The 62,221-nt window shown below is 37.2% G+C and overlaps 1 protein-coding gene and 1 long non-coding RNA gene across 2 annotated transcripts; both read left to right on the top strand.

Moving 5' to 3' along the window:
• Positions 1 to 16,471: 16,471 nt before the first annotated feature.
• On the top strand, positions 16,472 to 22,172 carry LOC109115513 (uncharacterized). Its single transcript, XR_016077234.1, has 3 exons — positions 16,472 to 16,933; positions 18,592 to 21,849; positions 22,002 to 22,172. It is a non-coding gene; the product is annotated as an uncharacterized LOC109115513 (long non-coding RNA).
• A 23,152-nt stretch (positions 22,173 to 45,324) lies between these two features.
• LOC104608755 (bifunctional UDP-glucose 4-epimerase and UDP-xylose 4-epimerase 1-like) lies at positions 45,325 to 50,036 on the top strand. Its single transcript, XM_088889572.1, has 9 exons — positions 45,325 to 45,798; positions 45,926 to 45,975; positions 46,083 to 46,218; positions 48,204 to 48,305; positions 48,475 to 48,702; positions 48,810 to 48,891; positions 49,111 to 49,193; positions 49,285 to 49,376; positions 49,701 to 50,036. The coding sequence occupies exons 1-9, from the start codon at positions 45,601 to 45,603 to the stop codon at positions 49,783 to 49,785; spliced, it is 1,056 nt and encodes a 351-aa protein (XP_088745698.1). The 5' UTR covers positions 45,325 to 45,600; the 3' UTR covers positions 49,786 to 50,036.
• The last annotated feature ends 12,185 nt before the right edge of the window (positions 50,037 to 62,221 follow it).

Below are 62,221 nucleotides of genomic sequence, written 5' to 3'. Positions count from 1 at the left end.
GAGGCCAAGTTAGACTAATTTTTCATCAATCTGGCCACCGGTGTCGAAGTTTGTATGACTTGGATTAGTAACCCAAGCTCAAAGAAAGAAAGTCTCACTTGGCCCCTACACCTTAGGATTTAGGGCTCAGAACCTTTCTCGGTTTTGGAAACCAAGAAAAGTTACTTAACCTAAATGTGACCAAATTAGAAAAAAAAAGTCACCTTGGCCAGTATGCATCATATGGATTCTTAACCCAAATGAGTAGAGAGAAATTGTCACTTGTCCTCTAGATCTTGGGTTTAGGGTTGAGAACTTTTCTTGGTTTCTAAAAACCAAGAAAATTTACCGAACCCATATGAGACCAAGTTAGACTAATTTTTCTTCATTCTGGCCACCGGTGTCGAAGTTTAAATGACTTGGATTAGTAACCAAAGGACAAAGAAATAAATTCTCACTTGGCCCCTACACCTTAGGATTTAGGGCTTAGAACCTTTCTCGGTTTTTGAAAACCAAGAAAAGTTACTTAACCAAAATGTGGCCAAATTAGAAAAAAAAATGTCACTTGTCCCCTAGATCTTGGGTTTAGGGCTGAGAACCTTTCTCAGTTTCTAAAAACCAAAAAAAATTTACAGAGCTGATATGAGGCCAAGTTAGACTATTTTTTTATCAATCTGGCCACCGGTGTCAAAGTTTAAATAACTTGGATTAGTAACCAAAGCATAAGGAAAGAAAATCTCACTTAGCCCTACACCTTAGGATTTAGGGCTCATAACTTTTCTCAGTTTTCAAAAACCAAGAAAAGTTACTGAACTCAAATGTGGCCAAATTAGAAAAAAAAAATGTCACCTTAGCCATTAGTGTCAGTATGCATCATATAGATTATTAAACCAAATGAGTAGAGAGAAATTGTGACTTGTCCCCTAGATCTTACGATTAGGGCTGAGAACATTTCTCGGTTTTAGAAAACCAAGAAAATCTACGAAACCTATATGAGGCCAAATTAGACTAATTTTTTATTAACCTATCCATCGGTGTCCAAGTTTACTTCCCCCGGGTTTGTGATCCATGATCTTATGTGGACAATTGTTAGTATATAATTTTAGTATAGTTAGTAGGTTTCCTATAGCCTATTTGTGTTTATGTTTTCTATGTATTTATTATTTACTTAATTCCATGCCCATTGCCACATATGTAGGAAAATCTTAACATGGACAATAGGAAGCTTTTATTCATCTTTTGCCACACTGGTGGTGAGTTGAAGATAGGAAAAAATAATACAATACAATATGTGGGTGGTGTGGGCGATTGATTTACTATTGATGATACATTGACACATGAAAGTTTCGTTAGTGAGATTTGCTCAAGGTTGGAAATAAATGAAGTTCAAGTGTCAATGAAGTATACAATACAAATGGACCCCCACACTGTTGCTTCCTTTACGTGGACCAACCGAGTTAAGGAATTTAATGATGTTTAATGAAGGTTCTACCCATGTTTATGTATGATTCAATTATCTAATGCAAGTTCTTGAAAAAATCAAAATATAAGGCTTTTCATGAAAGTTCTTGAAATTGACATATTATAGTTCGGTTGTACAACTGCAATGAAGTGCCTAACTCCTCTAATTACATCTTCATCCACTGTAGTTTTTGTCATCAGCTTTGGGAAATGGCTTGGTCTCTTTTTTTGGTAATTGTTTTGTGTGCTTGCTTCAATCCTTCAGCTTCTGCAATGGTGGACTCTCAAGGGTTTTAATGTTCGGGGCAAGGTGCTTCGGAGGATTTTTCCTGTTACTATCCTATGGGCTCTTGGGAAGTGAAGGAACAGCCAGATTTTTGTCTATATGTATAATAATGTATATTCAGTCTTAAACAAAGTTATAGGATGTCTGTGTTAATGGTCAATTGTACAAAGGGCTTTTAATGGTGTCCAACTTTTATTTTTTTGTAAGTTGGACCATTTCTTAGCTGACTTGTAGATCTTTTTGTATATTCCAGATGTACATTCTCTCATTGTACAAGGGCTGAGGCATTTTGTTATCTTTATTTTGCAATACAATACCTTAAAAAAAAGATTAGCTCATTTTAAGTGGATGAAGTATTCCTCATTATAGGTGTTATTGACTTTGCTGAAAATATGTTGAGCTTTCTAATAGCTTTCAGTTGTGCAGTAATCTTGCTTCTTAAGAGGTTGAGGTTTTTATTCAAGTTACTTTTCTTGAAAATGTGAAGAGAGCAGTGGTCACTCGGCCCCTGCATACTAGGACATCCATCACCGGATAAGTTGGGGATATGCTTAGTTGGGGCATGTAAGACCTTGTCAACTTTTCTTTATTATAAAAAACTAGGTAAATTAGTCAACTAAAGAATGGGGGAAGCCTCAACTGTCAAACTTGATCCCTTGGGGATCCTTCTTGATCCTTTACAAATTCATTGTGTTTCTCCTTGGTTTGGCAGTTGATCAAGCATGACTGAGGCATTTTCTCTTCATGGGGGGAGCTTGCAATTTTCTTCTCTGATGAAGAAATGCAAAAAAATTGTGCTGATCTTCACCTAGCCCTTGTGGGAAAATGTTCATATGGAAGGCCATTGATTTGGGAGATTTTTTTTAACCCCAAACTTTAGCGCACGTCTTGTTTGTCTAGGCATTTTCTTAACCCCAAACTCTTGCTTCAAATAGAACATACCCTCTTTTCTCTCATCACAACCTAAGTTGGCGAGTGAATCAACCACTATATTTCCTTATTTCAGAATATTGAATGACCCTGATTTCAAAATCTTCAGTGGCCTTAGTAATTTGATCAACAATGCCTAGCACCTGCCATGGACATGAACAGTTTTTGTTTAGAATATCTATAGCAAACTTTGAATCACTTTCAATCCAAAGGGATCTCAGGTTGAGATCCTTGGCATATAAGACAACTTGTAGAAGGGATATCAGCTCAGCCTTCATATTTGAACAAAAGCCAAAGTAGCGGGCAATATCAAAAAGAAAGGTTCCCTCATGATTTCTATAAATACCACCCCCAACACTCTCCCTGGAGTTACCCCTAGAGGTCCTGTGAACATTGAATTTAACAGTGCCCAACTGCCCATTGTCAAAGGAACCCACTTATTCCATATGAAGCTTAATCTCCTTGGATTCAGCTATTTCAAATGGTCATTGGATATTGAGAAGGGTACTCTCCAATCATTCTGTCTGGATTACTTTTCCCAAGCTTTCACCGATGGTACATTGAAATCATCTTTTGGGTGTTATTTATAATGGTAGGAGAAGAATGGGACTCTATCTATATTGCAAACTGGGATTGCTCCATAGCAGAATGGAAACATGAGTAGGTTCAACTCAATGGACATAGAACCACATAATTTCAGCTGAAACACTATTACAGAAGCTTACAATATGTATTGGTCAAGTCACCATGTTTCTCTATGGGTTCTTAATTGCCAGGTCTCTGCTACATGTTACGTATCCAACAAAATTGGTCATTCATTCGTGTTGGTGATCATATAAACGTAACAACCAATACAATCTTGTAATTTGTTATAAATACATATTAATTTCAAATTTGTTAGATTCTTTTGCTTGTACACTATATGTTCACTTCACAAATGCCATTTTGGGAGCTATTCCTTCATCAGAAATCCCAAGCTATTTGGAAGCTTTGTACTCATTGTTTCACGAAGAGCTGAGGGATTGCTTGATCCAAGAGCAGTCTTGAAGTGCTCATCTATAATGTGCATTGAGTTGAGCATCTCAACATCTATTGATTCGTCTTTCTAATCAAGGGCATCCATCTTTTCTCTGATGCACTTAAGAGCAACTTCAGTACACAAAGCTGCAAGGTCAGCACTAACATATCTGCATGTATCCTTGGCAATCCTTTCCAAATCAACCTGCACAGAGGAATCATAACAATAACTAAATATAACTGCTGACAGACATATCAAAAAAATTCCTTTTGGTAGCCATACAAAAAAAATTCCAGAATTGGTTTGAAAAGTTGTGTGTCTCAGAGGAAGTTCCACTAATTCTTGTATTTGAACCATCTGCTTTCTGACTCCACTAACTTCATCATAACATAATTCATCTAACTCATCTTCATCCTCCCTTACTAACTCCCCGTCACAAAAGATGTCAGTGTCTGGAGTAACCACACAATACTCTGCTGGGTCTGTCTCAATAACCTTAAATCCAATACTCCTCATTCCACCTCTAACAAGGAATGAGCTACAAATGCAACCGCTCAAATCAGATCTGGTAATATGCGAAGGGTTAATGATAGAAAAAATGAATTTGAACATCAAGAATACCTGCCTTATATGGGTGCATCAGTGAGGCCACCCTATGTATTTTATTTTAGATCACATCATGTATGTGTATGTCTATATATGTGATGTAGGCTTCCATCTCAAAACAAGGAACCAAGGACACCTTCATTTTCTGTAACTTTATTGAAAAACTGGTGCCATTAAGAGCTTCATTTATAGAGAAAATAAAGCAAGAGCTGAGGATATTTTGGGGAGTTGAGTGGAGCCTTTGTTCTGATACAAAATAAAGTGAGGACCCTCTGTGCCCCTATGCAACTGTATCACTGTAAGAGGCTCTTTCTTCTCTGCTTTTTCCCCACTCTCTTTTTTTGGGAGGGGGAGGGGACCTCGTGTTACATATACAGAAAAAAGATACAGTGAGTAAACAGGGAGACAAAGAATCCAAGTTGGAGGTTGACTCTAGAACCTTGGTTTCCGTTTTCTCAAGCAAGCAATCTGTCTTTAAACCACACACCCATCAGAAAAAAGAAAAAAAAAAGAAAATTGTAAAGAAAGAAAGAGAAAAGAAAAATTACAACACCAATTCCCAAATTCGACCAACATATGAAACTATTTGACTAATCCTAGCTCTGCCCACATGATAATAATCTCATAACCATCTGTTTAATTACTCTGCTAAGTACTAACTGATCAAGTTCAATATATTTGCTATTCACTTGCAAAAAAAAAAAATAAATAAATAAAGAGATACATGATATGGTGTCACTTGGGGTGGTATTTTGGCCCACTTTTAACTGTCCAAGTCCAGTAGGGCTCAGCTAGGAAAAGTGCTACCCCACGCCACCCATCAGGGCATTAGTTACATTCAGTTAATCCTAAATATAAAACCTGGCTCTAAGTGGTGTTTGCCTACCCTGACCCAGAAAATGTTGGGCTGAAATTGGGCCAGGCCTACATACAACATAAGAAATCAGCCACAAACCAAACCCAACTTAAAACAGGACTGCCATGACTCATGCTAATCCGGTTCAGGTGTAAAGCGTTATCTACATATCCAAGGACATAATGACCTCATTCATGCAAATGGTGTTTTCAGCTTATACAAGGACAAGATTTTAGATTAGTGAACTTAGGACTCTCCCAGACCCATATATTGTTTGAGTTAATATTATTTTAATATTTTTCATCTTGATAATGTTTCTATACTATAAGAAAAAGAATCCAGAAAGAATTTTGGTTTTTGATTTTTCAGTACTTAAGAACATTTCAGAGTAGAAAGAGGAAAAACACATTGTTCTTTCCTATACATGAACCTTAAGGTTCTCTCTCTTTGGTATGTCAAACTCCACAACTCCCTACTGGTAACAGTTCATAAGTTTCGATGCACTGAACTAAGTGCAAAAATGATTGCACTTCATCTTTAACAAATTATCATGCTTTTAATAATGAAATTAAGTGGTTCCTTGGGCTGTGCCTGAAAAATATAGCATTTATAAATAACATGTCCATGCCACTAAGGCTGGACAATGAACAAACATTTTGACTAGAAACTTTCATGTCATATTAAAAAAAATTGTAAATTTAGAAATTCATTTTCTGTTATCGAAATTGGCTTTTCATAGCTCATAAACTCGAAATATCAAACAAGAAAAAAAAAACACAACAAATGGGATATCAGTAGTTGCCTAGAGATGATGTAGAATTTATTTAAGGCCAAAAAGCTGAAGTTTAATAATGACAATGTTCTAAAAGAGTTCTGTCCAATTGAGCCATATGCCTCATTGCACCTTGGTGAAAACTTTGCTACCATCTAAATGCCCAACAAGGATAACAATGGTAAAGCATCCTCACCCGAATATCAACATGAGAAATGTAAATACATGGGAGTTACCATCCTGTCCATTTCAAAAAGAGCTTCTAACCCAAATCTGGCCTGTCCTAGGAAAATCTAGTTGGGGTAAACATGTTTGCAGGTGGTTTATTTATTTATTAACTGTACAAAAGGGAACTTATTTATTTATTACCTGACCTACTATACGAATGAGAAGGCCACCATATCGACATTCAGAGCAGCTAATCAATCTCAGAACTTAAAATTTCACCAGCCATCTTCCACAGCAAAATGCTTATATCACTCTGTTAAAGAAAAGTTAATGGGATTTTGACAAGGATTAGTAGTAATTATCTTTAAAGAAAATAATAATTGCATATTTAAATACTAAGCAGCTGCATAAATACCAAGCTGAAGTCCCAGTTGCATCCTCAACACAAGCAATCCATATATTTCATTACAAATACCCCACAATGGGTGCTACAAATAAACAAGTCAAATTTAGTCGCGTGAGTTCTCAATTCAATGTTATCATTGTAGATAAAATATAAAATCTAATTCATCGAAAAAAAAAATGATACCCATTGTCTTCCTGAGATGGGGCATCTGTTCATGCATCAAAATCCCATGTATTAGGCCATCCCACACCAATGGCTCCATACTATGGTAGTTCCCTTCGAGAATATTTTGCTAAAGTGTAACATTAAATATAAATTATATTCAGAATTGATTGAATAAAAAATACCCATACAAGTTTGATGCTATGCAATACCTGTGCATATGTTGGTATATACAAGAATGGGCATGAGGCACCATCGTCTTACTCCTTGCATTCTCGGTCAATTAAAAGGAAACCATAAGCATTAATTATCTAAAAAAACAAATAAACCAACTCTTAATGGGCTAATCCTCAACTATCAAATTATAATATCAAAAGATTAGCATATCAATAATTTAGCTTACATCATCATAAACCAACCCGCCGCTTAACAAAGTATATAGATGCATAGCAGTCAAATAATGATTCTCGTTCATCCACACCACGTTACTACAAAATTAATAAATTAGAGCTAGCAACTATCTAACTAACTAGGACTATGTACTTTGAAATTATTGTTGGTAAGCAGGTTAGCAAACCTTCCAATTGAAATTAAGTAAACTCTTCAGTCTCATCAGGAACTGCGGCACTTCCTACCTCAATTGGTGTATTTCGCTCTCCACCTATGTTTAAGGTGGACTCGTAAGGAGACAATAAAACTTGAGATTTCTTTCTAGTTCTCTTCTCTGCCTTTGCCCTTGTAGGCCCATCACAAGTATTATGCTTTGAAGAAGAAGCAATTTGATGATGCAATATTTCAACCTCCTTTGTCAAACTTGAGTTCTCTACCTCAAGCTCGACAAGTCTTACCCACATGGATCTACAAGCAGGATTCCTACACTTCTCATCGCTTTGATCAGCCAACAAGTCCCGCTCCTCATCAGTAATTCTTCTTGGTTTTCCAAGATCAAAAAAGGTTTTGAGCCTTCAATCCTAAGATGAGGGGCCAAGTGAGAGTTTCTTTGTTTGTACTTTGGTTACTAATCTAAGTCATTTAAATTTCGACACCGATGGCTAGATTGGTGAAAAATTAGTCTAACTTGGCCTCGGATGGATTCCGTAAATTTTCTTGGTTTTTAGAAACCGAGAGAAGTTCTCAACCCTAATACGAGTCATGTAAACTTTGACACCAATGGTCAGGTTGATGAAATATTAGTCTTACTTGCCCCCATATAGGTTCCGTAAACTTTCTTGATTTTCAGTAACCGACAAAAGGTTCTCAGCCCTAAACCCAAATGGTGATCTCTATTATTGTGGAAATTTATTTTCTTTTTATATTTTTATTTTCTATTTTGATACATTTTTATATTTTTTGAAATTTTTAATAAATGTTTTAAATATTGATTCGCAACCGGAATCGCTTTGGCCACTGGTTTTTGGGTCAGTGGTTTGACTGTTTGATTCAAATGGATGGCCCATTTCATTTTAAAAAGTAAAAAATAATTAAAATAAAAAATAACAAAAAATGGTCTAACTAGTTGATGGTTCAACCACCCAGGTCAATAGGTCATTGACCAAATCAACACTTTTTGGCCAAGATACGGGTTAATGGTGAAATGGAACCAGTTGCCTTGATGGTTTTCAAGATGAATGGTCTAATTGTCCGGGTCAATATGATGGTTCGAAAACCATGTTTTTAATATATTTCTATAAATTTTTATATTTTTTATATAATTTGTTTATGTTTCATTCAATTTGGATCGGATTGTACCCAATCCAGTCCATTTGCATTTTAGTTCTACCGGTTTGGATCTAGCTTGTATGGGTTTTGGACTAGATTGGATTTGATGCATTTGTAAATGGATTCAATCAGATTGGACCAATTGGGCCAAATCTAATCTAGTTAACACCCTTAGTTATTGATGAGTTTTTTGTTAGTAAGGGTGAATTGGACTTGGATTAGATTGGATTGGACCCAATCCGATCCATGTTGTAGTTTTTTATATAATTTTCTGGATCTCTCATGTTATTTTGGTGTTTGGTCCAATTTGGATTGAATTGGACCCAATCCAATCCATTTATATTTTAATTGGATTGGATTGGTTTGGATTACGGTAGGTATTATAGTCTTTTATATATTTTTCTAGATTTTTTTATGTTATTTTGGTATTTGATTCAATTTGAATTGGATTGGACCCAATCTAGTCCGTTTGCATTTTATTTGGACCGAATTGGACTTGGTTTGTTTGGATTTGGATTGGATTTGGTCCAATCCATTTATAAATGGACCAATATTGGATTGGACCAAATCCAGTCCAATTGATAGCCCTACAAGCAAACGACAAATCTCCTATTCGGGTTAAGAATATGATATATGTAGAAAAATCTAAAGGAATTTTGTGCTCACCTTCCCTAGTTTGATCTAAGCAGTTGGATTGCAGTTTTGCTGAAAACTGCATTGCTGAACCGACTTCAAGAATATACTATGCCATTTTCAGTGGAGACTGGTTTTATGACTCTTTGGTTGGTTTCAAATCTGGTCCGGTTTAGTGCAAGACTGATCCTGAAAAATGCAGTTTTTCAAAAGATAGGAAATTCAATTCTCGGAAGGATTAGGAAAGTTTTGAAAATTTTCCCGAACATCTAGCATGGTTTGTCCATCCATATGATAGATCCTATCCCTTTCTTCAAAAATATCTTTTTTTTTCAATTATATATACATGCGTATATATATAAAATATGTATATATACATATGCACATTTGTTAATGAAATTTGTACATATTCTCAATCAATAGATATATAAATTCTTTCAAGCCTGACCAACTCACCCAAGCCCAACTAACTTGGCCTGGCCCAGCTCAAGCCCAAGAACAACCTGAATTGTATTGATAGCTCAAATTAAGTCTGGATTTATAAACTTGAGCTTAACCTCAGGTTGGACCAGGCTTGCATTCGAGGTTTGCACCTTTTAAGTTTAGGCAAGCGTAGATCTTCTTCCCGACCTAGCCTGCCCGAATTACACCCCTACTCTTGATACAACCATGGAAGTGGAACCCAATAAACTTGATACAACCTATTCCTCTAACAATAATAAAATTAAAAACAAGGAAAATAAGTAAAAATAAAATAATATAATATAAATTTGTTAGTTTTAAAATTTGTTTCATTAATTAAAATCTCATTTAATAATTGCTAAAATTAAACACTAGTAAGTTTATGGTTGGATTGGATTTAAACTTATTTGACCCAACGCTAGTTTTTGCACATGTTGTGCTTATGTTTCGGTTTGTGGGATAGGCTTGGGTTAGAAAACTTGGGTTTGATGTTAATCTTGGTTGTTAAGTGCTTGGGTAGCCAAAGCTTTACCCATTTTACCCATCCCAACTTGGGCTCACTCCAACTCAAGTCTTACCCAACAAAATGCATACACGCATGCATCATATTTGTATAAGAATATGTCCTATCAAATTATGGGTCATCATTTTCAGCCTAGCCCTTTCAAATTATGGGTCATCATTTTCAGCCTAACCCACCCTAGCTTGAAAATTCTGGGATTGTTTAGGCATGGTCCTAGGCTCATTTTAGCTTCGAACTCAAGATGGGCCCAAGCCTAAGCTATCCTTTATCACAAATGCAATCCCGACCCTGCCCATCATTACCCTTAAATGTATATATGTACAAGACATGTATATTACATTTGTAAATGGAATTTGTGCATATTTTGAATCAATTGTATTGTGAAGTTAGGCCATGAAGTCCAATAAAAAATGTTAATTAAATAAAATTATATCCATGCATTCTTTTAAATCTGACCAATCCAACTAAGCTTGACCATACCTAATAACTCGAGCCCGAGCCTTAGCCTATCTCTAAATTCTATTGTGTTAAGCTAGTTCAATCTAGGCCTGAGTTCGTAAACTTTGGCCTAACCACAGGTTGGATTAAACCTAAGATTGAGATTTGCACCTTTAGGATTGGGTCTAAAGATAAATGTTACCCAGTTAACTTAGGATATAATTATATAATTTTTATTATATAAAATATATATTTATACATATTTATATAAATTTGCTTATATGGCACAGCCTAACCTGTTCCACATGGATGGTGCAAATGATGACTCACGACCTAAAGGCAAAAACAGTTCAGTCTCTAAGTGGATTTTAAAATATTGATCTCATCATGAGTCTGGGACTCAAAGATGTTATATCATGCTAAAAGCCTATTGGAACATATTTTGTAGAAATGATAACTACCTTGCTTTTGGCCCAGTTTAATTTGCTGCCAGGTTGAGTGTAGGGTTGTCAATGGATTGGGTCTAATCTGATGGATCCAGTAGATTGAACCGATTGTATCAATTCTGGTTTCAGGATTTAGATTGACGGGTCGGTTCTGGTTCTTGTTTTTTTTTTGTTCAAATTATTATCAGGTTGGGACCGGTTCTGCCCTGTACAGAATTGATTCAGACCTGACCCGAGCCATATTTATTTATAGATATATATTAAATATAGGGTAAATTATATAAAGGTATCCTATACTTAGGGGGTAGTGACAGATAGGTATCTGAATTTTCAATTGCAACATTTGAGTACCTTGAACTCTCAAAAATAGACACTTAGGTCCATTCGTTAGTATTCCATCAGTTAAGCATTACATAATACCAAAAATACCCTTCTTGTGTATTTTTGAGATCATTTTGCAGAATAAAATCATTACCAAAGAATGAGATCGTCGAGAAATTTGAATATGTTATTTGCTGTCCATGTGAGAACATAATTGCAGGGAGACATTCAATTACCTAAGAATGATCTCAGAAATACATGGAAAGGGTATTTTTAGCATTATGTAATGTTTAATTGCCATTATATTAACGGATGGACCGAAATGTCTACTTTTGAGAGTTCAGGGTACTCAAGTATTGCAATTGAAAGTTCAGGATACCTATCTGTCACTACCCCAAAGAAGAGGATACCTAGCTATCTGTAATTTACTCTTAAATATATAATATTTTCACAAATTTATTATAATTGGGTCATCGAGTTAGACCTGATAAACCTGAGAAGTGAGAACCGATTGGTTTGATTTTAGGTCTAAAATTACAGATCCTATATATAGGTCGGGTTCTATTCTGAGACCGTAACATTTATTATCAATCCACGACAGCCCTAGTAGACTGTTCTTCCGTTTGTGAAAGAGTGAAAACGTTGTTGCAGGCAAAGTGACTAGAGATTGCATATTTGTGTAATAACTAGGGAAATAAAAATCAATAACCGGAGGGATCCAAGAGAAACGCTATAATGAGGTTGATCTTAAACAAAATAAAATTTATTTAGAAGATCACACTCGTAAAGCACTTTTTGTGGATTTTGCACTGAGATCTGTGTGTGCATCAATATTAATGCACGGTGAAACGTAATACCGTAAGGCTATGTTTGGTTTGAAGGATAATGTAGGGAAAGGAAGAAAAAGATAAAGAAAACTTTACAACCTTTGAATTAATTTTCCTATCTTTCTCTTCTTTTCCCTATTTTTTCCTTCAAACCAAACATAACCTAAAGGACTGAAGCATACAAAGATGGCAGCATGCAGATGGGGCTAGGGCCTGAAATTAGCTGGTAGCTAGCAAGGGGTGCAAGTGGACCGGATTATGATCTGATCTCATCCGAATTTGACCCTATTTCTATCGGATTTAATTATTTAAATGGTCAATCTCCATCACAATTTATTCATCCGCCCTGCATTTCGAGGTTTTCAATAAACCAAAGTAGGATCAATCTTGCTCGATTCTATGCTTACGGCTTACCTTTACACTTTTTGTACGTAGTTCCTAGCCGTAATTCACTCAAGCCTTTTTTTTGAAACCATTTAGAGACTTTGCATTAACCTGTCAATATTATATAAAACATTTTTCACAGAGTGATCGGTACCGTTGAAAATTAATTCATTTCTTTGAATTCAAACATGCCATAAAATGTAAGCCAAAATAGTAAATAAATCATTGAGGAGCAGTTGGAATTGGAATCAGAATCTTTTGGAATCGGAGGAATGACTTATTTCCATGGTCTGTTTGATTCAGACAGAAATGGGAATAGGAATTGGAATCAGCATGGACTTTCATTCTCAAAGGAAGGGCACTGGGGCAGGGAATGGCCATTCCCTTAAATGGGGGAATGTCATTCCAGTAGGAATGGGAATGGGATTCTAATTCCACCCAACCAAACAGTTAGAATTGGAATAGCCCATTCCGATTTCGATTCCAGACCCCTATCATTGCGAACCAAATGGGGCCTGAAATTATCATTTTAATTCAAAAGAAAATTAACAATAGAGAGCCAAGAATGAAATTATAAGTTATTATCCACCATATCTATCATAAGACCATGCTTACCAACCAGCCAAATACACCTAACCTTGTTACAAGTTCAAGCATGTGTAGAAGGGTAGAGTAGTCTTTTTAACAGTTTTTTGGTATTTATCTGTAGAAAGTGTGTTTTGCTAATGATTTACTTTTATGTTCACTTAGATATCAAGACATACTAATCTTTAATAATCAGTTTATATCCAAGCATCTTTGAAGTTTTGAATTTTAATTGACATAAATGGCTTCAAAGAATGTATGAAATAAATAAGAAAGTTATACTGTTTTCTATAAACCCTCAAAGGGATATTAAGGGGGCATTCTTTTTCTGGATTTTGAGAGGGGGGGAAAGTTGGTCAATGAGATTTTGATTCTCATTGACCAAGAACTTCATGTTCTTTTTTCATATTTATGTGGGGATCAGGGAAAGTTTATTCTTTTGGGTATCACTTATTCGGGTAAGTGATACCCATCTCCTAGGTGGGTAAATAACTTTCTCACCTTGGGGGAAAGTTGTCAACACTTGAATGGGACAAAAATGCCCCTTGTAATAATGGATTTTTATGACTAAAATGGTCATTGCTTTATTTACATGAGAAATAAAAGAACATGGGTAAATGCACTTACCTGGATAAATCTTTCCTAGGAAACATTTACCTGGATAAATAACTTACTGAAAAGCAAGCAGGGCTTAAATAAAACCATTATTCTAAATAAATTAAGGGCTCATTTTGTTCGTGGGAATAGGGATCTGGAATCAGAATCAGAATGGACCATTCTAGCCAATTTCAACTGGTTTGGTTGGACAAAATCCGAATCCCATTCCTATTCCTGGACCGTTCTCGTTTGAACCAAATAGACTATGCAAATGGACCATTCTAATTCCGATTCCAAGATATTTTGGTTCTGGTTCTAGCTGCAAACCAAATCGACCAAAGAGATCAATACATTGAATGATAGAAATAAGAGAATTGAGCTAAAATCCCAGGCCCTTTTTCTTCAGCCTTTCTTCAAGGGACCTCAAAGCTTAAGCTTCACAAGACTTTCAAAACACCAAGTTATTTAATACCTGGGGATAGGGATGCCACCTATGTTGTCGTGGTTTTTGCAATGACTATAAAATATTTAATTGTCTGCAATCTAAGGCCATGTTTGGGACTGCTTATTCAAAATAAGTGCTTATTTGGGCCATTAAGCACTTATTGGTATTTGGGAAAAAAGCCCAAAATAAGTGTTTATTTTAAAAATAATGGCTTATTTTTTAAGCCCAAATTTCCATCTTTTTTTAAGTGATTATATAATAAGCACTTATTCAATTTTTTACCACTTACAAAATTATCCCTGGTTGAAATTTATAAAAATACTTTTGTAAAAGTTCTTTTATAAAAGTACTTTTATAAAGTGCTTTCGTAAAAGTGTTTTTGTGAAAATACTTTTATGAAAGTATTTTTGTGAAAGCATTTACAAAACTACTTTATAAAAGTACTTTTATGAAAGCACTTTTACAAAAGCACTTCTATAAAAGTACTTTTATGAAAGCACTTTTAAGAAAGTACTTTTACTAAAGCACTGCACTTTTATAAAAGTGCTTTCATAAAAGTACTTTCATAAAATTACTCTCATAAAAGTGTTTTTATAAAAGTTATTTAGTAAAAGTGCTTCCAAAGGGTATATTTTGAAAATTAGAAAGAAATTGAATGACAAAGTAGTCACAAATGCTTATTAGAGAAAAAGACTACCAAACGCCCCATATAAAAATAAGTGCTTATTTTAAAAAATAAACACTTAAAAAAGTTGGGTGCTATATGCAAATAAATACTTATTCCAATAAGCACCTGTTTTTAAATTAAGCACTCCCAAACATGGCCTAAATACTAACGGAAATAATATGAAAGTATAGTGCAACAATAAGTTTGAAGAAAACTTTAGAGAATTAAAGTGTTGATATGTTATTGTCATGACACATCATTGTTAGAATAGCTATATCAATTGTATTGGAAGTGTTCTACTGTACGTCTTGGTAACACTGAATGTGGTAATACAAATACATAGAGATATGAGGTCTCTTTCTAGGATGTATATAAACAAAGAAGTGAGATAGAGGTAAATATTAAAGCGGAAGGAAATTTAAAGTGAGGGGGAATAATGTTCAAGGTTTTTTCAGTAATATAAAACTCGGGGGAAGTGGTTGTTCACATAAGCGGTGTGAAGGTGGGCAAAGAAATCTTTAATTATAAAAAGTGTTAATAAATATTAGTAGATTTAAATTTGAAAAAGAAAATTGTTTTGTATATGCTAGGAACAATATGAAGGTTTTGAACCAATTATTTTCATTCAATGCTAGGCTATATTTGGAGATCTTTTTGGTTTTGACATTTGTGTAACCCATTGCAGTAGTTGTGTAATGTTTGTTCGTTGGACAAACTTTGGTTATATTGAGCCTTTAGTAACTGTGCAAGATTACTATTTAAGTTCAATGGTTATTACTTATATACATTGGTGACCAATTAATGGGTATCATAAATATGTTAATCTATGAGATGCTATTTATCAAAATTCATGGATAAATTTTAATTGGTCAAAACTCTTTTGATATCATATCTTTTCGGTATTATAGATTTTTTTTTCTTTTTTTTTTAAGAAAAAAGGTAAGGTAAATTTTATTAAGAAAAACAAAAGCATACAAAGAAGTATACAAATCAAAAGCGGCTACAAAATGAGCCAGGTGAAAGAAACTAACAACCCCTTAAACAGGCCCAAGCACAGACCAAACATACAAGCCTGGGCCCAAACAAAAAGCTAACACCAGCAACAATACCTCAATAAACAAGGAACACTTCACCCTAACAGCTCTAGAACTAAGTCCCAAGAACCCAAAATACTCTCTCGCCTCAAACAATTGAAGGACCTCCCTCTTCCCTCTTTGTTCCATCCCTAGTACAAAGAGACAAAGAACTTTGGCCAAGACTTTTCTACCTCTACCCCCTCTTCCCCTTCCATGAATACTATTTTTACTTCTAGGCTTTGTTGGAATTAATGTAAGACTCTTAGGTTCCATTTGGAAGGAGTACAAATATAAATATGTAGAGCGCAAAACCTTATATTTTGTATAGATTTGTACTGTACATATTTGTATTTATACTCCTTCCAAACTGAGCCTTAACAAAATTAAAGGCACTTGGTTTCTTCTAACTTAAAGAGATTGAAATAGGCCATTAACAAAACAATAGCATGTAATTTACTCCATGGTTCAAAATTAACAAAAGGCATCAACTTTCCTAATCTTTTCGTAGGTTCTTATTGTTAAGGATACAGCCATGTTACCTTCATGATAACTTGCTAACAATTATAATTGTTATTAGTTTATCTTCTTATGTTATTTTCTGTTTTCTGCTTGATCTATGTAACCACTTACATATTGAAATCTATTTCTTTTATTTATTGCCACCAAGACTCCCCTCATGCACATACAGTGAGGGAGTCATCTTTCTGTTCAATATTTAACTACAAGAAAAATGGCCTAAGTCGGCGGTCTTTCTGACTGCCGCTATACTAATATCTGACCGCCTCTATTGAATTTAAGAACAGGAACGGCGGTCTAAGAGAATAGACACGACGCTTTTAAAAATAAAGCAGATTTTAACCGGCCTAACAAAAGGACGCGGGGAAGCCAAAAATACTTCTCGCGCGCACTCTCCACTTCCTGTTCGACGAGACAAATGGTCTCCTTGCAGAGACCGGATAATAGTTTCTTTGACGAAGAAGAATATTGCAGAGGGAGAATTACTGAATCATTGATCAAGTAGAGATTGAGAAGGAAATCTAGGGTTACAAGTGTTATGCGACTCCAAATCCAACATCAACTTTGCTTGAGAAGGGTGAAGATTTCTTTCAATTTGGAGATATCCTAGTCAACATCGACCCTTATTCGTTCGAGTAGGAGAAGAGAAGGTAATGCCATATCCTTCTTGGTTTAACATTTATACTTTTAAAGCAGGAGGTCGAAGGGTATAAGGGAAGGGTTTTCGATGAAAAACCCTTCGGTCATCAAGTTAGTAACCTAATGAAAATCCCTTCGGAGCCCAGAGCATCATTCTTTCCGCCTTCTTCTCTTCGATCAGTATCTGTTTGTGTCCTTGGAAAACCCCATCGAGGAGAGTTTTTTAACCTATGCCCTCCCTCTTAATGTGCCCATCTATTCAGCTTAACAAACCCTCTGCTTCTATTCCGTTGCCCTAAATTTGTTCTAGTGGAGTTTCCAGTAGAAAAAACCTTCTCCACTGACGTGCTTCGTGTTCATATGGTTCTTCACTATTTTCTCTGATTTTAGAAGTGAATTGTCACTTCCCACGTAGGTTTTGTTCCTCCTCCTCCTGCACCCTCTAAGGGCAATGAGCCCAAGGCTGTGGAGAAAATTGATTACCTGAATCTTCCTTGCCCCATACTGTACAAAGAAATCAATCGAGAAGCTCTAAGTGAGTCTTTTTCTTAGTATTCTATTTTTTTATGGTTTCTCACTGCCCTTTTTTTTAATGGTTTTGTAGGTTCTAGTTCATTTCCCCCCTTTAAATAATCTATTTGATCTTTGAGTGCTTTCCTCTCTAGTGATTATGACATTATCTACATTTATTTATTTCAATCATATTTGTTTCAATTTAGTCTGATTTGAGATCAAATGGACGGTGAATAGGTGAAATGATGGAAAACATGAATCCATTACTCCATGATGAAATAATGGAATTAAGAATTCGTAGCTTATTGTCAATGGAGTTTTTGTTTATGTTGTTTTTTTCTCATACCTGCTCATATTTTGCGTATGAGACTTCTAACGGTGTTGAAATTTTAGTGTTGTTTCTTGTAAACTTAATTTTCGACAATGTTATGAGCACTTTTGATATAATTATGATGCTTTGTAAATTAGTTGTAGATTGCAGATCCCCATTTAAAGGTACAAAAGCAAATATCACTTGCATCGGAAATTAATGCCATCTCCTAAACATATTCCGTCATTCATTTTTTTTGTTAGAACTGTTTAGAATATCACATGAGAAAACTTAATTTGTGAAACTTAACTTAAGCTTTTTGTGTTTTGCTTGATTTAATCTACTTAATGTGTGCTAACATATGCATATGCAAATACTTTTTTTTTGTGAACATATAGTCATATACACATGCTAATGTACGTAAACATAGACGCATAAACAAAAGTTTATGCCATGTGTAGGCATAGACAATTTAGATGATAATTTCTGATGAGACCTATAAATTGCAAACAACAATCAAATCATGAAAAAGTTCCTATTAGTTTCCCTTGTTTTGGGTGTTAGTGGGGAACAAAAGTATTTAGCATGAACTAAAGAGTTTATTTAGGAGAATTTGTTTACAAAAATGATGAATTGGGTTTCTTCTTTAGGTGGAAAATCATATTTTGGCCACATTGGGGAGAGCACATTGCCATTCCAATATGTTTAGCAGAGAGACTGAGAGAGGACCTTTGCATTGCTTAGGAACAGATTTTTTGACTAATTCATAGCAAATTTTTGTTCAACTCTATATTTCTTTTTTTTAGTCATTTAGTAAAATGTTTATGAATCTACAAGTGTTTGTAGGTGATGATTCTGATACTGAATCCCCTAGAGACAATCACACTTCGGGAACAAGTTTGAAGCAACATGGAGATTCTCAGAAGTCAATTAAAGATTCCAATACTGAACATAATGAGCAACAAGGAACATTGACAAATGGAAGTGAGAACCCAATGAATGAGATGGATGGTAGTAGCAATTTACCTGCCAATGAATCTCACCAACCAATGGGAGAGATTGTGTCTTCAATGGATCCGGGACTAGTTGTCCAACACCTGGACCTGAATTATGTGCAGAAAAGCATGCAAATAAACTAAATGGCTCCAACTTCAATGTCAAGCGCTCGACTTTCTGGGGAAGGAACACTGTAAGATGTTCAACCCTGTTAACAGAGCAGGGGTAGTGCTAAAACCCAGAAGTTTAGGGGGTCTTTGTTGCAAAACAAAGTTTGGATGGCTAAGTGGCACCACCCCCTAAACCCTAAGTACATGGTGGCAGTTTGTAATTTACCCTTTCTTTCTTTTGATGGATAATACATGATGAGCACTTGGCCATCTGAATGCTGTCAGTATCTTGTCACACCATTAACACTGATCTCTGCAAACCCTAATTGGCAATTGGCCTCTCTTTGTGGTTGCATTGTTGTTCTAACATTCTTACAAACCAGGAAGAACACATCCATGGAGTCGATTGACTCTTCTGGTGAAGAAGAGTATGTTATCTCACCTTTAACAACTTAACATATTTCTATTTACAGCTAAGAAAATTCTTACCTCTGCAATAATTCTTACCTTGGCTTGAAAATGAATGGCAGCTTCTTGCTTATTTGGCTAGAAAGAGGTAACCATTTCACAAAGTTTTGGAAGGTCCTTATCATGCATATGACAGTGCATTGAAACTTGAAGTTTTTTGTTTACTGTTTTGTATTCTCTCATGCTCATGGAGTTGTATCACATAGTCATTCATTGAAGTGTTTCTGACTAGACTCTTGGCTCTTAATATCAGATGTGACAGTACCGAGAAAATGGTTACACCCTGTAGGAGTTATATGATGTACCATGAAAAAAAATGGTATTTTAAAAATTTAAAATCAATTCATATCTTTACATTTTCTATGAAACGTTTTTGTTTCAATGGGTTCTTTTATGAACCATTACGCTTTCATTAAAACATTTTCTCTTTCTCTTGTTTTATTTCATATTTGAGCAAGCTTACACAGAAAGCTACAAATTAGGTTTAAGGATGCACCTATTTTATCCATTTCTCTATTACCTTCAATGATCCTTTTACATTTTGGAAATTTACTTTGTCTACAATTATAGGTACCAGGCCAATCATGATAGGATCCATTCCACACACATACAGGGGGTATGTGTGTGTGTTTGTCATGCATATCATTCTGACTGACGTGGCATATATTGATATATATCATGGTCAGATCCATTATTTGATTCCTGTACATATATAATTGGGAATGAAACCTTTGAGCCAAACAAGAAAATAGCACCTACATCACATCCCACATACGTTTTATTTTTATAATATATGAAATGAATTTCTGAATTTTTCTGAGAAATTCAGAGAAATTCATGTATCCATTGCATCTACACCTACACCACATCCCACAAGAGAATAGCTCCTTTCAATACCATGTATCCACTGCTTAATCATTCTGAATTTCTCTGAGAATTAGAAGAAAAAAACTAATTATGTATATGTGGGGACTAATGCTATATGACAACAGCCTCGGCCATCACTCAAGTGTGTAGTGGGATTAGTGTCTCTTCATACAATAGGTGAACTGATTAGTTGCAGCAGTAAAGCGACTTCAAATGCTCTGACACCATGTTCTCTAGAGATTGGTCAATTACCCATCCGGGCCATCTCTGCTTCCAAAAGGATTATGGTGAAATAATATGTTAATGTTAACATCTGAGCAAGGTACCTTGGATGTTAAGATTTTTGGTAAGGGAAACAAAGATGGGAGTAAATAGGGGCAATATGAATGTGGTAATCCAGGGCTAGATGGGACAATGTGATAACCAATTTGAATCTTCCAATTTTCTTTTACAGTCTCATTCTAGTGTACTGCATTCTTCTCCAATTCCTTTAAATTTTATACATATCTGAATTCCATAATCCAAAACCACAACACATTTTTTTTTGTAGTTTGCTAAATTCCATAATCTTATGATGATGACTTAGAAGAAGGGTTATTAGGTGAAACTCCCCTTCACTTTTTTGAAATTCTCTTGGTACAAGGACTATCTCACTGGAGGTGTCCAAAAGTCAGGGTAAACCCAAGAGAAAGATAGAAAAGTGAAGAGTGATTTCAAATAATAACCCAAATAAGTAATACAATCTCTTTAATTAATCGAGTTAGTTAATTGTTCAGGGTAGCAGACTCCTAAGTTTGCATATTCTATATATTTTTTATGAGCATTAACTAATCATACACATAACCTTATTCTTTGTAGAGGTCAGATAGAGCTATTTGCTTATAGGTATTTACAATGTTTGAGCATAAAGCTTAGTGCATGATACAACCCAGAGGGAAAATATCTCTATTTTGTTTGAGCATAAAACTTAACTTTATCATTCTCCAGGCTTTGTAGCAGAGGTTGTGGAACTAGGAAATTCAAATTATTCATTTGAAACATGAATCTCCAATCGATCTTTAATCCTGAAAAATACTTTGATGATAATTATATTTAAGGAACTATCATACAATCTGTCTTCATGCAGGAACTGTACTCAAAATTGAAGATTCTGAGAGAGATAAGGCATAATCAATTTGTTTGGTTGGGCTTGATTAAAGTATCCATCTATTGCCTTTTAAGTTTCTGCAATATTGTATTTCATTTAGGTTCCAATGGATTGTGGGAGTAGATTTGAAATTAGGCTACACCTCTTTTCTTGGAAAGAATTTGAATTATGGTAAAATACAGAATTTGCAAAGTTTTTCTTCCATATGCTTCCAAATTCCACATAGCTGAAAAAGCGGAATTTGAAATCCACCTTCATCTAATAATCATTACCCTGCTCTCTAAAGTGCATATAATAAATCAAAGATGTATTGACATGACAAATAAGCATGTGTATATATGGCTTAGTTTGGAGTGCAAAGCCTTATATTTTACATGTGGTTTGAAGATTTCCCAATGCATGGCTGAAAAAGGCAGTGAGAATGGTGTGAGCACAGTTTTGTGAGGACTGAATCCGCTCACCTTTGATGTTGTTTGCCCTTCTTACATTACATGTGGTTTGAAGATTTGTAAGTAGGTAAAGAACTCGCATCAACTGAATTTTGAACTACTATTGATATTCCAATTAATTGCTTAGAATTTAGCCCATGTAAATTTTAGTTACTAGTCCTATCTTTGTAGTTAAAATATTTGAACATAATTCTAATATTTATATGTTTTAATTTGCAGGTTCAACCAATATGTTAAGTGAATTTGCATTGGAAGATGTACTGCATTATTAGAGAATTTGATTATTTTTTTAAGTTCTTGTACTATTTATATGTCAATTGGATATTGTATTTGAACAATGTCTTTTAGATATTTTAATATATAATCTTTGAATTAATAGATCTCATTTTAAATTGATTTTTATCAAATGGTTTTGTAGTATTAAACAGGTATGAAAATGCTAAATCAATAAACAACTCAAGTACCACAAAAATCCTGCAATTAAGCGGGTATATGATTTTTTTTTGAAAAAAATAGGTTTATGCTGACGACCATGTCCGTCGGCTTAGCTATCAACATGGTATAAATAAAAATGAAAAAAAATGTAACCGATGGTCATGCAACTGCCGGTTTAGCCGCAAACACACCTAAGCCAGTGGTTCGGACCGCCACCTAAGAACGCGAGGGAGTTTGATAGAAAGCTAAGGTGGCGGTCTTTTAGCTCCTAAGCCGGCGGTCATAACCGCTGCCTTATTAAAGCTAACCTGGTGGCTCCAATAAACCGCCACTTTAGAGCACTGCTTTCGCCCAGTCATCAAAGGCGGTGGTCATTTTAGCCTAAGCCAGCGGTCCTGATTTAAGGCGGCAGCTTCTTAGGTGGCGGACACATGATCGCCGCCTTAAACCTAAGCCGGCAGTCTTAAGGCCTAAGCAACAGTCATAGGCCCGCCGGCTTTGACCTTTTTTCTTGTAATATTGTGATCTGATATTACAGAATAAGCTTTGATTCAAATGCTCTAAATGCTAATATGGCTGCATGAGGACAGAATTAAGAATCACAAGCCAGACAACCCACCAATGAAGTTTAATAATACCAATCAAAAGTCAATCTCAGGCAATTGGGGCATGCCAAATCTGTAAGATGAAAAATCATACTGCAATGAATTGTTATTATCACTATGAAAGAAAGAACAATAAAAAATAAGGCATCCTATTCAGCATCTTTGTCATCCTCAAACAATGATTCTCTGTGGTACCCAGACTCTAGTGCCACTAACCACATCACTGCTGATTTGAACAACCTAAAGCTTTACTCAGAATACTCCGGTACTAACCAAATTCATATCGGCAATGGGACAGGTTTCTTTATACTTCACACTGGCTCTTCTTTCATATAATCATCTACTGGTCCTCTTGTTATGAATGATATATATCTTGCGTGTTCCCTCTATTACTAAGATGTTGCTTACAGTGGGTCCTTTTGGCTCCAATAATGACTTGTTCTTTGAATTTTATGCTGATCACTTTGTGGTGTGACAATGTTAATGCCACATATCTCAGTGCTAATCCCGTATTGCACATTGAAATAGACATACATTTTGTTCGGGACTTTTAGTCTCTAAACATCTTTTGAATGTGCATTTCATCTTCTCTAAGGACTAGCACAAAGCCTCTATCCTCTGCACAATTCGCAAATTGAACGTAGTTTCCCCCATGCTCACCTTGAGGGGGGGATGTTAAGGATAATAACAACATTACCTTCATGGTAACTTACTAACAACTCTAATTGCTATCAGCTTATCTTCTTTATCTTATTTTCTATTTTCTGGTTGATCTATGTAACACCACTTTAAGTATTGTACTTGAACTCAAACTATTTCTATTATCTATTGTCACCATTCACCAAGACTCCCCTCGTGTACATACAATGAGAGAGTCATCTTTCTGTTCAATTAATATTATATTTGCGCTCTGTTACTTACCATCTTTGAGCAATATTAGTTAGAAGGAAAGGGGAAAAATTCCGACAAGAAAATGTCGTGTTTAAAATGGTTGGTCTTTTTCTAATCCTTGTTTTATTCACTTGCTTCATTAATTTACTTTATAGAAAGTTTAGCTTTTAATAATATGAAAAATTGGATGCTGACAAGATGAAACTAACTCATCAAATATTCTTAATAATAGCTGTACTATATTTAATAGCGAACGTCGAATAACCATTCAACTTAAAATCTTAACCTGTTCATTAAATGAGGCCCTTGAATATGTTGATATTCTCTAACACGTCCTTTTAGACGAAAGGCCATTAGGCTTGAAATGTGAACAGGCAAAGGTCCACCCATACACCTTGTGCTGAAACTTATTTTATTATAATAGGAGTAACGAGGATCAAACACTAGACTACTTGATTAAGATGGCTCTGATACCATCTCAAAGAACCATTCAACCTAAAAGCGTAAGTTGTAAAATGAGGTCCTTGGATAGGTTGATATTCTCTAAGAGTGAACAATAATAAAGTTCTCCGTGAGCTTGATATTACATGTTTAAAGTTGCAAAATATATATTGATACATCAAGGAATACTTATGAAATATGAAAATTCTAGAAAAAAAACATGATGCTTGTAAGATAGATACATATTTTATCTGCATAAAAGGGCCAACATGTATTGGATGCATGGATTTTACTTGGCAGTATTGGGTGGCACAGTCATATTTCAAAATGTGGAGTGCCCCTTTTGCTTGTAAAAAAGAAAGAGTAATCCCATCCAAGTAGAACTTAGATTCATTTGCTTTTCACTTTCTTTAATTTTTTGAACCTTGGTCTTGCTGTTTTTTAATGACAGGTTGGTCTTGAGCCAAGATTATGTCAAATTTTGGGATTTATGAAACTTTGCTTCATTATGACTTCACAAAATTTACAAGCTTGGATGTTCTTTTATCTATTATACTCTTGGTTGGTGGAAAATAGCTTTTCTAAGTCGGTGCATGAATATATATATCATTGTACTAGAGAAAGCCTACTTTTCTGGTCACACTTCACACCATTACTCGATCGATAGTCACAAGATTTCCACGTTCCTTTTATTGTTGGGTGAGGCGTCTGGTGAAGGATTTCTATCAAGGACAGGCCACCTATTGTTTTGGCTTGATGATGGCATTAATTTCCTACTGCTTTCCAACTGGGTTTGTACATATTTTGGTTTTCTTGTTTCTTCCCCACCATTAAGATTATTGTTGTAAATAGGGGAAGAATCGAAGGATCAGATGAAAACAAAACTTCAGGAATTAATGAAAATGCTGGATCTTGTCTGTCATTAAACAATAAATCAGGGCTGGATCTTCCATTGATAGATCAAAAGAAGCAAATTAAGGGTTATTGTAAATGAGTAATTTTTTTGGTATACGTATTTAATTCTCTGGTAGTGCTGGTTGCTCTGGACAAAGTAGGGAACTGACCCCACGGTGGGTTTGGTTCACCAGAGTATGCAAATATATTATGATTTCATAGTTGATCTGGTTTGACGTAAGTTTGAACCTGCTAGCCAGTTCACATTAGAAAGTGTGTTTGTAACTTGCAAAATAGCAGCAGAAGAGTCCAATTCAAGTGGGACATGAATTGACTCTTGCTCATAGAAGAAATAGAATGTTTCATAGTACCTTTTTGGTAAAACTTTCCATTAGGCTCAGTTTGGAAAGAGTATAAATACATACAAAATAATAAGGTTTTGCACTTTACATATTTGCATTTATACTCCTTCCCAAACTCAGCATTAATTTTTCAAACTAGGATCTGGTACACTAATGTCCAAAACAACCATCCATGAAGATGGAACCAAATACACACCTCCCCCCATCGATCATCTTAAATAGAGCCAACCCGTCCTGCCTTTCGTTTGAGGATTAGTTTGGGCATGTAGACAGATCAATCCGATTTGTGAGTGAGTCACGTCGTGCTATATGTCCTCTAAGTGGCGTTTGGTTTGTCAATAGGTCCATGGTTGGTAGGAAAGTAACTTACCGGTCATGACAAATTACTTTTTTATTTAACTGGATTTGCATTTAAAAGGCACAAATAGCTCTAAGAAATTTTTTTATGACAAAATTTATCCCTTCATACTTAAGTTTATTGATAAAAAATGAATTAAGTATACTGCAGTCCAATGCAGAATTTTGAATTACAGTCCCCCATATTTTACTAGTAGCCCCCTTATAAACCACATCCTGCATGTGATTTGGCATCAATCCATGGTCAGGATTCATCCCCTGTATGGTGGGGCTAAAGAATTCTGAGCTGGACTGATCAGTCATTCTCCCAAAAAAACAACTATACTCTCTCTCTCTCTTGCTCCCACACATTCCCAATAACCTAAATAATATCCTCTCCTAAACTACCTCTCCCACTATCCTTCACTTTCTCTTAAATTATCTCTAATTTAATAAAGATTTCTCTCCTAAATTATCTCTAATCCTATTTATCCTCTCCTCTACTTTTTATCTAGAGATGTAAAACGGGTTGTGTTGGGCTGGCACGACATGGCCCGCATGCAACCCGTGCAAAGTGCGGGGTGGGTCGTGCCTCCCTCCCTTGGGATATTTTGGGAGGTTGACCCGGCATGGCCCGTGGCCCAAGCCCGCATGGGCTTGTGTTGGGCCAAGCTGAAACGGTTCATGGGCCGAGCCTTAGGCCAAGCTGGGCCTTGGACTGAGACAAAGCTATTTATATAAAAAATAAAAAAAATTAAAATTTTAATTTTATATGAATTTTGATGTATACGATTTTTATATATACAATAATTAAATAAAATTGAAAAAATTTGTTTATTTCATTAAAATATTATATACTATATATTATTATATAATTATAATTTATATAATATTATATATATATAAATATATGAAATATGTAAATATTATATATATTTATATTTAAATATATGGGTTGTGTTTGGTTGGGTTGGGTTGAGCCAGCTTGTGGGCCACAGATGGCACGGCACGACAATGCGGGTTGTGTCGACCCGTTCCGCCGACCTGAAACCCCAAACCCGGCACGACCCGTGGAACATCGGGCCAGGCCAGCTCAAAATCGTGTTGGGCAATGCCGGACTGCTCAAAATCGTACGGGCAACACAACTCATGAAATTATACAATAACTTTAAAATATTTATTAAAAACACAAAAAAATAGTTATAATATTGTTTTCTGGATTATTAAACTGAAATGTTATTGAAATAATTAAATATTTAACATTAAATAAAATAAAATATTGTTTATATATTTCAATAACTAAATATCTAAACTAACAAAATATTAAAAATAGCCAAAAAATTATATAAAAAAATATTTAATATTATGTAATAACTTTAAAATAAATAAGTAAAATAACAAAAATTTTTAAATATTTTATATATTATTTAAATAAGTAGATATTTTAACTAATGAAATATTTAATATAACTAGATTTTAAATAGTTAAAATAATGAAATTATGTAATAAATTTTAAAAATTTCTTAAAAGTAGAAAAATTAATAATAATTTAATATTCTTACAAAATTAATAGCAAAATTATGTAATAATAGTATAAATTATAATTTTCTGGATTATTAAATTCAATAAATAGTTAATATTTAAAATTTTAAACAGTGATATATTTAAACAACTAAATAATATTGTAAATAACTAATTTCATATACATCAATTAATAATTTTAGAAAATAACTTTCAAAAAAATTAAAGTTTATTAGTAATAATTTTAAAATCTTAATCTATATTTATTTATACTAAAATCAATATTTGTTGTATTTCAAGTAATTATTTATTGTTTTTTGTGATAAATATATTTTCAATAACTATGTATGAATATATTTTTTGTTTTGTTATTTAACAGAAAATTTTCAATAATTATTAGAGATTAAACTATTGTTATTTAACTTTTTAACTTTAATTTATTGCACTTACTATATTTATTTTATTTTTGTTATAATTTATTTATTAATATTTATTAGAGATTAAACTATTATTTAAGATTACACTATTAATTGACTAATTTAATATATTTTTTAGTATTTATTGTATTTTGATTACCAATATATTTTCAATAATTGAGTATTTTTTCTATAAATTTTCAATAATTATTGGAGATTAAATTATTTTTATTTATTAGAGATGAGACTATGAATTTAGCTAAAATTAGGAGTGTTCATGGGTTGGTTCAGTTCAGTTGTAAGTTGTTTGGCCAACCAAATCAACCTAGTTAGGTTGGGAAGTTGGTAACCCGAATCTAGGGATGCAAACATATCAGATCAAATTTGAATCAAGGTATATCTGAATTTGATTTGATACTGTTAATTGTAGATCCCGGATAGGATACACATGGATTTGAATTCGAATCCGATGACGAAGTCGGATTTTTAGATCTGATCTGATCTGATTTGACTTTTAAAAAATAATAAATTATTAAAATGAATACAAATTTTAACAATTTAAAAAAAGAAAAAGAAAAACTACAAGTATCTTTTCAACTATTTTCATCATATATATACATTTTTTTATTAAAAAGTAAATAATATAACAAATTTATGAAAATGCAATATATAATATATTTATAAATGAATAAATAAGTAACATATCTATGTGTGTTATATAAATAAATAAATAACATATATATCATATCGAATCTTATCGAATTATATAGGGGTCGGGTGATCTAAATTTGATTCGATTTCTGATCGGATTCAATTATCTGATCCAATCCAAAGATTCAAAATGGGGCTATCTGAATCCAAGAATATAGGATCGGACTTCATATCCGATCATGATCTGATCCATTCGCACCCCTACCCAAAACCAACTTACCATTAGTGAAACCTGCCCAACTCGAGTTGTATCAGTTAAAATCGATTTTCGGTTTGGTTAGTCGGTTCATGATATAAAATATTTTAGAATCAGAAATATGAGAATTTTCCCACTTTCCCGTATTAAAGATTTATATTAAAAATATAAAATATAAATATATATATTTATGGTCGGGTTGTTCAATTTTGGTCAATTTACAAATAGCCAAAGTGAAACTGATCTAACTTTGTCAAGTTGGGAAATTATCGAACCAAAGCCAGACAAAAATAGTAGAAAATTGACCAACTCGAGTCGGGTTGGTTGGTTTCATCAATATGATGAACAACGCTAGTTGAAATTAATTATTATTAATTTTGTGTTGTAAAAACATTATTAATATTAGTATATAAGGGAATGATGTGGGAAAGAAATGGTATCGAAATAACACCTTTTGGCTACCAGGTTTATGATACCAATTGATTGGGGAAAAAATTTTCAGATATCATATCTTTTCTATATCATTGTTGAACTCAAAATATAAATAATTATTAATTATTTAAAAATTAAAAAATATAAAGCAATTGTATACTCTTATGTGTTTCTACTATTTAGCTTTCGCTTAACAAATCCTGTGCATTAGATGGGTCCCACGAGTATCTATCTAAAGAAAGTTTGAATTAAAAAATTTAAGATCTATTTAAATATTCTAATGAAATTATTTAATAACCATAAAATATCTTTTAAAAACACAAAAATAATTCTAATAGATTTAATAATATTCATATTATTAATAATTTTATATTTTTACAAAATTCATCAAGAAATTATATACTAACAATATAAATTATTACTTTTATGAATTATTCAACTTAAATGTTATTCAAAAAATAAAAATATAACATTAAGAAAATAAAATATTATTTAAATATTTCAATAACTAAATATATTAAATAACAAAATATTAAAAATTGCTAAATAATTATATAACAAAATTTTTAATATTATGAAATAGCTTTAAAATAGATAAAATTCAAATAACAAAAAACTTTAAATATTTTACACATTGTTTATATATTTAAATAACGAAATATTTACCAAAACTAGATTTTAGATAGTTAAAACAATGAAATTATGTATTGAAACTTAAAAAAAAAAATTCTTAAAGATAGAAAATAATTATAACATAATATTGAAATTAATAATGATTTAATATTTTACAAAATTAACAATAGTATAAATTCTAATTGTATAGATTATTAAATTTTAAATTTTTAATAATGGTATTATTTGAATAACTAATTTCACTAATATTTACCAATAATAATTTTAAACTCGTAATCTATATTTATTATAAAATTATCTATACTAAAATTAATATTATTTGTATTTCAGTAATTATTTATTTTTTTTGTGATAAATATATTTTCAATAATTTTGTATAAATTTATTTTTTTATTATTTAATAGAAAATTTTCAATAATTATTGGAGATTAAACTACTATTATTGAACTTTTTAAATTTAATTTATTGTAATTATTGTATTTTTGTTGTAATTTATTGATTAATATTTATTAGAGATTAAACTGTTATTTGAGATTATACTATTTATTGACTAATTTAATTAATTTTTTAGTATTTATTGTATTTTTATAATTATTATATTTATTATATTTTTATTAGTTATTTATTGTACTTTTATTATCAATATATTTCCAATAATTGTCTATTTTTGCTATAAACTTTCAATAATCATTGGGGATTAAACTATTGTTATTATTAGAAATCAGACTATTAATTTAACTAAAATTAGGAGTGTTCATGATTTGGTTCAGTTCGGTTGTAGGCTATTTGGTCAACCAAATCGACCTAATCAGGTTGGGGAGTTGATCACTCGAAACCAATTGACCATTTGTGATAGCTGACCCACTCGAGTTGTATTATTTTGAGTCAATTTTGGTTTGGTCGATCAATTCAAAAGATTTAAACTTAAAAAAAAAATTAATATTAAATTTAAAAAATTATAGTGGAATTATTAAAAATTAAATTTATGATAAAAAATATTTTAGACTAAGAAACATGGGAATTTTCCCACTTCCCGTATTAAAAAATTATATTTAAAATATTAAAATACTAATATATATCAATAGTCTAGTCGTTTCATTTTGGTCAGTTTACAAATGGCCAAAGTAAAACTAATCCAACATGTTTGGGTTGGGAAATTATTGAACTAAAACTGACCGAAAATACTAGAAAACCGATAGTTTGATGAACATTATTGTTATTTTTGCATTGTAAAAATAAATTATTAGAATAGTATATAAAATATAAATAATTACTAATTAATTAAAAAATTAAAAATATAAAACAATTATATACACTTATGTGTTTCTATTGTTAATCCCGTGCATTATACGGTCCCTTTTGATATCTATCTATCTATCTATCTATCTATATATATATTGGTCCTGCCATGTCAGCAGCCCTCTCCTAGCTTCAAACCCCCCTTCTATATATATATATATATATATATTGGTCCTGCCATGTCAGCAGCCCTCTCCTTGCTTCAAACCCCCCTTCCTAATTTTCTGTTTTTTTTTTATTTTTTTATTTTCTAATTCCACATAATTACCCATTAAACCAATAAGGAAATTACACATGCTTCACTATTTCTAAGAACCATAAAGAAAGAGGGATTTGCTTTTCTAACGTAGCCAGGTGGCACCACATTCCCCCCACTTCCTCCTAAATTGTCTCTAATTCCTATTTATCTCCTAAATTATCACTAACTCCCATTTATCTCATAAATTATCTCTAATTTACTAGAGAGATTCTCTCCTAAACTATCTCTAATTCCTATTTATCCTCTCCCCCACTTTTTATCTATATCTATCTAAAGAAAGTATCAATTAAAAAAAAGCAGAACTATTTAAATGTTATAATGAAATTATATACTAAATTTAAAATATTTATTCAAAAAACAAAAAATTAATAGATTTAATAATATTGATATTATTAATAAATCAATATATTTACAAAATTCATCATGAAATTATTAAGTAACAATATAAATTATAATTTTATGAATAATTCAATTTAAATGTTATCCAAATAATAAAAATTTAATATTCAAAATTAAAACATTATTTAAATATTTCAATAACTAAAAATCTTAAAAAAAACATTAAAAGTGGCTAAATAATATAACAAAATATTTAATATTAGGTAATAACATTAAAATAAATAATATTCAAATAATGAACATTTTTAAATATTTTACATATTATTTAAATATTTAATTAAAAAAATATTTAACATGACAAAATTTTAAATAGTTAAAATAACGAAATTATGTAATAAATTAAAAAATTCTTAAAAGTACAAAAATAATTATAATAAAATTCATAATATTCATATTAATAATAATTTCATATTTTATAAAATTAATAACGAATTATGCAATAATAGTACATTTATAATTTTATGGATTATTAAATTCAATAAGTAATTAATATTTTAAGAATTTAAATAACAATATTATTTCAATAACTAAATAATATTATAAATAACTAATTTCATGTATATCAATTAATAATTATAGAAAATAACTATCAACAAAATTATATTTATTAGTAATAATTTTACAATAATAGTGTATATTGATTATATATTTACACATACTATAATTAATATTTATTTTATATTTATATATACTATAACTAATATTTGTTTTATTTTCAGTATTTATTTATTGTTTTTATAAATATGCTTTCAATAATTATTTTTATTTATTGGAGATTAAAAAAATATTATTTAACTTTTGAAATTTAATTTATAGTATTTATTGTACTTTTGTTATAAATTAATTTTTAGTAATTATATATTTTTTATAATTTATAGATTAATACTTATTAGAGATTAAACTAATATTTAAGATTACACTATTTATTGACTAATTTAGTATATTTTCAGTATTTATTATAATTTTGTAATTATTGTATTTTTATTATATATCTATTATATTTTAATTATAAACTTATTTTCAATGATTATGTAAGTTTGCTATAAATTTTCAATAATTATTGGAGATTAAACAATTGTTATTTATTAGATATTAGACTATAAATTTAGTTAAAATTATGAGTGTTCAATGATTGGTTCAGTTCAGTTGCAAGTTGTTTTGCCAACCAAATCGATCTGGACAAGTCTACAGTTTGTCACTCGAAACCGATTGACCATTTGCAAAAACCCACCAACTCGGGTTGTGTCGATTTGGATCTATTGCTTAACTTTCGCTTAACAAAGCATGGGTCCCTGTCACCATGCCTCTCCTTGCTCCATTATCCCCACCTTGCATTCTCTTTGACTTTCACTCCCCTCCCCTCCACCACTCCCATTAAGCCATGTCACCCAACTACCTAAAATTATTCATATATCTCATTTAAATCAATAGGAAAGTATCATGTTGCCCACTCCTTAATTAATTCCTAAAATGCATCCCCCCAATCTATATCCACTCTCCCTCATTTAAAATATCCATATTAATTAATAAATAGTTAAAGACGGTAAATATTTAACCTCACCATATTCAATGAGTATTAAATAGTGTTATTACCAAAAGTTAATAAACACGGTTAGTAAATTACCAAAAATGAAATATTCTTATTAGTATGGTTAGTAAATTACCAAAAATTAATAAATTTTGTATTAATTAACTCATTAACAACATTTTATAGAAATTGAAAACTCTTTAACTAATTTCTATAAAATTGAGAATTATATTTAACAATTATCAAAAAGTATAAAAATTTAGTTATTGTTATTGTTATAATTAATAACCAAATACAAATGGGAGAACAAAATATTATAATGTTAGTGTAGGTATGTAGAGCTCAGAGAACATCAAACATCAAAATTAACACCACAAATGTTCGTTCGAACAACCCACAGTCAACCTCCTTGCTGTGATGAACCTGTAACACATCATCCACCCTACAATGAACTCACAACGCGTATCGCAAAACCGCGACAAACTTGCGGTCCACCGGGCCTACTCGGTACTCGAACCAAGGGAAACCATGATCGAAGTCACCCAAGGGCCTCATGCCTACTCGAGCATGCGATGAACCCGCGCCCACCAAAGTGTGCAATAAACCAACGACTTACAAACCCACTCGTAACCCAAGTCAAGAGAAACCTAGGCCGAGCCCATCATGAGGCCCACGTGCGCCTAAAGGCACGTGGAACCTATGACCGCAAAAGAGGTGACAAAGTGCCAACATGGAGTCGGCAAAGCGGCACCTACCAAGCAGTGACGTCATTATTGCCACGTCAATTAAGTTAAACCGCACAAAAGGTAGTAGCACACGTGAGTAATGAGGAATCTCGAGGAGAAGGAAAGCCAATCCTCGAGAAGATCCTCATGAGACACGTAGTGAAACCTTGGTAGTGCACTTAATAATTGACAACGGATCCAATATTCCCCTTCCCGATACGGTGCAAACACCCTTATCTCCCACCTTTTAGGATCTTGGGATCTTCCTCATAAATAGAGTCCTCTTCATATTGAAAGACATCCAATCCTTGGCATTTGGCACCCCGCACTCTCGAGTACTCTCTCTAATCCCTCGTCCTCACATCCTTAACCGCAAAAACTCATTTTCCTTGCTCATAGACCTCTCTCTGTCTTTCAAAGAGACCACTCCCCAACTGAGCCTTACCCCACCTACAGTAGAATCTTTGGTTCCATCTTTGATCATAGAGAATGGCCTCAAGGAGAATCAACCTCACCGCAATCCCTAAAAAGCAGAACAGCACCCCGGAAAACACCAACCCCGGGGCAGAAAACTAGCCTGAAATGGAGACACTTATCGAAGCTAACATTGAGATACTCTCAAACAAAGTCTACGGGTTCGAGGCACTCTTCGAAAGCAGATTCAAGAAACTTGAGCAAAGCCAAGAGGAAACACGAAGTGCCCTCCAAATCTTACTCAACGTTTGGCCCAAGCCGAATAGACACCTGTCGCCACTCTTACCATCATTCCTAATCCTAATACCAACCCCAGCCATTACGCCTCCAACCTGACTTCCACTATCCCCGAGCAGCCCAATAGGGCCAACCCGATCCGAACCCAAATCGGCCATCAACATGTCCATCAATCCCACACCTTTTCCTACGCTGACCCAACGACAGAGGTCCCTACTCCGATCGCATCCTATACAAGCCTTACCATGCTGGGTACACCCCTCGCCAATAGTGGCCACGATAAGACAGTCAGAGAGGCAGCCCATAGGAGTACATCAGTAAGTTCGAGGACATCCTCAGTGCATTTGCCCTCGATGGGGTGAAATAGCCAAGAGGTTCATGAGCCTCACCCCCAGGAGCATTGACTCATGGGGTGAAATAGCCAAGAGGTTCCTGTCGAAGTGGTTCACCCTGGAGAGGAAGTTAACAATGGTTGACCTACGAAATGTGGAGCAAGGGCTAGGGGAAGATCTTCTGGCCTATGTGATGAGGTTTCAAAAGCTTACACACTCCGTCTTTGACAAGCATGCCACCGAAAAGAGCTTTGTCGAGCAGTGCATACAGGGCATGTGCCCTACCATTAGAATCGGCATCGAGAACATCGAAGTCAAAACCTTTACCTAACTTTGGAAGTGCGCAAAGAGGCATGAACTATCAAGGACACCTCTCCGTACAATAGAAACAAGGCATATACAGTTGACAGAAAGCCCAGACATAACGAAAGAGTAAGACAAGGGCCATAACAGTGTGATAACGCCCAAGAAAAAAGAAGCATTCCTCCCCCCTTCTCTTGCACAAGGGAGGAGGTAATCATGATAATGAATAAGCTAGTCGAGGACAGAGTCATCAACCTACCGCTGCCACCACCTGGAGTAGACCTAGAAAAAGACAAGCGTGGCGGGAGATGGTGCAACTTCCATCAGACACCACATCACGATCTAATGGATTGTTTCACTCTACGAAGTTTGTTCGTATAGAAGGTAAAGCTGGATCAGTTCATTAAAAAGGATCCAACACATGTGGAAACTAACCCCCTCCCAGCCCATACCCAGTTAGAACAGAGAGAAGAACTCCAACAATTCTTTACCAAGCAAGGGGCCAACACGACAACGCAAAAGCTGTCCATCAGAGCATTGGCAAAATTCTTCCGGTATCCGTTATAGCCTTACAGCCACGACCGCAGCAGTGCAGAGTTCACAGCAAAGGACATGTTGGCCGCTGACCCCTACCATAATAGACCCCTATACATAATGGAAAAAATAGGGGGTTTCGATATGAGATCAATGGTTGACCCGGGAAGCTCTGTCACCTCATTTCCATCCATACGCTAGAACTAATGAACGTTTGGAAGGAAGACATCAAGGGGCTTCCACTAGAAGTAACGGACTTCAACGAGAACCCGTTCATCACTGAAGGATCCATCGAGCAGCAAGTAGCGATCGGCCCATTCAGCATCATGCAAGAGTTCCAGGTAATCCCGGGAAGGACTTCTTATCATGTCCTCTTGGGGCGCCCACCGATACACGACTTGGCCCTTCATCCCCTCGACATACCACCAGTGCATCAAAGCCAGATACCGGGGGAGAACGATAAGGATCTCGGCCACCAGGGCCTCTTTTAACAAGTCTGAGACACACTTACAAGATGTCATCTACTTCACGGAGTTGGTAGGCGATGGTGAGACGAGGATAGCCAAGGTCGAAGGGACGAAGTTACCTCATCCGCCAGAGAACAAGCCTGCGGCGACCACTGAACGGAAAAAGAGAAGCAGATGCTTTCGGGTAATGGGGAACGACGGGCAAGACTACTACACTGTCGTTGAGGACTGCGAGGATGACGAACCACCTGCGGCAAAGAAAGTCATCCTTGAGGTATGATTTCATCATAATATATCTTGTCTAGCGTAGCTTTATCACCGCATGTACCGATAATAAAGATCTATCTTCTTTTTCACAAAAAAGGGCTCATTCTTAATGTATGATCCATCATCAATATCCTCCATATCAATGACATATTTATCTAATCACTATATTTCTCTAATGAAAAGCTCTAAGTAATGTTTCAACTAGTACCATTTCACTACATCGCAAAACGATGTCACTATAGTCATACCATCAAACAACAGTCCAGCCATTGAACATGACACAAAGGAGTCGAGAGAAGATGATCTGGAGTACTGCAATGAAGTCAAAGCACCTCCCAAGTGCATGACGGATTCCGTTGATACAGTAGAAGAGCTACTAGAAGAGATCAACCTAGCGGCTAATGGAACAGACAAAAGACCTTTATACATATCCGACAGGCTGAAAACCAAAGATAGAGAAAAACTCACCGCACTCTTAAAAGGTAAGGAAGTATCCTTATCGCAAAAACCTTAGAACCTGAAATCGGACTAACTCGCATTCTCTCGCAGAATTTCATGATGTATTCACCTAGTCATATGACCAAATACCAGGATTAGATTTGGACCTCGCCAGACACTCCTTGTGTATAGACCTGAAATTCTAGCCAATAAAGCAGCCACAAAGGATCTTCAAGCTAGAGGTAACCCTGAAGATCAAGGAGGAAGTAGAGCGGCTTTTGAAAGTAGGTTTTATCAAACCTATAGCACACCCTCAATGGCTAGACAACATAGTCCCAATGAAGAAGAATAACGGATAGCTAAGGTTAGCACCCTCCCACCTAGTCCTTTAGTGATAGCACATCACCAAAAAACTAACTTCACCTTATCGCATATGTTGTATCGACTTTAGGGACCTAAACAAGGCTTGCCCAAAGGATGAATTCCCTTTACCCAACATGGAGGTACTGATAGACTCCATCATGAGACGTGAGCTTTTCTCCTTCCTAAATGCCTACAGCGGATATAATCAAATCTTCATGGATCTTGTAGATGCACCCCACATAGCCTTTAGGGCACCGATAGAAAGTTTTACTACAAGATGATGCCCTTCGAACTAAAGAATGCGAGGGCAAGATACCAGAGAGCGATGACTAGCGTCTTTCACGATATGATACATAAAGAAATCAAATGTTATGTGGATGACATAGTCGTCAATGTAAGGAAGAAAGAAGAGCACTATGAGGTCTTAAGGAAAGTCTTCACCCGACGCAGGGAATTCAAGTTGAGGTTAAGCCCACTAAAATGTGTGTTCGGGGTACAGTCAGGGAAGTTTTTAGGCTACCGAGTAGACCAGACAGGGATACATCCAGATGAGAGCAAAGTCAAAGCCATTCTAGACTTCCTACCTCCAGTCAATGAATCTCAATTAAAAACCTTCCTAGGAAAAATTTCATACCTAAGGAGGTTCATCCTCGGTCTCGCACATGCAGCGTTGCCACTAATGAAGCTAATAAAGAAGTTCATTGAGTTTAGATGGACCCAAGAGCACCAATAGACATTTGAAGAACTAAAAGCTACACTCACTAGGGCCCCGACGATGTCACCACCCAAAGACGGACGAGAATTCAGAATATACATCGCAACAAGGTCAGAAGCTATAGGATGCCTACTAGCGTAGGAGGATGATAACAGAGTGAAGCTCCCAATATATTACGCCAGCAAAACCCTCAAACCAGTGGATAAGAACTATTCCTACATGGAGCAACAATGTCTAGTGCTGGTCTTTGCAACACAGAAATTTAGACACTACATCCTAGGGCAATAGGTGAGGCGTATCGCATAGAATGACCCAATAAAGTTCTTAATGGACAGACCTCCCCTCTCTAGTAGACTTTTCAAGTGGATGATGCAGCTCAAGGAATATACAATAAAGTACACCCAACCAAGGGCGATCAAGTGCCAGGCAGCAGCGGACCTATTGGCCACTTTCCCATCAAGTATTGACTTCCCCATATTAGATGAAGTACCTAGAGACATGCCCATGATTGCCTTGGCTGAAAGTAAAGAGTGGGTCCTGACCTTTGATGGAAGTAGCACTAGCACTTTAGTTGGCGCCGGAGTAACCCTAACCTCACTTGACAGACAAACCTCTGCCTTTTCCTTCAAACTCCAATTCCCCTGTTCACCCAACATAGTCGAATACGAGACCCTGGTCCTTGGCCTGATCAAAGAAATAGAAGTTGGCGCAAAGAAAATAAAGGTGATCGGTGATGCTAAACTAGTAATCGGGCAACTTGACGAAAGCACAAAAATGAAGGAGGTCACCATCCAGCCGTATAGGACCCTGATCCAGAAGTTGGTCTACAATCTAGACATAGACTTCAAACATCAAAATAGAGCCAAAAATAGGTTCGCTAACGCACTAGCCACTTTAGGGTCCAAGATGCAAGCTAGCGCGGAGCCAATAGAGATCATCATCCAGTCAATAGATAGACAATTAATCTTCACCCTGAAAGACCAAATAGAAGAGGATCGTGAGATAACAGCGGATGATTGGAGATACAAAATAATCCGGAAGCTGAAAAGTCGTACCATAGGAACACAAGACATCAAGCTGACCTCAAAATTTCAGCTTGTGAACGAGGTACTGTACCATAGAGTCAGATGGCGTAAGGGCAAGATGCCTAGGGAAATCATAAGCTGAAGAAGTGTTGAACGAAGTACACAGGGCCAATTGCGGGAATGTCATATGTACCCTATTCCGAAAATTGCAGAGGTCAGGGTATTACTGGCCTGCGATGAAGTGGGACTCGACCAAGGTACAAAGAGAATGCGATAAGTGCATCCCACAGGCGGTCAACAAGGAATGTCTCGTGGTTTATGAAGAGGACTGGAGAAGGGTGTATATAGAATACCTGAAGGAGCACACGTTGCCAATTGACATTACATTGAGGAGGAAGCTACTGTCTAAAGTTAAGCGATTCTACCTCCAAGATGGAATGTTGTACAGGAAATCACATGCAGGAAAACCTTTGTGATGCCTGGCTGGTGACGAGATTGACAAAGTACTAGAGGCAGCCCGTAGTTCTGAACCTACGACCCATCAAGGTCAGCTAGCACTACACAACTACATCCTACACTTAGGCTTCTACTAGCCAACCATGATGGAGGATACCTAGCGATACGTACGCATATGTCACAAGTGCCAAATTCACGGCAAAAGGATCCATAAACCTACCAACAGCCTCCACCCAGTCATCACACCCTAGCCATTCCATACTTCGGGGATAGACCTAATAGGCAAAATACACCTACCTTCCAGAGGGTATTGCTTCACCATAGTAGCTACGGACTATTTCACCAAATCAAGATTTCGATCTCCTCTTGTACGAACAACCCATAAATCAAGAAAATCATAAAGAACAATTCTAAATAATAATCAGATTTATATAAAATTTAATTTCAGATTATTCGCCCATAATTTTGGGAACAATTTCCCAAAAACCCTTATCTGTGCAAATTGGGTAGAACGCCTTCTGCCCATTTGCACAGGTTCAGATCTAAAACAAATTGGTTCAAGATTTAAACCATGGCTCTGATACCACTGAAGGGATGAGAGATCCATCATATGGACGCCCAAATCTTGCGGAATAAGGTGGGTGAATTTCAAAAATATTCTTCTCTCTTTCAACTAGGAATCACATTCCCAATTTAGGAAATCATATTTTCAAGGATCAATCTTGAACCATAAACTGAACCAGATCTGAACCAAAAGGAGTAGGAGAGGAGTATACTTTTATATCTCATATAAAATATATTTTGCAAGACAAATCTCAACGATTGAAATCGGCTGCCAGCAGTCTTGGTTTCCATCAGAGAGTGTGCATCCCCGATCATTACCTTTGTCTGACAAAGGGGCTGATCCTGTCACTATGATCACCCACTCAGATGAATTCTCATACTGTCCCAACATACCCAGGTTTTGACCCCCGCTAAGGATCTCACTGATTGGTACATCAAAGACAGCCCAATCCGACACCAAGTGCAGTATCATAATCGAGTCTAGGGGTCAGGTGTAACTTTCCAGTTTTGCCCATTAATCTCCAAGGTCTAGGGCAATAGTGGAAATCTGGTCCAGTTCAAAGATTCAATTGATCCTACATAGCATGTGCCTAGGGTTTCACCCTGGCAGCTAAGACAGGCCACCCCAACCGACTTGGTGGCACATTAGTGTCAGCCTTATCAGGATAGGTCTCCCCAGACCGACCCATTGGCTGTGAACATTCTAAACTAACACGAGTCTCATTATGTGTCCAGTTTAAGGGTATTACACAGAAACATACCAAGGGAACATGAATCAAATATGTACTTTTATTCATTTACAATAAACTCATAATGTACATCATTCTGATTGAAGCTAAGGGCATACAAAACTGTCTAACATGAGTACGACAACACTAGTGCTCCAAAAGAGGCTTTACATACTTTATGCCTTCTCGACCCCTCAACCCAGTATAGCAGTCCACGAAATGAAGAAGACCGGCATCCTACAACATCCTACAATACATAGGGTTTTCTAGAAGAAACCGCGTCCAGGCAGGGGACTTCGAACTATCAATCCTTGGCTCTTGGCACTTGTAGGATATAGACGGGTTTGAGTGGCCACAAAGACACAATAATTCTGTGGTGTCAATGACATCAAACGAGCTACCTTTACCGCTATACACTAGCATTGGGGACCAAAACCCCTTTCCCCCATCAACGATTGTAGTCGCCTCCCTCTCCACCAAAAGTTCTATAGTATCGACTTGCTTGACAAAATCAGGGAAGGGGCACTCAACCGTCCTCCCCACCTTCTTCACAGTCTTCTTCTTCTTCTTTTGACTAGGATCCATGATGAATGAACACTGGGAATTATGGCACGCATGAGGCAAGGAGCAGAAAGGGCTTCGGAAAACAACTTAGGGCACAAGACACTCCACAAAGGCAATAACAAGAGATAAAAAGAAAGCAGATATGTTCCCCTCCCACACTATTATTATAGAAATCTTCTCATGCGTGCGGAACACCAAACAGCGCCGGAGAAGATGAAGAGACGCTTGTACATGGCCCAACATAATGCTTAGCGAAAAAGTAACCGATGTAATTTACTTAAAGGCCCTTACAAAGGCGGGACCAAAATGATGCATTAATTCAAAAGAGACGCCATGTCAATAACCGCCACCGCACACGTATCAGGTATCGAAATAACCCCACACGTGTGACTGACCTGCATTTATTATGGAATGACAAACAAAGAGCCACTACTAATGGTTGAAACATGGTCAACCACGAAGAGGCTTTCTTGACCACCCCATCACGCACAGAATCCTAACAAACCACCAAATCACCACTTCATCAACAAAAACAAATATGGAAGACTAATGCAATCATCACACAAGAGGCTTCACCTCCACCAAACCATCAATGACACCAAGCCTAAAACGACGGCATCCCCTTTTCTTCCAGCTAACAACAAGAAGACGGAAGAGACTAATAGTGAAGTAGATCTTCCCACCAGCAGCCAGGGGGCTCACACTCACAAGTTGTCAACAAATTCATCCCTTGGAGAAAGAAAAAAAAGAAGCTGATGAAAACCATACACAGCATCCTCTACTACCTACCTTCCCACTAATAGACAAGAGGGCTAAAATGTACACGAGTTTACAAATGGGTAGAACGAAAGCGATCGGCAAAGATAACTCCAAATGTCTTTTCCCAATTCCCTTCAGGTTGATGGTCAGGGGAGCTAAAACACAAGAATAAACACAAGCATTGACCACCGACAAGAAGCAAATTGCCAAAAGACAGGGGGACTAAACTATAGAATGCAAGAAATCACCACTGCAAACACAAAGTTACACAACAGAAAAACCCCCAAACCCAAAGTTGCAAAACCTGTGGACGAGAGAACAACATGTTTATCGATAAGCTCCCACTTACCAATAAGCAGGCGGGCTAATGTAGGTATGTAGCACTCACTTAGACCCTCAGAGAACATCAAACATCAAGATTAACACCACAAAGGTGCATACGAACAACCCATAGTCAACCTCCATGCCGCGATGAACCTGTAACACACCATCAACCCAGCGATGAACTCATAATGCGTATCGCAAAACCGCGATAAACTCGCAGTCCACTGTGCCTACTCGGTGCCCGAACCAAGGGAAACCATGATCGAACCCATCCAAGGGCCTCAAGCCTACTCGAGCATGCAATGAACCCACGCCCACCAAAGTGTGCGGTAAACCAATGACATACAAACCCACTCATAATCCAGAACAAGAGAAACCTAGGCTGAGCCCATGGAGAGGCCCACGTGCGCCTGAAGGAACATGGAACCTACGACTACAAAAGACGTGACGAAGTGCCATGTGGAGTCGACAAAGCGGCGCTTGCCAAGCGGTGACATCATTACTGCCACGTCAATTAAGTTAAACCGCGCAAAAGGTAGTAGCACATGTGAGTAATGAGGAATCTTGGGGAAAAGGAAATTCAATCCTCGGGAAGATCCTCATGAGACACGTGACAAAACCCCGGTAGCGCACTTAATAATTGATAGTGGATCCAATATTCCCTTTCCTGATACAATGCAAACACCCTAATCTTCTACCTTTTAGGATATCGGGACCTCCCCCATAAATAGAGGTCCTCTTCGTATTGAAAGACATCCAATCCTTGACATTTGGCATCCTGCACTCTCGAGTACTCTCTCTAATCCCTCATCCTCACATCCTTAACCCTAAATACTCATTTTCCCTACTCATAGGCCTCTCTATCTTTCAAAGAGACCATTCCCCAACCAAGCCTTACCCCACCTACAGTTAGAAGATGGAATTATTAATTACTTTATATTGAAAAATAAAAGATAAATTAGTATAATTTTGTTAGTAAACTATCAAATAAAAATTATATATTTATTAACAATTTAAAAAAATCAATAAATCCCATAGTTACACAAATGTAATAAATTTTTCAAAAATTTTCATAAAACTACATTTTCGTAAAATAACATTTTTGAAATTAAATGATATAAAGTATTTGAAAGTTTATTTAAAGTGCATTGAATAATTATTGAAAATTATTAGAATATTTTGGAAATTTTAGAAAAAATTATTACATTTGATAGATTTTGGAAAACCATTGAAAAATTATATAATTTTCATTGCAAATTATTGAAAATTATTAAAGATAAATGACTATGGGAAACGGAAAACTATAATTTGAACAACTAATTACACAAATTATTAAGATAAATTAGTATAATATTGGAAAAAGGAAATTATTGGTTAGTTTATTTTAGAAATTATAAAATAAGTTAGTATAATTTTGTAAGTAAACCATTTAAAAAGAAAATAAATTATTTAATAAAAATTTAAATAAATTTGAATAAATTTTCAAAATTACATAGGTACAATAAATTTTCCAAAATTTTCATAAAATTACATTTTTGAATATTAAAGGCAATTTAGTCTACTTTTAAAAATTTACCATGTGGTTAATACTCAATATATCCTTTTGATCATTTCTATTATCAAATTGAATATTGGGTTGATAGGGACAGTGTTTTCAAAACTAGATCAAACCAGATGGTTAGACCGGAAAAATTGGGAACCGGACAACGTTTCACCTCAAAACTGCTTTTTGTCCAAAAACCGTTTATTTGGTTAGCGAACTGTTGACCTGGGTGGTCGAACCGCCAACCCAGACAACAGTTTTTGGCTTTTTTTTCTAATTTTTTATTTTTTTTGTTAGAGAGGGTCAGTTGTTCGGACCGAATAATCAAACCGTTTGACCCCAGAATGGTTCCCTATCGGGTCCAATTTTAAAAACCTTGGACGGGGAGTGGGTGTTTTGCCTTGAGCTTGGCTTGGTGTGCGGCATGGCCTGGCCCAAGGTTCAGCCCATGGACTAGCCTGACTCACGACACGGCACGGGCTCAAGCCGTGGGCCATGGCAAACTAACCCCTAAATTATCCTAGATGAGGGAGGCACGGCCTGGGACGCCTCGTGGACCAACACGACATGACATGCACTTTGTGCAGGCCACATGCGGGTCGTGCCATACCGACCCAGCACAACCCAATTTACACCTCTACTTGATTCTACCCAATACTGGGGATGGAATAAGGAAATTCAAGGATTCTTCATCCTTGATGAGGAGTGGGGTGCCTTGCCCCTTAACTCGCCCGACATTGAGGAGTTGTCCTCAACCTGCATGACAAAAGGGACGGGGCGCGGATAAGGTAGAGTGTCTTGACTATGGGGTAGGGAAAGGGATGGGGTGCCCTGCCCTAAACCCACCCCGTTGTCATTCATATATAATTGTTAATTATTAGTAGAATTAATAAAAATGTTAATTTTTATATTATTTTATTTATTTAAGATTAATCAAAATTTCATTTAAAATAATAAAAAGAATGAAAATTATTAAAATTATAACAAATGATTAATAAAACTAAATTTGTTAAAAAATATTTGTTCATATTCAATTAATAATAATTATTTTTTATAAATTAATATTAAATCTTTCGGATTTTCCTGTGCATCGCACGGATCTTAGTACTTTTATATGATTGTCAGAAAAAGAGATTTCCATACTTTACTCCTAATTTTTTAATTATCCTTATTTTTTTAATTATCATACCCCTAAAAAAACAAAATAAGAAACAGCAAAAAATGTCGCCTGATGGTACCGATAATTTGAAAGACAATAATATAAGTCGGTGACGGCAGGAAATATCCGATAGAGAAACTATGAGACCGACCAATCATGAACGAATTATTCGGTTAGTATTTTAGCTAGTTGTCACTTTCTGTAAGCGGATTTAGTTTTACCAATAGACATCAGATACAAGGTAAGGAGAACAGGAAGAGAAATCAATTGACCCTGACCCGTGATTTTGCATTAATTCTTTGTTGCTGGTTGATACGCTCTTTTATTCCGTCTTAACTTTCTTAGCATGTTTATCCATCCAACCGAAGAAGTTTGCTCAAACTAAATTACTCTTTCATGTGAATAAATCATCCTTACCCATTTTGACATCTCATTTCTTCCGTCTCTCGTCTAGTCGTCCTGCGTCCTCTCCTCGGCTCTTCAATGGCGGTACCCCAGGAACAGACTATACTCGTAACCGGTGGGGCTGGCTTCATAGGCACCCACACCGTCGTCCAGCTTCTTAATGAGGGTTTTAGGGTATCCATCATTGACAATCTTGATAACTCGGTCGAAGAAGCTGTCAACAGGGTTAGATGTTTAGTGGGTCCTGATCTCTCTAAAAAACTTCAATTCCATCTGGTAAAATAATCCGATCGTTATTTCATGAGTTTCTTTCTTTCTGTATGTATTGGGCGATTGGCGTTTTTTCCTTTTCCTTTTCTTTATACGTTTCACAGTTCAAATGACCTGTTTCCGGTGATTGCAGGGTGATCTGCGGAATAAGGATGATTTAGAGAAACTTTTCTCTGAAACTAAGTAAGTGCATTTCAGTCGTTTGAATTCCCAAAACTAAGTTTATATGCTTACCTTTGAATGATACCTGATGATAATGACATTGGTTTTATCATTGCAAATTGTAATAGATTTGATGCTGTGATTCATTTTGCTGGCCTGAAGGCTGTTGGGGAAAGCGTTCAATATCCTATGCGGTACTTTGATAACAATTTGATCGGCACGTTGAATTTGTACCAAGTCATGACAAAATATGGTTGTAAGAGGGTACGTTACTGAGTGCTTTCTTTAGGCATTTCCCAAGAGGTATCTACACACAAACCATTCGCGTTTTTCTTCGTTCCTTGGGCATTTCTGAGTGTTTCATGCCAATTGAAGTGATTCATACCTCATGCCGTCATGCGAGAATTCTCTTATAAGTCACGACTAAACCGTTTTATACTTTATGCAGGAAAACGTTATTTCTTATATTATTTTATGGGAATTATGTGTTGTTTTCTTCTTGTGAAGAGCTTAATGAACCACTCTTTTGTCAGTGTTATCTTCTTGTATAGACCGAAGTGATTCATACCTCATATGAGGTACATGGTTCTCTCATTTCCTTCTGGCAGCAGTAAGAATAATGAAGAAAAGAAACTCTCCTGGCCAAAGACAAAAAATCTCTTCATGATTGAAGAAGCTAACCGGGATCAACTGATTCTTATTTTCTGAGGGTCCTCCTCACGCAAAAAACTTGCATGAGGAAAAATGACTTGGTTTCTTCTTTGCCATGTGAGAATCCCTTGGAATCTATAAGATTTTATTGTACTCAACACCTATAACCAGTCTTTGACACCATGTGTTGCGCCTAATCCCCTGTTTTGCAAATTTGATCTTTTTTAAAGGAGGAGGTAAGCTCCATCTGATGGTACCCAGACTGAATTGCCACTCTTAGAGTGCTTCTTATAGTCCTGCCTTAAACCCTTTGGCTTTATGCTTAGCAATAGCAAAGCATAATTGTGCATTTACTTCTGTTTTTCTTCTTCTTTTTCAATAGACAATTGTTAATTGCTTGTACATATTGAGGATTGGTCAAGATGCGTTTTAATCCCAGTTATCATATGATGCTTGTAGACCTTATTACTTTGATGTGCTAGAATTATTTTTTACCCTTGGAAGTTGCATTTAGATTTTGAAGAAAAAGAACTCCAGGAATTAGGACCACTTCAATGAAAAGGGAACATATACCTGATGGATACTATTCAAGACAGCTACCACTTCACTAATTAGAGAGTATTCATGCTCTTAAAAGACAAGATGTTTGCAGTATCTATTCTCAGTTGAGTATAGTTTAAACTTCTGAGTAAAAGAACACTTGGTGGTTGTTTATTTCTACTTGACTCTGAGATGAATGGGATGCCAATACTAATTAACAAACTAAACATTACAAAGTCAACAAGAAAACATAAGGCTTATAATATATATAGGGAAAAATATAAGATGCAGTTCTGTATGGTCTATTGGAATGTTTTTCTTCACATAATATTATTTCATTCTTACAATCTATAAACTTACCATGATTCTCTATTATGTGCAAAGCTAAAGTGTTTAGAAGGAGAGTGATTTGGGTGCATCCCATTTGTGGCAAACATGGTACATCTGTGGTGTAAAGATAGAAACAACTTTTGCTTATGACAAAAGTTAAAACATAGGGGTATTTTTTCTATTGATACATTTAGTTTTTGAGTTGATTAATGATGTGCTCTGTTTATCGAAAAAATGGGGGTTCTTGTGTTCCAAATCAATCCCCTTTCTAAAATCAAAGATAATAAAGTTGGATGTTATAAATATTCATATTTTAAGTTATATTTATTTTGGTATTAGAATTATGACACAAATTTATGAGAATCATTTATTATACTAACAGAAACATTGATAATCAATGTACTTAATTTAAAGGGTAAAATATGTTGACCTCAATGATTATATAGACACAATTGTCCTTGAGAAATCAGGACGCAACTAATTACTTGATGCTGCTTTTTCCCCTGAAACCCAGTTATGATAAAGTTGTTCAGGAACCTTTCTTGGTTTAAGGTACATAGAACAGAACAGGGTACCTTTTCTTAATGCCTTTACTCTAGTTGATCAATCTCATAGGACTTCTGCTAGTTTCCTTTTGATTTCTGCATTCAGTTTCTTTTCCCTTATTGATTAGTGCAGTTTCTTGCTTTTGTCCACTGAAAGATTCTATATGGTTTGGTACAATGTAGATGGTCTTCTCATCTTCTGCAACTGTTTATGGCCAACCTGAAAAGATTCCATGTGTTGAAGATTTTAATTCAATGGCTATGAATCCCTATGGGAGGACCAAGGTACACATCTATGTTTTTAGTTTTTTCATCTGAGTTCTCTTTTACTCTAGACATATAACAAGTAGAGTTTGATTTCCATGGTTTTCTTTAAACTTATTGACCTCAACTTTTTTGGCTGTATTCGTGTGTTTTTAATCAATTTGACTTCTATCTTTTTTCAACATACTAGCTTTTTCTTGAAGAAATTGCCGGAGATATTCAAAAGGCAGAGCCAGATTGGAGAATTATCTTACTAAGGTACTTTAATCCTGTTGGAGCTCATGAGAGTGGCAAACTTGGTGAAGATCCCAAGGGAATCCCAAATAACCTAATGCCTTATATCCAACAAGTAGCTGTAGGCAGATTGCCAGTGCTGAATGTGTATGGCCATGATTATCCAACAAAGGATGGCAGTGCAGTATGTGAATTTTATATACCTTAAATTTCAGTTTAACCTCTCTCTCTCTCTCTCTCTCTCTCTCTCTTTGTTCTCCTCATGGTGCTAATAAATCCCATGGTAAACAGGTTAGAGATTACATTCATGTTATGGATTTAGCTGATGGTCACATAGCAGCCCTTCAGAAGCTTCTCACTACTGATAATATAGGTACATTTCCTATGTGTAATTTTACCAATTACACATTCATGTATTTTTTTTGGTGGTCTATTACACTTCCATATAATTTTGCGAACACTGTTCCATTATTAGTGAAGGTAATAACAGTAAATTTCTACAAATATTTATATTTTTTTGTCATCAATACTTATATATATATATATTATGCATTCATTTGTGCATGGGTTTCTAATGGGCATCCTGTTTTAGGTTGTGTTGCATACAACTTGGGAACCGGGTGTGGTACATCTGTACTTGAAATGGTAGCGGCATTTGAGAAGGCATCTGGCAAGGTGAATTGTAACAGTTTATAGATCACAAACCAAAACAGTCGAAATTTAAACTAAATACTAATGAATGTTGTGCTTATTTAATTACTCCCAGAAAATCCCCATCAAACTATGTCCACGGCGGCCAGGAGATGCTACTGCAGTTTATGCTTCTACTGAGAAGGCCGAAAAAGAACTTGGTTGGAAGTAAGTTTGTAAATTTATATATCCATATTCACGTGAATTCAGTTTCTATCATTCAAATAGTAGCTGCAAAGTGGAAAATCTTTGGAAACATGGCTATGGAATTGTTGATTTCACCCTATGAGATTTTGTACCTTAAAATTGATCCGATATTTTGACATTGTTTCTGGTGCTTCTATCACTGCTTATTTGTCACTGAAAAGGGGGATTGCAGTAGTTTCCCATTTCTGTCATTAGTGGTTCCTAAAATTTTGGCATAACATCTATAACTCCTCTCTCACCAGACCACTTAACTACGGATTTATTTGTATTTTGACTTCTCCACAGGGCAAAGTACGGAATAGAAGAGATGTGCAGAGATCAATGGAATTGGGCAAGCAATAACCCATGGGGTTACCAATCCAAGCCGTGAATGACATGAATAAGGAATGCCGCTTGTATTTACCTGCCTTCTCCTATTTAATTAAACTTGATAAACAAATAATATAAAAATATTTTGACGGTTCAATTTATGGGATCACATTCACTGTCCCCTTGAAAAATTAAACTTATTAATAGTTTTTCTTTTTATCCTTTCAATGTTTTAGTCTGTGCTTTATAATTTTGATTAATGTAATGATGCAAGTTAAGGCATAATTTACATTAAAATAACAGAGAATGTCCTTAGGGGATGAATCATGGGAGTGGAAGTTTGAGTAAGTAGTTCCATGATATGGTTAATTGTTTGCTCAGCTTTGAAGATTTTGGTATCAAATGCTACAGGAAAGGAATAGTTTTAATTCACATTTTTTATTTGTATTTCTTCTTTTCTTAATTTTTTTTTATCTATACTTTGGACCCAAGTTGATTTATGATCAAAAGCAATGTTTTCAACCCACCATTGGCCTGGTCGGTTGAACTGTTCAAACCGTCACCCGGCCAGGATTTTGGGTTCGATTCAATCAAGACCTGTTAGATGGTTAAAACCCATTTATTTGGTCAAGAGCCATTCAACCCGACTAGTTTGACCGTTGATCCATTGGACCCGGTGATCGGGTCATGGGTTGTACATTGAATACATACAAAACTTTTAGAGGCCATAACTTTGCACTCCGATATCTGATTGGGGTGATTTTTTTTTTATTTTAGATAACTTTTCAAAATCTATGCATCCCAAGGAGCCCTAGGCACTAGGGATGTCAACGGGTCGGTTTTGGCACGGGTTTGCCTCAATCCTAACTTGAACCTCCAGCACCCCAACCCAAAACCAACCCAACCCGACTTAAAAATACATGATTCCTGAACCTGACCTGGCGCTATAGTGTTTAGCCCAATTCTGACCCAACTTGACCCGTATAATTTCAAATGTATTTTTTAACACATTTTGAAGACCTAAAATACATTAATTAGCGCAACGGTTTGAGACTGAAGCTGCGAGGGCTCGCTGCGCCCAGAGAGAGCTGTGAGGTCAGGTGACCGAGTGGAGCACCCTGAAGTGGCTTTTGTTTTAATGCTTTGTTTTGTTTGTGCCGGCCCAACCCAACCTGGCTTAAATTTACATGATTCTCAGACCTGACCTGACCCTATAGTGTTTAACCTGATTCCGACCCAACTTGACCTGTATAATTTCAAATGTATTTTTTAACATATTTTGAAGACCTAAAATACATTAATTTAAATAAGGAAATTGTTTTATAGATTCTAAGGCCACATCAGATGGCCTCTCCTTTCTCCCCTTGCTCGATCGAGGCTTCTACTTGGTTCCCTTTCTCTCCTCAGTTTGCCACCTCAACGCCTTTGTTTTCCTAAACTCTCTCTTTCTCTCTCTCTCTCTCTCTATAAAACTTTCTCCTAAAATATCTCCCAATCTCATCTCTTCCCCCTATCTTTATCCACCTTGCTTTCTCATCAATGTATTAAAATATTAATGTTTAAATTAAAAATTTTAATTCAAAGTTGCTAATAATAATGATAATAATTTTTATTAATTGAAAGTTTAATTAAATTACTAATACTATAAATAAAATTAGTTTTATAAATAACATTAATAAAAATTAGTTTTGAAATTAATTTTTATTAATTTAAATGCTATTTGAATAATTACATTAACAATGCTTTATAGTAAGCCTATAGCCCACCTGTTCTATGATCACACCTAATTAAGAATGTTATAGGGCTATTTCTACTTCATTTTCTCTTGAAAAATTCCATACAAAACAAAAATAGAGCATAAGAGGATAAGATGCCACTCCAATAACCCATAAACCAATTTCCAACTTAAATTAATGGCTCTGAGTTTTCAAAATGTGTTACAAAATATTTAATTGAAAGATTGTGACACAGGTTGTGCTGGTAATAGGTGTTGAACCCTATAAGGTTGGGTGGGTTGGCATGGGTCTGACTTAACCCTAGCGTGATCTTCCCATGTTTCCACTTAAGCCCAACCCAATCCAACTCAACACTATGCAGTTTCTAAGCCTGCCCCGACCTAGGGTTCAACTCGATATTGACCCAACTCGTCCCATAGTCTTTCAATTATATTTTTTATGATACTTTTTGAAAACTTAAGAACCATTAATTTAACTTGGAAATTGGCTTATGGCTCCAAGGTATAGTTTCTCTAAAGTGAAAATAAAAAAGCAAAATCAAATAGTGGAATAAATCATATATATATACCTTAGGGTTAGAGATTAGAAGTCAGACCAAATTACAAGAATACCCTTTATATGTATAGGGGTATAATGACCCAATGGCGGGGGTTAGCCAAACCTGAACCTAGGGGTGAGCACAATTCGGTTAAAACCAAATAACCGAACCGAAAATTTCAGTTTTGGTTTTTTCAGTTTTGTTTTTTCGGTTTTTGGTTAAATCGGTTCGGTTATTTCAGTTTTTGGAATTAGAATTTTGGTTAACTGAATTAACTAAACTTTTTATTATTATATATAATATATTATATATTTATATATTAATATATAATATACTGAAATTCGATTTCATAATATATATTTTATAATATATAATATATATAATAAAGTATATATTATTAAAATTCAGTTTTAACCGAAAACCAAACCAAAAATTTCGGTTTCGATTATTTCAGTTTTTCTAAATTTCAGTTTCAGTTTTTAAAATTTTGGTTTATTCGGTTCAGTTTTTAACCGAATAAACTGAATGTTCACCCCTACCTGAACCTGATTTGAATTAAATAATCGAAACTCTAACCCAACACCTAACCCTACACCTTTTGTTTTTTGGTAGGAACCCTACACCTAATTTGGATTAGAACATTGAAAGAAATCATAAACTTTAGGGTTAGGGGTTAGAAGTCAAACCAAATTATAAGAATACCCTTTATATGTGTAGGGGTATTTTGACCCGATGGGCCAGGTTAGTCAAAAATGCACCCAATTTGGGTCAAATAATCAAAATTCTAACCTGACCCAACACCCTAATAATCCTGACCAACTTGAAATTACCATATAACTTTACGCATTGACATCTCTATACAAGATTAAGCACTCTTAGGCCATGTTTGGGAGTGCTTAAAAATAAGTGCTTATTTGGGCCATTAAGCACTTATTGTTATTTGGGAAATAAGCCCACAATAACTGCTTGTTTTAGAAATAAGGACTTATTTTTAAGCGCAAATTTCCAGCTTTCTTTAAGTGCTTATACAATAAGCACTTATCCAATTTTTTCTTACAAAATTATCCCTAGTTGAATTTTATAAAAGTAATTTTATGAAAGCACTTTTATGAAAATGCTTTTATAAAAGTGCTTTCATAAAAGTATTTTTATAAAAATGCTTTCATGAAAGTACTTTTGTAAAAATGCTTTCATAAAATTACTTTCATAAAAATGTTTTTATAAAAGTACTTTCATAAAAGTGTTTTTACAAAAATAATTTATTAAAAGTGCTTTCCAAGGATATATTTTGAAAATTTGAAAGAAAATGAAGGACAAAATAGTCACAAATGCTTATTTAAGTGCTTATTAAAGATAAAGACTACCAAACACCCAATATAAAATAAGTGCTTATAAGTTGGGAGCCAAATGCAAACAAGTGCTTTTTCGAATAAGCACTTGTTTTAAGCACTACCAAACATGGCCTTACTAGGGTTTCAACTTGTAGTCATAACCATGGTTCAAAGTATCGATACACCTCTATGTATCGGCAGAGGTGTATTGGTACTTTGATACACATGGAAACATGGACTTTTTTAGTTTTTTTTCCAAAATTTGGTTTTTGGGAACTAAATACATATGTTTTTCATTAAAAAAGAGTGGGGTCCTGAAACACCTGAAAACAGGTGTATCGAGACCCAAAAGATATGATACGATACACCCGTATCATATCAAAATTTTGAACCTTGGTCATAACCACTGAACATAACTCAAAAATATGATACTTGAGTTGGCTGAGATTGATTTAGCTCAATTTTGAATGTTGGGCTCCTTCTAATCCAATTTTACAACAGCTTTGATTTCGGTTTTTAAACTGATGCTACTCAGTCTGAGGTGGTGCACGAACTAAGGAGAGCAACTAGATAGTCCTTGCTAACAAGGTAAGGCCGAACTACAAGGACGAGGCCACGCTTCAAGACCTGTGATCAAAAAAGAAGTCAGAGGCCCGAGGAGTTATCCTCGGGTAAGTACTCCGACGCTCAAGTCGGTAAGAGGTGGTGGGTGGTCGGGCCGAGCTATGAGGATTCAAGTCCGAGCTAAGTAGCAGTACTGATCTCAGAAGTTGGGTGCCTTACCTTGAGCATGGAGTTCCTTTTTATAGCCAAAGATCCATGTCTTGGTCGGATTGGGCTTTCGGGGTTGTCGGGGTGAGGTTAGCCGCCGAGGTACTCAGTATAGAGTCCCATTCCCCAGTGGAGTCGTCTTTCCTTACTCCTTATTTTTTGTTGTGCTCATCCGCATGACGTGTAGTTGACGTGGCTAGAAGGATAAAACAGGGGCCACAATAATAGTATAGCTCAGCCGAGCTAGGCCGACGTGGCCGTGCTAGGGTGACATGGCTAGGCGATAGCTGGGCAGCCACGTATCTCGCAAGACTAGCTCAGCCATAACCCGAACACCACTCCCCTAGTTCTGAAGTTGAAGGATGAAGTAGTCCAATTCGTTCTTCGGCTGAAGAACTTCAAGTTGATGTCCAGATGGGCGTCTAGCCCTCTTGGTGTTCCTCGGTGACTGTCACAATCTTGGGAATCGGAAAATACGGGGAATGACCGAGGAATCTTCCCATTGTCGGCTACAAAACTCTAAAAGCTCTGACTTCAGAATCCGAACCACTCCCCCAGTCCTACAGTTGAGGATGGGGAGTGCCTAGCCTGAAGTGTTGTGCGGTTACATAGCTTGGCAGAGTGCAAGGTGCCAAACTGAGCTTTCGAGTCCGTCTTGGTTAGGCCGAGGAACGGCTCTGACTCTAAGTGGAGTCGAGCTTTGGTGCCGTGGTGATGTTCGGCCATGGTGCATCGAGCTTTGGAGTTGGGTCCGTATTTTGGAGTTGGGGTTTGTGTCATGCTCGGCTTTGATGTGTCATGCTTACAAAATTGGGGCTTAGCTCGGCCGTAGGTCGAGGAAAGGCCTTTTGCTGACGGTCGAAGGCCGAGCTCCAGAATTGAGGTTGTGATGTTTGACCACAGGGCGCTGGGCTGCGAAGATGGGTTCCTTCGAGGTTTCCAAGCTGTGAAACTGAGGTCGTTGTGATTCGTCCGCGCCATGTCAGTCATTGCCGAGGAGTCTTCCGCTCGTAGGATGCTGAACTTAAATGAGAACCGAAGTTTTGGTTCCTGAACCACTACCTTGGTTTTGCTGTCAAGGAGTGGGGGGTGCTCGGCCAAGCTATTGTGTGGCCTTGTAGCCTTAAGCGGCCTAGCCGAGGACTTGAGTTGCCTAGCCGAGGGTTTGCGTCGAAGGTTGGACCGGTACTATAGTCGAACCAGCGCAATTAATAGGCATAACCGTTGCCTGTAGAGAATGCCGCTTTGGTTTCCAAGGCTTCCCGTTGTACGTTTGGTGATGTTGATTGGTCTTCCGAGGTGTTGTTAGAGGTTCTTCATCTGCACCGATGATCTCTCCTCGGTTTGTGCCCCTGATAGTTATAAAAGGGAAGATGTGGGTGGGGGGGGGGGGGGGGGGGGGGAGCCCCCTATCCTCAGTATTACTTGCAAGAAGGTGTTCGGCACTCGTTGCTCGGAAGGTTGTTCGGTAGATAGCTTGGCGACCAGCACGGCAGATAGCCCGATGGCCTTCGCTCCTCAGTTCTTGTAAATTGCCCGGTATGTCCTTTTCATCTCGTCGGTCCTCTTCCTCTTCTAGGTCCTCTAGTAGTTCCGGTTCCAGCTCTTCTCACGGCTCGAACTACAAGCCTGAGCTAAGAGATTTTGTGGCTGTCGAAGTTGAAGAGGCTGAGGTTGGTCCCTCCGGGATGGAGGCAAAGCTTCCTCTACGGGTAGGTCGCCGGTTTGGCACCACACCCTGCATCTTGGCGCCTGGGGATATGGCTCGTATTCGAGCTATGTACGCCATTCCTGCAGAATACCAAATGAGGTGTCCGCTTCCCGGGGAGATTGTCACTGATGCTCAGCCCGGTGAACTATGCATTTTTTTAGCACAGCTTGGAGGCTAGGCTGAGGTTCCCATTGAGCGAGGGGTTCGCCAAGGTGCTAAACTGGCACAGCGTGTTGCTGGTGCAAATTATGTCCTACTGTGTCATCCGCAATATCGAGCTGACCCTAGGGATGGTGAACTTTATGCTTCAACTGAAACACCACCAGCAGGGGTACTATTACTTCTCCACTCGGCAGAATATTCAGTTGTTGGTCAGGGCCCTTTCATCCGTGAGGCACTAGAAGGAGTCATTCTTCTTCGTGCGCATTCTCAGGGGTTCCCCTTTTTTTATCGAGCTACGGGAGCCGAGGATGACTCTTCCGTAGCCCCAATGGTCGGTGCTCACTTGAGAGGAGAGGTGGCCCTAAGCATGATCTATGAAATCGATGTTATCACGTACACATGCTCGGCGATGTTGATGCTCGCCGGGCTGATGGAGAGGGTGGCTGGTCTGTTTCCTTTACTTATTCGTTCATCGAGTTAAATTTATCTTAACTACCTTTTACTTACCTTGGGTATCATGTGTTGTAGGTATAAGTATGGCCGTCGAGGATGAGATTGTTCGCCGGATGAAGGCACTTTGACAAAGGCAGGAGCAAGCCGGTGTGCAACCGAAAGCTCGTCCTGAGATAGGAGAGCGGCCACGTTCCATGGACAGGGCGGCTCGTCGGCAAAGGAAAGTCCGGCAACGGGAGGCTGAGGAGGACGACGTTGTCGTGGTCGACCCTGAAGGGGTTCGTCGTCCCATGTCGATAACTGAGGCCGACCGTAGCTCGGGTCTACACGTGTTGAGGTGGTCGGTTCATGTGGACGACAATCTGGAGACGTCTGGGGTTCCCGACCAGTTACTGCAAGGAATCATGACAATGTCAATAGCTTGGGAATCAATCAGGGTCGGCAGCGGAGCCCTAGAGTGTGCGCTGCTACGGTCCGCGGCCCAGGTAAGTCCCCTTTTCTTATTCCTTGTGTTTCGTTCTCTTTCTTGGTATACTTATCGTGTTCGTCTACAAAATGCTTGTGCAGTGGTCATGCTGGTTAATCGTCTTTGAGAACTCCAGTCATCGTACGAACGGGAATACTCTTGAGTATTTACGACAAAAGGCCCAATTGGCCGAGATAAAGGTACAATTGGCAGAGCATACCAACCTTATCCGGGAGCTAAAGAGAGAGATCGTCGAGCTTAAGGCGGAGCGAGACAGGTTGAGGTTGTCGAGGAGGCAGTCAACCAGTACAAGGCGTTGGAGGAGATGCACTTGCAACTGGACGAACACGCCAAAGCTTCCTTTGTGGCTGGGTTCAACCTTTTTCGTCAAAGGATCCTCCGTTGCCATCCGGAGTTGGCTGATGAGTCGCAGGGCTGGGGCGCTTTCGATCTGGATTGTCCGCAAGGATCCGCTGAGGGAGCTGATGTTGAGGTTGAAACCATTGATGGTGTTGTTGACTCTGCCGCCGAGGATTGAGCGGCTACCTTCTCTCTCTATCTTTTTTTCTTTTGTTTTTTTTTGGGCTCGGTTTGTCGTGCCTCAAGTGATGTAATGAATGATTTTGAGTTGAATGTTTAGTGTTTCTTTAGTCTACCTATATGTTGCTATCCTAGTGCCTTTTTCTTTCCCATCCAAGGCATGTTTGGTTAGGCTATTATGTGTGTCGGGCTGGGCTATGCCTCGGCATCTTATTGTATAATTTTTTGTTGGCCTTATTGTACCATTTTCTATTTGCAGGGATGCGGCCGGCCGAGCTACTACCCGGGCTAGGGTAGGTTGTGCCTTGGGCGACTTCTTTGTATTTCTGCAATTTTAGTTCGTTGGCTGAGGCATAACTGGCCAGGCTGCACCTTGGCATCCCCAGTTTTGTCCCGACCGAGGTGTAATTGGTTGAGGCATAGCTGGTCGGGTTATGCCTTGGTATCCTCGGTCTTGTGTCGACCGAGGCATAGTTGCCCGAGATCTTTTGGTTCCCGGTTCTTAGCCATGGGATGCTCAGTTTCTGGTCTCGGGAGCCTCTGGGGCCCTTCTAGAGCTAGTCGTTTCCTCGATACCTCAGTCGTTAAGCTGGCGGTTGTGCGGAGTTCCTCGACCGCCCTTAGGCCTTTGTGGGTGGGGGCGCTCTTCCTCCACGTTTAGGCTCAGTCGTTGTCAGCTAAGTTGGGTAGCTTAGTCAGCGATACGTTGCCGAGCTGGGTGTAATGGGCTCAGTCGTTCGGGGATCGGCGGAGTCAACTCGGTTGGGAGTGTGGCTCATAATGTGTATGTGCAGTGTGTGCAGTGGGTGTGTGCGCGTCTTGGGATCGGAGCTGTAGCTTAAAAGAAAGGAAACTCTTATTGCTTACAAGTCTACTAGTAGTACATCCTGAGAATTCCCGAGTTCCAACTCCTCAATATTGGTCGGCCATCTAGGTCTTCGAGCCTATAGATGCCTGGTTCAAGGACCTTGGTGACATTATACGGCCCTTCCTAGTTCGGTCCAATCTTTCCTTCTCCGAGCGTGGGTACTATGACTTTGCGGAGGACGAGGTTGCAAGTCTTGAATTCGCGTCTTCTAACTTTAGTGTCATAGTACTTCGCCATCCTTTATTGTTGTGCTACCATCCTAACATATGCTCGGTCCCGGGCTTCCTCGATCATGTCTAACTTTGCGCGGAGGTCCTCGTTGCTTTGGTCCTCATCGAAGAGCTTGGTCTAGAGGGTTGGGGAGCCAATTTCTACAGGAACCATAGCCTCAGCTTCGTAGGTCAGGCTAAAGGGGGTCTCACCGGTGGCTGCCCGCGGAGTAGTCCTGTATGCCCAAAGTATGCTCGGTAGTTCCTCGACCCACCTCCCCTTGGCCTGGTCTAGTCGAGTCTTCAAGCCATGCAACAAGGTTTGGTTGGTCACCTCAGTCTGCCCATTGCTCTGGGGTCGGTGTACAGCCATGGTCCAGTGGTCGATCTTCAGGTTGAGCAGAGGGCTTCGAACTTTTGGTCGGTGAACTGTGTCCCATTATCTGTGGTGAGGACATGTGGAATACCGAATCGGCAGACAATACTTTGCTAGAAAAAGTTCCGGGCATTATGCATAGTAGTGTGTGCTAGAGCTTCGGATTTTACTCATTTGGTGAAGTAATCCACCGCCACCAGGAGGAACTTCTTCTGAGCAACCGCAGTGGGAAAGGGGATGAGGATGTCCATCCCCCATTGTGCAAATGGCCATGGTCTGGTGATTGGCTTCAGGGGGACTGTAGGCAGGTAGTGGAGATTGGAGTGTCGCTGGTAGTTGTCGCATCTTTGAACCAACTGAGTCGCATCCTGTTTCATCGTCGGCTAGAAATAACCTTGTCGGAGTGCCTTGTGTGCCAGCGTGCATGCGCCAGGAAGGTCTCTGCAAATGCCTTCGTGGATCTCCCTAAGGACGTAGTATGCTTTGGATGGAGAGAGGCATTTCAGGTAGGGGAGAGTATGTGAGCGGCTGTAGAGTTGACCCTGGATAAGGAAGTACTGGGCTGATCTGTGTTGGAGCTTCTTTGCTTTTGTTCGATCTTCTGGAAGTGTGCCTTCGCAAAGGTATTGTGTTATAGGGTCCATCCAAGATGGATCGTGCTATATCGGGAGGACGAGGAGAGCTGTCTACGTGATGCTCGGCTGGGCTAGGGTGTCCAACCATGTTGTTTTGCCGACGTCGGTTCTTGGGGAGTTGGCCAACTTAGATATTGTGTTGGCTCTTATGTTCTTGGCTCGAGGAATTTGCTCGATGTTGAAGTGCTCAAGTCAGTGGATGAGCTCTTGCACCTTCTATAGGTAACTTGCCATCATTGGTGTTCTCGTCTCAAATTGTCCGTGGATCTGATTGACTACCAGCTGAGAGTCATTGAAGGCTTCTATTCTTCGAGCTCCCAGGTCTAAGGCGAGGCGTAGCCTAGCAATCAAAGCCTCATACTTAGCCTCGTTGTTGGACACTTTAAACTCGAACCTGGGGGCGTGCTCTAACACCGTGTCACCCGGGCCGAGGAGAATAAGACCAACTCCGTTGCGTTGCTGATTGGATGAGTCGTTCACGTGTAGGGTCCATATTTGTGGCGGCGGGGCAGGATCCTTAGTGGTGAGCGTGCATTAGGCAATGAAGTCGGCTAGGGAATGAGCTTTGATCGCAGGTTGGGGTGCATACTCGATGCCGAACTCACTTAAATCTACGCTCCATTTGATCAAGTGGCCAGATGCTTCCATCCTTTGGAGGATTTTCCTAAGTGGCTGGTCGGTGAGCACTCAAATAGTGTGGGCCTGAAAGTTCGGTCTGAGCTTTCTGACCGAGGTGACCAAAGCCAGAGCCATTTTCTCCAAGTTGGAGTACTGGGTTTCTGCGTCGCTAAGGACTTTACTGGTATAGTAGATCAGCCTCAATGTCCGATCTTCATCCCCGGCTGAGAGGTACAACAATAGCTCATCCCATGGGCTCAACTTGGTGAGGAGTGGCGGTGAACTTAGGTACCGCTTTAGTTCTTGAAAGGACCGTTCACATTCCTTGGTCCATTGGAAGTCCTTCAGTCGTTTGAGGGCTTTGAAGAAGGGCAGACACCGGTCCGCGGATTTGGACATAAACCTGCTAAGGGCGGCTATTCTACCGGCGAGCCGTTGTACGTCTTTGGGGTTCGGGGGGATTGCATGTCGAGGATGGCCTGTATTTTCTCTAGGTTTGCCTCAATACCCCTTTGCGTCACCATGAACCCCAAGAATTTACTCAAGCCGACCCCGAAAGCACATTTGGTCGGGTTCAGCTTCATCTTATACTTCTTAAGGGTATTGAAGACTTCCTTTAGGTCGGCAAGGTGTTGCTCGACCTTCTTGCTCTTCACTAGCATGTCGTCAACGTATGCCTCTACGTTTCGGTCGAGCTGATCTTTGAACACCCCATTAACCAACCGTTGGTAAGTGGCGTCAGCGTTCTTGAGGCCAAATGGCATGACCTTGTAGAAATACAAACTGCGGTCGGTGATAAAGGCTATTTTCTCCAGGTCATCGGGATGCATTCAGATCTGATTGTACCCGGAGAAGGCATCCATAAAGCTCAGGAGTTCATGGCCCACCGTTGCATCGACAAGTTGGTCCATCCTTGGTAGAGGAAAGCTATCTTTGGGGCAGGCCTTGTTTAGGTCGGTGAAGTCGACGCATATTCTCCACTTGCTATTGACTTTTTTTCACCATTACTACATTAGCCAGTCAGGATACTTGACCTCCTGAATGAAGCCAGCGCCGAGTAGCTTTTGTACTTCGTCTGCAATCACCTGCCACCGTTCTGTTGTGAAACTCCTCTTCCTCTGCTTGACAGGTCGGTAGCGGGGGTCGGCGTTCAAATGGTGTGTGATGAATTCGGGGTTGAGCCTCGGCATATCTGCTGCTGACCAGGCAAATACATTGCCGTGGTCTCTCGGTAGCTGTACAAGCTCTTCTCGGAGGTGGTCATTTAAGAGAGAGCCAATCTGGACTGTCCTCTCGGGGTCTCCTTCGTTAAGCGATACCTGGATGAGGTCTTCGACAGGTTGGTCGTGTTGTGTCCTCACCTCATCTCGGAAGTCATAAGCTTATGTCATTAGTGTTTCTGTGGCTGACCGTGGTTTCCGGCAGGAGAGCAAGTAGCACTGCCACGCAGTTCTTTGATCTCTGCGTGCTACCCCTATACCATATTCAGTGGGGAACTTCATAGCGAGATGGAATGTGGAGACTACAGCTTGTAGAGCATTAAGGGTCGGCCTACCAAGGATGGCGTTGTACGAAGAGGGGCAACGAACCACAATGAATTCCACCATGGTCGTTGCAGTAACGTCACTGTCTCCAATCAGTAGGGGAAGAGTTATCCTCCCAGTGGGTAGGACTCCCTAGAGAAGCCCATTAGGGAGTGCTGACGGGGGTGAGGCGCTCTTTGTTGATGCCAAGATTTTCAAACGCATCCTCAAAGAGTACATCAGTGGAGCTACCCGTGTCAACCAGGATCCATCTTATCTCGAGCTTGTTCATCTCGGTTGTGATGACCAAGGCGTCGTCATGCGGGTCTAAACCCCCCGAAGGTCATCGTCAGTGAACGTGATGGTCTGACCACACTTCTTCTTGTGCCCCCAATTGTCGATCTCGCATGGTCGCGCATACTTCTTGCGCCCTGAGCTACTCTCTCCTCCTACGACGATTCCACCTAATATGACGTGGATCACACCAGTAAGGGGAGCACGGGGCGGCGGTCGAGCATCCTCCATGCGCTATTCTTCCTATGTTGGCTTCTCACTCTTAA

Source organism: Nelumbo nucifera, chromosome 6 (genome assembly GCF_055504915.1).
Source record: "Nelumbo nucifera cultivar China Antique chromosome 6, China Antique-T2T, whole genome shotgun sequence".
NCBI classification, from domain to species: domain Eukaryota; kingdom Viridiplantae; phylum Streptophyta; class Magnoliopsida; order Proteales; family Nelumbonaceae; genus Nelumbo; species Nelumbo nucifera.
The sequence above is the reverse complement of the archived record's forward strand: the minus strand, read 5'-3'. Positions and strand labels throughout refer to the sequence as shown.

Coding starts and splice junctions, on each gene's coding strand:
- LOC104608755 (XM_088889572.1), top strand. CDS start 45,601: ATGGCGGTACCCCAGGAACAGACTATACTCGTAACCGGTGGGGCTGGC. Junction 46,219..48,203: donor CAAAATATGGTTGTAAGAGG/GTACGTTACTGA, acceptor GGTACAATGTAG/ATGGTCTTCTCATCTTCTGC. Junction 48,306..48,474: donor ATCCCTATGGGAGGACCAAG/GTACACATCTAT, acceptor TCAACATACTAG/CTTTTTCTTGAAGAAATTGC.